The sequence below is a fragment of the Chelon labrosus genome, assembly GCF_963514085.1.
Source record: "Chelon labrosus genome assembly, chromosome: 14".
In the NCBI taxonomy this organism is placed as follows: domain Eukaryota; kingdom Metazoa; phylum Chordata; class Actinopteri; order Mugiliformes; family Mugilidae; genus Chelon; species Chelon labrosus.
This window is the reverse complement of record NC_140347.1, coordinates 5,974,894-6,035,841: the sequence shown is the minus strand read 5'-3', so window position 1 is coordinate 6,035,841 and position 60,948 is coordinate 5,974,894. Positions and strand designations below refer to the sequence as shown.

Here is a 60,948-nt window from a genome sequence, read left to right as displayed (position 1 = left end):
GAAGGCCAGGTGTTTTTTGAGTTTGCGTGGAAAACCACATTGTCGTAGCTATGGGGTGGAGGTCCCCTGGTCAGCAACGATGTTTAGGTGGGCGGTACATGTCTAAGTAACGTCTACATGTTTACCTCAAGTACTTGAGTCTCTCCAGTAAATTAAGGGACTTAGAGTCAGAGTCAGTCCTTCCAGCCTCTTCAGACCCAGTTACCCGGCTGGGACCCACTTGAATAGATTGATAGTGGACGTTTTAACACTGATGGTCATGTTTAACGAGAGGGCCGGTCGTAAAAACGTCCCGAGGCTGGCTCTCCGTCCGGCACGTTACGCAGTAAATAACAGGCTGAATCAATCCGCTGAATAAACACTGATGTGGACGGAAACTCCTCTTGTGTTAATAAAGAATGTCAGGAAACGAGTTGTGCTTGTGTGAGCAGTTCTAAGTGAGCAGAGGGTTAGAGGAGGAGGAAGAAGAAGAAGAAGAAGAAGAAGAAGGGATGAGAGAGGACAGGAGACAGGAGGTTTGCCGCAGTGCTCTAACGATCATCCTCTCATCTGCAGCCTCTCGTCTCTCTACATCACTCCCTCTCTCCTCTTTTATCCTCCTTTTTCTTCCCTATTGACTGCGTCTTTTATTTCCCTGCATACTCTTATCGAACGTCCTCTTCTTATTCTAAACCTGTCCACTGTGATCAATGCGGCCGGCGTATGGAAGTCTACTCAGGCGTCTTATTTAAACTCCGGGCCGGTTCAGGCAGATTGTTGGAAAACTAAAGTACGACATCGATCATTTAGAAACGCTGTCGGGACACAGTTTTCATTTCATCAGCGTGGCGCGTGCGTTTCCTGTTTCATCTCATGATGGCTTTTGTCTCGCCGTAGGCCTCTACGAACACCGCCATGTTGGAGAGCTGACAACACAACTGTCAAACCACTGAGAAAACACAACAGACTGAATTCTCAGCAGTGGATTTGTCCTGAAGGCGTAGATTATGATTGTTTTTTTTTGGCCACACAAGCAATAAATTAACATATCTTTAGTTCTGTTTTGTGAGAAAAGAATCTAACTTATATTTGTTGTGTCTCTTCCAACATGGCTATTTGTCTGTTTAACCACTAGAATGAATCAAATATTTGTAACGACAACTTAAAGGTCCCGTGTGTTGGATGTAGTGCCATCTAGTGGTGAAGTTGTTTACTGAACTAGAGGGAGAACCGCTGGTGGCTGCTCTGTGTCTGTATGAAGTGCACATTTAAAAGGTAATGAAACCACAGTAATTCATAGATATCATGTCTTCTAACAGATCCCCTTAAATCCTAACATCTGCACCTTTAATTACTTTGAAATGTTAAAAAAGTGATATAACTTTGGCAGTTGTCCTCCGACAGAGGACGAGCCGTTCAGCTACATGACTGAAATGTGTCGGTTTAAAAAAGTGAAGTGTGATGGCGAGGCTGCCGTCGAGGATTCGTTGCTACTAAACGAGTAAACAAACCAGATATCAAGAGTCTCGGCTACTACGAAGTTCCTCCCGTGACATATTTCTCTGTGCTCGTCATCCACCTCGCCTGTGCTGCTGTAGCTGCAGTGAGTGGTCTTTAAAACGCTGGTGGTCCGGTAGAGACTCTGGGGGAATCGGGGAGAGTCTGTGTGGACGAGGAGCGGGTGAAGACGTCTTGTAGGCGGCGGAGGGGGGGGGATCAGATGCGGATCTGGTAGCCGTCGCTGAGAGTGCTGAGCTCTGGAGGCTTCCTCTCCACCGAGGCCGGCCTGAAAGATGCAGAGAAACATGCTGAAGTCAAGCAAGTAGAGCTCCCCCTGGTGTCTGGCTGCAGTATAGGTCATAAGCTCCGCCCCCTCCATGTTAGTGGATGGTCAAATACATTTTTTTCAAGGGTGGTTTCTGTCGTTTTAGGTGGTTAATACAATGTTGGTTCATATTCAAGTGTCAGTTTTTAAGATTTTTATTTGACGCTATTAAAAACAGGATGTGACATCATGACGAGTAAAAGTTACTATTGACAACAAGTACAGTGCAATGAGGTGGTGGAGGTAGAGTGAGTCTACGATGTGTGGGCGGGTCATCGATACCGTGGCGTGTGCTGTGATTGGTCCAAAAACGCCTTCCCTTGTTCTCGTTTCTCTGACTGAACAACAACAGAAGATTCATTCTATTTTTTCTGTGTCGCAGTGATTTCAGTAAAAGCAGCCTTTGAACATTTCTTAGCTCCAGCTCCAGCTGCTCAGTTCCTGTCGCAGTCGTTTAAAATACACAGAGGAACCCAAGACAGCCGTCTAGACTAGTGACATAACTACAAAATGCTGCTGATGCACCAGAGCACAAGTACAAACACTGACCTACCTAGTGGGCTCTCTGCAGGAGAAGAAGGAAAAACAAGACTTTGAGACAAAAGACGTACTCGTTTTGTCTGGCAAATATTTCCTGTCATAAATACAAACGATACCAACAAAATATTCACGTCTGACAAACCAAAACTAGAGAACTTCGACTTAAATGAGAAGATTTAGATTAAAACAGAAGCTTTTTGGGAGATTTCTTTAAACCTTTGAGATTTTTTTTTTTCTCGGTCAAAATCAGGTTTTCTGGCTCAAGAATTAACTTTCATGCTCTAGACCAGGGGTGTCAAACTCATTTTAGTTTGGGGGCCACATACAGCCCAGTTTGATGTCAAGGGGGCCAGAGCAATAACACGACGGCGTATTTACCTATAAATCATGACCTCCAAACTCCAAATGTTTCCCTTTGTTTTAGTGCAAAGAAGAACATTATGAAAGTGTTTACATTTAATGACCGGGCATTTCTTAAGAAAAAGAAATGCAAGTTCTAGGTCTCAGTGTTGTGTTATGTCCACAACCTTTACTAAATCTGTGTGTAAACCCTAGGAATAGCAATTTACTTTTATTGAAAAAATTGCAGTTAATGTCTTCAATGTAACTTTTGCAATTCGCCAAATTCATCCTGCGGGCCAGATTAACCCCTCTGGTGGGCCGGTTTTGGCCCCCGGGCCTTATGTTTGACGCGTATGCTCTAGACCAGGGATTCCCAAGTGTGGTGCGCGCACCCCTGGGGGTGCGTGAACTGCCTCTAGGGGGTGCGCGAGATGAAAAATACAATGGCGTAGAAGAAGTTATCTTCTTCTACGCACCGTATATGCGCAACTAACAGAGCCAGCTGCGCTGCACTTGAAAATCGTCAGATGGATCCTCATTTTTATATCTGTTCCTGAGCCTATGCTCTGTGTTATTTATGTTGTGGGTCTTGTGTATCTTTATTACAATTTAGTTAAAATTACTGGCGTTCTAATTTTATTTCCAAAACCGCTGTGTTATGATGCCGTCGTTGTGTTAGCTCCACGGTCATTTACAGTTGCTGCAATTTTTGTTCAATTCAGCTGAAAATATTATCCATATTCCCCCCAACTGATCTGCTTTCTGCCTCTGAGCCTGTCCTCATTCTCTTTGCTCTTAAAAGTGGAAGCTTGTGCGTAACTTTGTTTCATTATATTGTTATAAGAGTAGCGTGGCTCCTTTAAGGGGGTAGTACAGTGCGCATGTGCGACCGTAACGTGTGTGTGGGTGGTAGAGCGAGAGTAGAGCGAGTGCGACGGTGAATGGAAGTAACAGCGAGACTGGTTAGCACAGCTATTAGGGAATTTAGCACTAAATGTACAGTTTATGTCATAGTTGTTGGTGAATAATAAAGTGAAGGGGGTTAGCCCCGAAGTTGGCGTCAACTTCGGCCCTGGAGGAAACTCTCCACTGTGCTTTCCGACTACGGTCGGGGAGCCGAATAGGAACGGTTAACAATATGGAAAATGTTAGTGTTTCAGTTTAATTCACATGTGAGAGCGTGTTGTTGTGATTGTGATTATTTTGTTCTACTGTATGTGTGTTCTGGTAACTTGAGCATGATTAAACATGCTGTCTCTAATATGGCTATTAAAAAGCTTGTTGCTTTTTTTTTTTTAAGGTGTGGGGGATTGGGGGTACGTCAGCGCAGTTGGGATATAGAAGGGGGTGCGCGGCCAAAAAAGTTTGGGAACCGCTGCTCTAGACAAAGAACAAATGATTTATAAAAGTAAAAAAAGCAGCTCCAGAATATTTTGAAGGCTACAGTGCAGCTTTAAAGGAAAGAACAGGGTGAAAACACGAGGATGGAAAATCAAACTCTCTCTCTCTTTTCTCAGGAGGAGGGTGTAAAAGCCAGAAAGTCATCAGATGTAATCCTCCCTCTCTCTCTCTCTCTCTGTCTCATTATTTCTGTTCAGAGTGAAGCTTTTAAACTCTGACACATCAAGGAGAAGTGTTACTTGTTAGAGCTGATCTGGAGAGCTGACAGCTTTTTTATTCCTCCTCTGCACATTTTCCTCTCATGTTTCTTTCTTTCTTTCTTTCTTCTTCCAGGCCTCTTCCTCTCTTCCTCTCCACCTCCTTTTCCAACCTTTCTATTCCCCTCTTCTTTCTTATTTCCATCCTCCCTATCTCTCATCCTTCTTTCTTTTTCACTCATGTGATTTTCTTTCCTTCTCTACTATCTTTACTTTCTCACCTTCTATCTCAACCTTTCTTCGACTCTCTTCCATTCAAACGTTGGGAGGATTACAGTCATTATTATTTAGCTGTTTTAAGTTTGTGTTGTTTGCAGTGAAACGTCCGTCGGTTGGAATAACCCCGTGTGAAGCAGCAGCAGCAGATTATTGCAGCGTGTCTGCTCTGATGTGGCAACATATTGTTAAGTGTGTAAGCGGTCCGCTGATAGCAGTAATGGCTTTTTAAGTATCACACTGGGGCAGTTTGAAGTGGTAATGTGATGTTCTGCTGGGTCCTGATCATTTAACCGCTCCTCTGATGACACAACTGAGTCTGGAGACAATTAAAGTAACTAAGTGTTTAACTGAAGCCTGAAGAGAAAAGAAGCTGATGTGCTGTAGGTCTGGACTGTGTTAACATGCAGCTCTGTTTATTCTAGGCCTGGACTGTGTCAACATGCAGCTCTAATGTTTAAAGCCTTCATAACATGAGTCCAGCTCCTGTCCTTATTCCTTATTCTGAGCTGTAAACAGGCGGGGGACCATGTTTTAGTGTTTGGCTCAAAGGCGCTTCAAGAGCAGATAAATACTAGTGACAGAGAGACGGCTGGATGTTGCAGGAGGTTTGAACTTGGGGAATAAAGCTTCCAGTAGAATCTGTCAGCACTGGGAGGAGAAGGACTCCTGCTGTAGGAATCAAGACTGGATTTGATTTTATAGATGTACTGATCAGAGCAAGAACCAGCTGTGTGACAACGTATTAACTCTAAATTATAACGTCTTTGAAACGTCATAACTTTCAGATAATAATAAAAATCAAACCCCTTCACATGGTCTGAAATAAAGGGAAAAAACTGAGATCTCTCCTTCATAACATGTTCTAGAGACGCTGCTAACCTGAAGTTCTCCCAACCACAAAACCTTAGTGGGGGGATTTTGTTCTGGACTCGCTCCGTTAGGATTCATTCTGCCAGGTCTAATTTTTTGAGCCGTCAGAGAAGCGAGATAATTAATCTCCACATCTATTGTGAAAGATGTTGAAAGAGAAATAACTCTAAAGGACGAACAGGTGATTAAAACCCTGTTCACACGGGACTAGTTTAACCTGAGGACCTCTGGTAATGTGGAATAATCTCAGAGGTCATTTGTGTCTTAATCCTGTGAGAAACGGCCATGTCCGTAATTTGTACAGTAACATTAGCCTAGCCTAGTTCTCGTAACATCAAGTCTTGTGATAAAACTAATCCAGTGTGAATCAGCATCGCTGTGGTTTTTACTTTTGTTTGATTTGCGTCTTTCTTCTGCCTCTCGTCTCTTGAGAATTATGAATGATGTGCTGTAAATTAAAGTCTGGACAGATGTTCAGGTGCAAAGTGGAGACGTTGTTTAGACCCATTCACCCATTTAGACGGAAGAAATCATTAAATCAAGCATTAATGTGTTCGTCTGTTAAGGTGGGGCTGATTTAAATACTGACAGGTCGTTCAGAACTTATTCCCTGGGATCAATAGTCTCATCACATCATGATTTATTTTTTAAAAACATATTTTTCATTATCTATTAGAACTGAAGCTGTCAGAAAGTGTGAAAAGTGTGTCTGATTGGACGGAGGACTGTCCCACTCTGTGTGGACGTATTTATTTCTCTGTACGGGTTGAAACACCCCCATAGCTAAAAGTCCAGATGGTTGTTACCAGACTCATGTTCCAGACCAGAATGCTGCTGTCATTTCATTTCATTTTAGTATTAACCTGCATTAAAAATAAAATTAAAACAAAAACAACAACACGTCGCAGACACAGTCACAGTGAGCGTGAGAGAGCTTCTTGTATGAAAGGTCACCACAGTCATCATCATCATGTCTGTGTGTGTGTGTGTGTGTGTGTGTGGTGACTGTGCAGGACGGCTGGGCTGCAGCTGTCGTCACAGTCAGGTTGTGTTACATCTCGCCGCACAGCTGACGGCAACACAAACACACTCAGCATCCTGCATGTGTGTGTGTGTGTGTGTGTGTGTCAGGGTTTCAAGGTTTCTCTGTTACTGACTTCTTGTGTTGAGTCATCCTGTTTTTAAAGTTAAAGTTTTAAGCTTTTTTCTTAACCAACAGATATTCTACCAGAGATATTACATTCAGTGTGTTCAGTCTAATCTCCTCATTTAACTTAAATAAAAAGTAAAACACGTCTTTAAGGAGTAAAGCAGCTTTAAATTCTCTTATTTAAGGATCAGTGTTTAAGCAGCTGTGGTTCCTGCTCTACAACACCTACACACACTAAACACCTGTACCTGTGTAGAACACATCAACGCTTTGCTTCGCTGCTCCTCCAGCGCCCGGAGGGACGGAAAATCTGAACCTGAGCGTCAAAAAATGTGGAGATTCTTTAAACCCAGTGAGTTGAACTCTTTCTAAAAATAAAACCACCGCCCACTGTTCCACAACCGCTCTGCGCCAAGATTCATGTGCTCCGTGGCCTCGACAACAAGACGACGCTCCAGCAAACTCACCCCTGCAACGTCTGGACCAATCACAGTCTGCCATCTATCTAGCAGTCAGTTGTTATGTTGAAGAAGTGAAAGTAGCACTATGGATCCAAACAATACGATGTTAACACTACGGAGGCCTGTCAGGGTCTAATTTACTCCGCCATGGTCTTATAATATTTTTGCACATTGTGCTTGCGTTGTTTTTTCCTATTGCTCCTGAAAGCATCTCTCCCTCCCTCCCCTCTCCAAAGCTGCCTCCCCCCCCCAGACCTTCCAAACACACCGGTCTCTCACCTGCTCTGTAATTTAACCTGACGGAGAAAACGGCTCGGTCAACTCATGTAACATGTGAAGCTAATTTATGTCGTCACTAATTAAAAATTGCGTTTTTAAAACCCAATATTTGTGCTCTAGACTTTTTTAGACCATGGAGATTTATAATTATTTAAAGAGAGTTGGTCAAAACCGGAGGAAACGACTCCGGACGTAACGTGAACTAGCTTAACTTAACTTGAGCTAGCTAGAAACGTTAGATTGAAAGTCAACTGTTTACCATAAATTAGATTAATTTGTTGATACTTTATTTAATCTTATTTGTCCATATAAAGCTACGTCTCAACATCTCTTTAGTATTCCTGTAGATGAACATTCATAGGCTGCTGCTATTGTCACTAAAACCAATATTCGTGTTGTTACGGTAATTTAACAACTGACTGATAAAAACCCATGATCTTAATCTATCTGCCGTATATTGTATAAATAGTTTCTAATAGTTGGGATAGCTTCATAATTACTGTCAGGGTCTCGTGAAATTTTATATTTTCTAGCTTTATGTTTTAAAGTCACAGCAGAAAGAATAAAGAGCCAGCAGCATCCCGTCACGCTGAGTTGTTCATTACAACACGTCACCCGCTCAGAGTTTCCCTCCCTGAGGCACAGACACTGGAGCGAAGGGGGGGGGGGGGGGCACACTTACGATTTGTCTCTGCGTTGCGTGAAGCGTCGCTGGGGGCTGCTCTGCCGTCGCCGCGGTGATAAGGATTTCCCCCGGCTCCGCTCTTTGATTGGTGACTGGGCGCTGGATGATTTCAGGATCTAACAAAAGGAAGAAAAAGCCACAAATCTTTAGAGATCTAAAACTACGAGATGAAAGTAGCTTTTTATCCTCTGTGAGCTCATTGTTTCTGTTTTACGGTCGTCAAGCAGAGCTAGAGACGATCTGGTGAACGAGTGGCCACTAAAACACAACGTAGAGCTGAAAGGAGAGTAAATAATGGACTTGAATCAGTCAGGTGGAGCAGTGGTGAGCACTGGTACCTCACAGAGAGAAGGTTGTGGGCTCCAACAAGAGCTTTTTGTGAATGTGAGAATGAATGAGAAGGTTGACAGCATGTACACAGAGTATCCTGCCTTTCACCCAATGCTGCAGACACCAATGATTTACTAAAAGATAATAGATGATTGATAACGGATGGATGACTGATCACTCATTTAGTCTGAATAGCTGTGTTTAAATTCCTCAGCGCCAAAGGTGTCAAATACTAAAGTCCAAAACCCAAATATGATGATATAAAACTGACTGAAGGAGTTTTGGTCACACACCGTTTAACTCTTAAAAAGAATCACTGAACTCCTTCTGGCGTTTCAGCGTACAGACACGATGCTAGCGTGACTGGTGGTGACAGACGAGGCAGCATGTGTGCCACAATGAGTTTTTCCTTCTCTCTCTTTTTATTTTTTATTTTTTAATCTTCCTCAGTCTCCACAGAGCGCTGTGACGGATGAGTCGTGCAGACGATCCAATTTAAAGCCAGGAAAGAGGCGTTCGAGAGCGACTCTGAGCTGTTATTAAGATCTCAGCAGGAGAAGAAAACAACAGGATTTCCTGGACTTGTACAGACCAGGAAGTGACTCACATCCCACAGCTGGTCTGGTCCGTCATGCGCCTCTAATAGATACTGGATCAGTGTTTGTGGCTTTGTATTTCCTTCATCTCTCTTTTAAACATTGTTTTGGAAACTGTTGAATCTTAAACTATCACCAAGGACGGTACACGCCAGCAACACAACCTGTTCACACAGCTGCTGCTGGAGAGACGCTACAGGAACAATACAACAATATAACACTGCCTCACATCACCATCACTGCTACCAACAGTATCTACAACACAAGGCACACAGCATTTTATTATTTATTAAGCTTTTAATTTAATCCTTTCAACACATAAAGGCGCTTTTAGAGTACTGCGAGCCTACACCGGTGTGTGCAAATGTGTGTGTAAGGCGTTGTCGCCATAGCCTCTGCATTAACTTAACGCAGAAGTATAAACCGTCTATAATCCTCAAAATAACTGCCTGGGCTATTTATTTATTTATTTAGTGCTTATTTGAACGATAAAAAGGTCAGATTATGTCCTAAGAGCTTTTGTCCATTTATTAACAGAACCTGAAACTTTAAATATCTGCTGGTTATTTCCAGTTTACTGTCCGTTGTGAGAGTGTAATAACCTTACCGTAATGGCACCATGTTGGCTGTAAAGCACAACATGTTTCTTTTCAGAAACCAAATTTTTCCGAAACTGTGACGTAAGTAATCCAAAGTGTGCTTGAGACACATTTGGTTTTAAAGCACAGGTGTCAAACATACGGCCTGTGGGACAGAAGGTCTAATCTGGTCCACATCTGGCAAAGATCACATAGAAGACTGCAACTGTTCAATGGAAATAACTGGTATTCCTAATTTGTCCACTGTTTTAGAAAGAGAAGTGGACAGAACACAACACTGAGACCCAGGACTAAACAGCAGACAGCAATGTGAACAAATTACACTTATTTTTTCTTAAGAAATTAATTTTTTTTCAAAGGATAATTTATTAAATGTAAACATTCTCCTAGTTTATTTGTTCTTCTTTGCAGTAATACTAATGGAAAATTCTGGAGTTTTTGTTATTTATAGGTTAATGTGCTGTTCTGCAAATCGTGATGAATGTGGCCCCTGAACTAAAACAAGTTTGACACCCATGTTTTAAAGCAGGGGTGTCAAACTCATTTCAGTTCAGGGGCCACATACAGCCCAGTTTGATGTTAAAAGGGACCGGACCAACAACACGATATACACGTATTTACCTATAAATAATGACAACCCCAAATGTTTCCCTAAACCCCACATTTATTAAGAAAAAGAAAAGTAATTTGTGTTTAGTTCTAGGTCTCAGTTGTTATGTCCACAAATATGTGTGAACCCTTGGAACAGCAGCTACTTTTATTGGAAAAATTGCAGTTAATGTCTTCAATGTCATTTTTGCACTTTGCAAATTCATCCCGCGGGCCAGATTAGACCCTCTGGCGGGGCGGTTTTGGGCCCCGGGCCGTATGTTTGACGCCCATGTTTTAAAGGGTTACCTGATTTCTTCTTGTTTTAATCCATAGATTTATATTCTTTCTTTTTCTTTAATGTTTTTAATAAGGGAGGCTTGTAAAGTCAGAATGTCCTTATATGGTCTAAACCATTGTGTACATTACTATAAACATCCTGAATCTAAGCAGGTATAACATATAAATCTGTATTTCCATTAACTCCTCAGATGATCTCCATGTAGCTCTTACCTCCCTACTTCTCCTACCAGCTCCCTTCATTCATCTGCTCCCACAAACACAAACTAATTCACTATTTTAAACAAACACAGATTACAGCTCCTGCATCAGAGCGACTTCTTCACATTCCAAACTCACGACTGTTTTTCATTCCTCTAAACCTAATATTAACCTTGGTCCTAAAACAAGTCACAACACAAACACACTGAAGCTTCTCTCTAACAACTTCACATTCTCAGCAGTGATTACACTTAAGTCTCAGCTCCACTGTCCTGTGTGTGTGTCCTGTGTTTTCACGTGTGTGTGTGATGGCATTTGTGTGTGTGACAGCTGCACCCTCGCTGACCTACATATCTTGCTGACACACAGCGCTGTCCATACAGTGTAACACTTGATCTGTCACACAACCACACACGGACTCACAACGACTTTGCCTTGAAGGGATTACTGCAGAAATATGTAAAAAAGAACACACGTGGTAAACCGACAGAAAACTGCAAATAATAAAAACCTGAAGGCGTCGTAAAACATTTAACCTCAGATGACCCACTTCTCGGTGCATCCCTTCCTCACACTCACACGTTCCTTCCTTCCTTCCTTTCATCATCATGCCCTGAATAATTCCTGACAGTTTAGACTCCACGTTGAACCCAAAGGAAGCGACGTCCGTGTCAAATAGTCTGGAAAAATCTAACAAAGGTGTTTCTCTTGTTCAGCTTTAAAAAGAAAAAGAAGTGTGTGGATACTGTGAAGAGTTTAAGCGCCTGGATCGCGTGACGTTAAAGCTTCAGACTGAAGATGAAAACCAGCGACGTCAACACTGGAGATAATAAAATAAACTATGTAAACAGTGAAACTTTGGTGACAGAGGCGCTGAAGCAGACAGGAGCACTGTACCAGCTCATCACAGCCTGAGACGTTTGGTCTTTTCTAGGGAAACTATTTAAATATGAAGTTAGATGTTTGTATTTAACTAATAAGCTTTTCTGTGACTGTGTGGTGTTGCTCACTTGTTCCTAAAAGTCCATTTTCACCACGTGAGGACCAGTTTTTATCGTCCTTACAGATTTAATTTGTGGTTTTGTGACTAATCTTCATCTACTCGCTTCTAGTTCTCTACTCCTCTTCCAGGCTGCTCTTACTTTCTATTAAAACACTACTTTAAAGCTCATAGAAGGATTTGTTTGTCTGGGGAATTCATTTAAAGTTTGACAACAAATTTTTGAACAAACCATCTCTAAAAAGTCCAAACGTTTCCCAGCAGAACACTGAATTGTCACAAGACGGTCGATGTTGTTCACTTCTCCTGCCAGTGGTCATAATGTTGTGGCCGATCGCCGTACGTACCTTCATCCTCATGTCCCGGCCATGTTTCTCCAACTCCTTCCTCATTTCCTGAGCGCCGAGCCGGGCCACGTTCAGCACCAAGTGCTTCCACTCGATCGGCTGGAAGACGTGAGGGTCGTGAGGCACGTACAGGCCGATCTTCACCTGGGAGGAGGACGAGAGGACGGTCACGTCGGAGCGTCCCTTCCCCCCCCCCTTCCTCCCTCCCCTCCTTCGCGTCCCCTCTTACCTTCTTCAGAGTGTGCTGGTACCTCTTGTAGGAGCTCTCGAACTCGGCCACCAGCTCCCCCAGCGTGCGGTGCGTCAGCGGCTTGTCCATCAGGTCCTGGCGGCGGCTCATGCCCAGCGACCCGTAGCGCCCGTTGCAGTAGACGCCCAGGACGACGTGGTGGAAGCAGTGACCCGAGAACTGGGTCTTAAAGCTGATGGGGAAACGCTCGAGAGACGTCAGGCCGTTGGTCAGGTAGCTGGTCGGCTAAAGTCAAGGAACGACCCGAAGACACGTCGTCTTTGTTCATACTTCACGCTTTGTTGGAGTCACTGGATGAATCCACCCAGACACGCTCTGACTGCACCGCTGGAGCTGCGCATCAGACCGCGAGTCTGAAAAATAAACCACGTCCGAGCACGCCCCAGAGAGCGAAAGTGAAAGTGTATTTGTTTGGATTTGTCGCAGCAGAGTCTTGTGAATTAGATTCAGTCTGACTCTCAGAAGACCAGCGCTGTGAAAATGCCACAGGGTAAACACGGAGTCTCAAACTGCTCCGTGTGGGCTGAGTGTTTGTCTCACTGAACCTTTCTCTTATTTAACAAGAGGACCAAAGACAGAGAGGTGATTTATCTGCTACCATCAGGAGCCGGGGGAGACGACGAGCCTGCGTCTGGATCAACTCATGACTCATGAACTCTGACCTCCCCTCTCCCACTGCCTCTCCTTCCAGTCTTCTCTTTCTCTCAGCCACCCAAGTCCACAGCACCTCCTAAATATGGACTGCACATCTTTACGTTCCAACAGAGAGACACAGATCTGGACGGTGTCTCTCTGTTGGCCTGCAGCCAGACGTCTGCTCACTGAAGCCTCCGACTGTACAGATTCAACAGAGCTGCTGTCTTCTCGTAAAACATTCCCGTATAATGCAGAGGTGATCTAATGGATTTTCACATTCCCTCTCTGTCACTGTTCATTTCAGCCTCCTAGCTCTGCTCAGTCCTCCCTCTCCCTCTCTCTCTCTCTCTTCCTGGGGCTTCTCTCTACACTCGGCTCCTCTCTCGATATCAAAGAGGCAAGATTCCAGATAAGAAAATAAACCGGAGAAAGGAATAAAATCCTCTTTATGTGTGCTGTCATGTGCTTTCCTAATCTTCCTCGTAAGCAAACTCCAGGCTCTGAATCAGCTTGGGTCATAAAATATGGCCAAAAGTATGTGGACACGCCAGTGAGAGGCTTACAGTCAGGACTTGAATGAAGCGCAGTTTTACAGCGTACGAGGACATTTCACACAGTAAACAGGGAGCTTCTGCAAGTTACACGCTATATTTAGAGCTATAATTATCGCTCTAATGGAAGCTGCTTCGTACTTTTGCCTTACTCTGCGACAGCACCAGTGAGGGGCGGTTAATACTGCGAGACGACGCCCACAGAGCTGGCACGACCCGAGTTAAACCCTGAATGTCCCGGAGAGAGGACCCAGAACCAGACTAAGAGACAGACAGCTCCCACCACCACAGGCTACGACCACAGTTGCTCTTCGTCCACTTTTCTTTCTGTGTCTTCTTCTGCTCAGACTCACTCGTCGTAACCCACGACGACCTCTTTTTATCGGTTTAGGTTGTGTGTGAAAAATCAAATCAAATAAATTTGGGATGTTTTGAATGTTGGCGCGTGTTGCTACGTAAAAGCATTTCTAATCTGATCCTAGAGCCCGGTGACGATTACGTAGACAGAGTCAACAGGTTAGGTCAGTGTCACATTATCCTAACAACAGCACAGGGTGTGTCCACTACCACAGGTGTCTACAGGACTCACCTGTTGACTGACTCATATAAAGGAGTGGTCACTGAGCCCGAGGACAGGTGAGGCCTTATAGCTCAGTGGTTAGAGCACTGGTCTTGTAAACCAGGGGTCGCGAGTTCAATTCTCGCTGGGGCCTTCCTCCTTTTCCTCTTTATCGGGGTTCAGACCCCAGGGCACGAGTCAGGTGACATGTTTGATCCTGAGCTGATTTGAATGTCACAGTGAGTTCATTTAAGGGAAACGGAGCATGTGAGGAAGCAGCCACACTCACAGATGATCCTGTTTTGACCTCTATTTCTTCTTTATTAGATTATTATTTTTATTTTTTCTACGTCCCTCTGGCTCTCGTGTCCCTTCTTTCCGTCAGCCTCGTTTTTTTTTCCTACGGAGCAGTTGCCACTATTTCCATTTCCCTCCGTCATGCCTCCTTTCATCATGTTGACTAAAGCCAGCCTCCATTAGAGTCACTGTCAGCTGTCGCCCTGACGGCCCCACAGAAACGACTCCGTGAAACTGGACCAACTGCCCGAGTCCTACAAAAACTGTCAGACCAAACCCTACCCACCACCGCGTACTATTGGTGCTATTAAAGGGTATTTTTGTTTTTTTTAAAATGAAACTATTATATTATCATGTACTAATTCAATCAGGAAACACTGTGTGTAATATTTAGTGAACGGTGCTGATGTGTGTGTGGGGGAAATATCAAACGGGACTAAACTCTGACGGTTCAAATTGGGACTGGATGATATGTTGAGTTTTTAAGATGTACTGATATATTTGTTAATGCAGGAAATAAATATTCTCTTACTTATTTACTATACCAGAGTGTCTGCTTCCAACTGTGGCTTTGGCTTAGCATTATCTAGAAAACATATTGAGATATTTAACTCATAACTCGCCTTTCAACTAAAAAATATCCAGATATGATTGTTGCTCCACGTCTCCCAGCACTAATTCAAATAAAACTGGTTGTCATCACTGATTCCTCACTATATTTTTCCATTTAGCTGCGTTGAAAATACCCGTTATATAAAATATTAGACTGTGAGGTGATTTGATAAAGGGATTGTTCTATTCAAGCCAGAGCAATAACGAATAATCAGATTAAATCTAATTTAAACATAGAAATAAAGCTGCAGGTTTCCTTCTATTGCTACACACTGCTGCTCTGTCAGATGATACTAAGCTTAGGAGTGTGTGATGTGTGTGTGTGTGTGTGTGGTGGGGGGTTTTAAACTTTGAAGCGGGCTTGTTGCCAAGCAACACGGCTAGATGTGGAAAAGGAGGCGATGGTGGTGGTGGTGGTGGTGGTGTTGGGAGGGGGTGGGGGGCATTAGGGCATGAGAACAGTACGCCTCATTGATTCCACCCACCGATAACAAAATAACCTCTCGGCCCTCGGCTCGACCAGGAGACCAGGACAAGGATACATCCCCAAGATGACGGCTTCCAGGCATTTGATTGGCAAAGACTCCCTGATCATCTCTCTAGCTGTCTCCATTAACCTGGAGGAGGAGGAGGAGGAGGAGGAGATGAAGATGAGAAAGGACAAGGAAGTGTAGGAGAAAGAAAGGAGGATGAAGAGTTGAGGGAGAAGAAGAAAAGACAGAGGAGCAACGAGAAGGAAACAGAATCAGAGAAGAACATGTCATTTCTTTGAGCTTAAAAATACGTCTTCAATTCATTCACATGAAGATACAGATCACTGTAAACCTTGTAGAGGACTCAGTCTTCTGTTAGGAGGTTTTATTGATTGATCTACAGGTGACGTCTCTTGTCTCGTCTCTGCCCTCTCTCCACTCAGAGCTCCTCCTCTCAAACAAACACCACTAACATCAGCCTGACGACCTCGTCAGCTTTTTTTTTTGATCCAATCATCTGATCCACACAATGACCTGATTACTGGGAATAATCAGGTTAAGATGCAAACTTGATTAAAGCATCTACATGGTTCACAGAAACCTCTAGGTTTGTCCTGATTACGTTGTTTTGACCCTTTATCTGATACCGATCTGTTAATATTAAACAGCGGCCGATCTGATCTTAAACGTCCTAGAGTTGGTCTCCTGTGTCTTCCTAAAGTCTGTCCTTGTCTTCCTTGTCTTCTCCTAGAGTTGGTCTCCTGTAGCTTCCTAAAGTCTGTCCTTGTCTTCCTTGTCTTCTCCTAGAGTTGGTCTCCTGTGTCTTCCTAAAGTCTGTCCTTGTCTTCCTTGTCTTCTCCTAGAGTTGGTCTTCTGTGTCGTCCTAAAGTCTGTCCTCGTCTTCCTTGTCTTCTCCTAGAGTTGGTCTCCTGTAGCTTCCTAAAGTCTCTCCTTGTCTTCTCCTAGAGTTGGTCTCCTGTAGCTTCCTAAAGTCTCTCCTTGTCTTCTCCTAGAGTTGGTCTCCTGTAGCTTCCTAAAGTCTCTCCTTGTCTTCTCCTAGAGTTGGTCTCCTGTAGCTTCCTAAAGTCTCTCCTTGTCTTCTCCTAGAGTTGGTCTCCTGTAGCTTCCTAAAGTCTGTCCTTGTCTTCCTTGTCTTCTCCTAGAGTTGGTCTCCTGTAGCTTCCTAAAGTCTCTCCTTGTCTTCCTTGTCTTCTCCTAGAGTTGGTCTCCTGTAGCTTCCTAAAGTCTCTCCTTGTCTTCTCCTAGAGTTGGTCTCCTGTAGCTTCCTAAAGTCTTTCCTTGTCTTCTCCTAGAGTTGGTCTCCTGTAGCTTCCTAGAGTCTGTCCTTGTCTTCCTTGTCTTCTCCTGGAGTTGGTCTCCTGTAGCTTCCTAAAGTCTCTTCTTGTCTTCCTTGTCTTCTCCTAGAGTTGGTCTCCTGTAGCTTCCTAAAGTCTGTCCTTGTCTTCCTTATCTTCTCCTAGAGTTGGTCTCCTGTAGCTTCCTAAAGTCTTTCCTTGTCTTCTCCTAGAGTTGGTCTCCTGTAGCTTCCTAAAGTCTTTCCTTGTCTTCCTTGTCTTCTCCTAGAGTTGGTCTCCTGTAGCTTCCTAAAGTCTTTCCTTGTCTTTCTTGTCTTCTCCTAGAGTTGGTCTCCTGTAGCTTCCTAAAGTCTTTCCTTGTCTTCCTTGTCTTCTCCTAGAGTTGGTCTCCTGTAGCTTCCTAAAGTCTTTCCTTGTCTTCCTTGTCTTCTCCTAGAGTGGACTGGATTCAGTCCAATAAATCTTTCAGTCAAAGTTAATGTAGTGTGGAGAGGGTAGCTGGTACCTTGTGTTCTCTACTCCAGAAATGTTCTGGTCATCCAACGCTGACAGAAACTCCCTAACCCTCTCTGGAAGATGTTTCTCTTTGACGCTGTGATTTTATTTCTGCATGTGTTGAATCAAGTTGGTAGTACTGAATGATGATCTCCTACTACCACCTACCAGTTTACAAATTTCTGTCTGACTGACTTCATTTTCCAGAGTAAAGTTAACAGATTAGGACGCTAGCCAACCGTCACTAAAACAGAATTTAGTTTATGGCAGAACTAAAATAAATAACTATAAAAGAGTGGAAACGCTGAATCCTGATACCGGTACAGATGTCCCGATCACTAGTAACCTCGCCTCTTTTACACGATCTGTTGTTTTACATATTTAGAATCTTTTTCTTAATGCACATGGTTTTTGCAGTAAGGAGACAATAAATGAAACTTATTAAGGTGTGAAAATAACCAAACAGAAGCGTTTAAACTAGAGTCTGATCACTGGACTGTTGTGTTAACATTAGTGTTATCAGATCCCACTTACCCACACAGTGGACGGCTCTTCTTGATTTCAAAGAACTGGGTTCCTGTGTGGTTATATCTGAGACATACGTCAGGGAACAACATCTTGGATGGGTTTCTCTTGTTCTGTATGTGTCCCCGTTGACTCAATGCTCCTGAATGCAGTGTTATGATCATTAAAGCTGTGGGAGAACTTCAAATGCAACGTGCCGCCATGCGTGTTGCGTTAAAGGATACTGCAGAGCCTTCATGTAGTTCTGGATGGCCACCAGCCAGTCAGGGACCGACATGGACGGTTTGAAGGTCGGAATGGAGGGGACAGAGTGCTGGAAGGAGAAAAGACAGGGAGAGAGTGAGTGTTTCCAGTAAGTCAACATGTGGTAACATTCAGAGCCCTAAACTAACCTTCCAGTATCTTTAAAAAAATCTTCCCAACTTCCCGTGACTCATTACAGCTCATACGTCTGGAGAACAAACACCGTGGCTGCACGAGACGTTCCTCACGTTAAAGAGAATTCATTTAAAGCTGAAGGTCTGAATCATGCAGCCGAGGGGAGCCGTGGTACGAGTCAGGAGGTCACTCCGTCCAAACCACAAGAAATAAATGCATCACGCTGGAAGCTTCAGATACCAGGACACCACAGCTGCAGAGGGAAAGACTGAAACATGGCTGCTTATTGTAGGGCCCTATAAAATCCGTTTTATTTTTTCCCAAATTCCGTTTTTTCCATTTTAATTTTTGGTAGTTCTGTTTTTTCCATTATAGTTTTTGCGAATCCCATTTTTTTCACCTTTTACTATCAAAAACAGTGTGTTTTTGATGTAAATGACTAAAATGTACACAAATTAAATAGAAATTAATTACTTTATTCAGGTGACAGACAACACGTTTCCTCGATATGGCAAAATTAAAGCGCATCAAAAACAAGCAGCAAAGTTTTAAGTAATGAAACTATACCGCTATATTAATTAAAAATGAATGAAAATTAAATGCTACCGAATATGTCATTATTATCATTTTAAAAAAATTAAAGTGACGGGTAAAAATAGATTACGACGGGATTTTTATGACCCTGTCAGTCAAAATGACCGACAACGAAAAAGTCTAGCGCAACCTCTGCCTGACACATATAAGTCGTTCGGGAACTGCTCGGCTCTGTCCTGGAGGGTTAGCGTCGAGTTTCGCAGTTTTTTCGCCGACGAAGACAGAGCCATAGCCAATGTTTTGAAGGGGGAGGGGCTCAGTCTTTGGAAGGGGCTTGTTGTGCCACCCAGATTTGCTTCCCTCCGTGCAGTTTTCCCCAGACGTACGTTCCTCTCCCACATGAAAACAGCAAATTATGTCAAATTCCGCGATATTCCGCGTTAAAAAATAGATTCCGTTTTTATCGGCCAATTCCGCGATTCCGTCTGCGATTCCGTGATCGCGGAAATCACAGGGCCCTATTATTGTTAGAGATGGAAACCTTGTTGGATGCTCATCTCTATTTGGCAAACGTCTGATTCAGATTAAAGTCTCATCAGAATCGTTTTGATTTTCTTTGCAGAGAAAAAAATCACCTCACAATTTAATCAATTTATTTGTCCTACAATCAATCAATGCAACAAATTATTTGACCAACACTTCTCAACCTTACGCCTTCATCGCTGTTAACTGTTTAATGTTGTCCACAGTTTATTTCTTTAGCAACAGACGTCGATAACGGAATCTAAACATGTCGCTTCTTCAGTGGCAGACATTTTGTCGCAAATAAAATCAATTCAAAGGCGCTCAGATGACATGTATGACGATGTCCCTGTTACTCTTCTGTCTATCAAGACCAACCAAACGATGTCAGTGTTTCCCATACGATGTTAACACTATCGTGGACCGTCGGGGTCTAATTTACTCCACCATGGTCTCATAACAAATCAGAAACGTACGTGACTCACAAAGCTATTTGTGTTGTTCACTAATAAAATAACGTTACCGCTACTTTTTAAAACCTGATGTTTGTGCTCTTCATTTTTTTTTTAGACAATGGAGATTTACAATTATTTAAAGAGAGTTGGTGAAAACTGAAGAAACGACTCCAGACGTAACGTGAGCTAGCTTAGCTTTATAAGAGCTAGCTAGCAACGTTAGATTGAAAATCAACTGTTTACTATAAATTAGATTTAATCGCTCAACAGCTTGTGTTTAGTATTCATGTAGATCAGGGGAGTCAAACTCATTTTAGTTCGGGGGCCACATACAGCCCAGTTTGATGTCAGGGGGGCCAGAGCAATAACACGACGGCGTATTTACCTGTAAATAATGACAACTCCAAATGTTTCCCTTTGTTTTAGTGCAAAGAAGAACATTATTAAAGTGTTTACATTTAATGACCGGACATTTCTTAAGAAAAAGAAAAGTTCTAGGTCTCAGTGTTGTATTACGTCCACAACTTTTACCAAATCTGGGTGTGAACCCTAGGAATAGCAATTTACTTTTATTGAAAATATTGCAGTTAATGTCTTCAATGTAACTTTTGCAATTCGCAAAATTCATCCTGCGGGCCAGATTAAACCCTCCGGTGGGCCGGTTTTGGCCCCCGGGCCTTATGAACTGCACAGGCTGCTGCTATTTGTTGATCTTATTTTATGTGCCGTATACTTTATGGTTTGTAATCGCTGGGATAGCATCATAATTATGGTATAAATAAATAAATGCCATGAAATTCTGTGGGAAACACTGGATTAAATTGACCCAGCATGATGAATTCCTGATAAAGGAACTGCAGAAAAAAGAAAAGTTATGGGCGGGGTAACTCTGGGCTACAATATTTGGACAAGAGATCAATAAATAACTTTAAACGCAAACACTCGCAGAGCTTCTGTTTATTCTTGGGGATGTCAAAAACCTGCTAACATTCGAATAACAGGCCGATAACACGAGCTCTTCTACCGCTGCTACGAGTGGCAACGGCAAAAACTGAGAAACAAACCTCATCTGACGCTGGAGAGCCACAGGAAATAATAAAGAGATAACACGAGACACCAGCAGCCTCCAACACAGACTGTTGAGCTTCTGTGGATCTGTAGTGGGACTTACCACAACCTCAATGCACACACACAAACACACAAACACACACACACACACTGGAGGCATATACTGAAAATGAAAATTTCACCTCAGCACGAGTCATCTGAAAGAGGAAACAGCGGTCACAGCTGTGGATTCACACTCGACCACACCAGAGGAGAGTGACTCAGGGTGGAACACAAACAGCACTTCCTGTGTGTGTGTGTGTGTGTGTGTGTGTGTGTGTGTGTAGAGGAAGGGTGAACCATAGCATCGGCCCTATCATTTCCTGTGGCATTTCCTGTCCTTCGCTATTTGTGTGCAGCGCGAAGGAGGACGTGAGGAGGGAAACAACCGCGCTCACGCCGACTCGGCTGCGGAGCTCTCTGCGTCGCGGCCTCTTCCGTCTCTTCACCTCTCTGCCCCGTCAAAAAAAGAAAGAAGAACGTAAAAGAAAAAGTGAAAGCGGCAGGTCCGAAGTCTCGAGACGAACACTGACAAGTAAACAGGCAAACTCTCTGGAGCAGAAGCGCTGGGGTCGACGTGTGAAACCCACGGAGTTATAATGAGAAGATGCAGGAAACGGCATTTATTTAAGAACATGATGCAATGATTTTATGATATGACATGGGATCTTATAAGTAACCACCTCACTTCTCTTTTCTTTCACTTTACGTGTTAAACTACTGTGACTGTGTGTTGGGCTCAGAGCCAACTAATAAACAGAACGCAGACTAACTACACAAAAGCAAAACACACAGTCGTATAAGCTAATGGCTCCAGTTAAAGCAGACGACCCGTCACTCACAGGATACGATCGGCCCACTGGACACTCTTCTGTTCATCAGGCCAGTGCCCATAAACCAGTCTGCCAACCAGCTGAGACCAGTAAATAGCAGGTTTTAACTGCCACATAATCTGTTATGTAGTGAAATCCTCACTAAAGCGTAACACTGCATCAGCTGACACACACACACACACACACACACACACACACACACTCTAAAGCTGCTCTCTGCTGGGTGAGATGAGTGGTGATCCCTCCTTCATCATCCTCTCTCCTCTCTGCTACAGTGGAGCCGTCAGTTCAGAACCTCAACGCGAAAACACTCGATTTAAAACGCCGTAAGGTGACGTTAGAGTCCACAGAGTAGATGAACTAAAACTAATCTTGTCTTTCTTATTTGCTTCTTTATAGTCATCTTGGTTTTTTTCCCCGCCTTCTTCTCCTCTCCGTCGTCCGCAATGTCCTTCACCTTCTCTCATGTCACCGTGTCTTTTCAGTCCTCCCTCATCTTCCAGCCAGAGACATAAAGACACGTCTCATTGTGGCAGCTCTGACCTTCCCCGGTTTTTTGAACTTTGAACGGTTCAGAGGAAGGGGGGGGGGGACGGTGATGTAGCGTCGTGGAGGCAGTGGTGACTAAAATGGAGCATCTAAAGAACATACGCTGCAGTTTATAACCGCAGACTGTCCATAAATATGGACGACACGTCTCCTCTTCCTCTCATTGGTCAAACTGACGCTACTTTCACGGGGATACGTGCGCCGCCATCTTGCGACTTTAAGCCAGAGTCTGATCTGTACGGTCTGAGGGTGGAGCCACGACATCGATGCCCCGCCCACACTTCCTCCAGACTCACTCTCCTACCTCAATACGTCTGGGTTGGCATGGCAACTGGTGGTCGCCATTATGTCACATCCTGTTTCTATAGCTGCAAACAACTAACCAAAACAAAGCTGACACCTGAACATGCATCAACATTATATTAACCACCTATTTACCTGTTTTAGTGTTTTAGTTTGCCCCAAGTCCCGCCCACTAACATGGAGGAGGCGGAGCTTATGACGTATACTGCAGCCTCCAGCCACCAGGGGGAGCTCTACTTGATTTGGCTTCACTTTAGAGGAGAACTTTATCCAGTCTACGTTTACAACAGCGCTAATCAAAGTTAACGGCAGGATTTTACTTCCTGTATCACCTTTTTTTTTTTTTTTAAAAGATCAAGTTCCCAACATAAATAACATCAATACTTATATATTGAGAAGTTTCTAAAACAACGAGAACTGGATTACTGTAGCTCGTCAATGTCAAATAATTCATAATAGGTAAATAGAAGACGGTTTAATTATTAAAATGAACTCTATTTACAGATCAATAGAATAAAACCAAGAAAGGCCACAACTACAACTTCCTGCACTTTCGCTCTGCGCGCATTAAAAATTAAAAACTACATAGTAAGACGTAGAGAGAGAGAGAGAGAGAGAGAGAGAGAGAGAGAGAGAGAGAGAGAGAGAGAGAGAGAGAGAGAGAGATCATATTTCATGCTCTCAGGATATCTTTAGAGAGAGCAGGACATCCCCAGGAATGTCTGTGTGTTTATGTGTTTGCACAGGAACTGAAGACAAACCAGTAATTTCATCTCAGAACAAACCTTCCTCTCTCGTTCAATTATCCTTTTCAGCTGGTTGTGTAAAAACCGATGACAGCCTCTTTCTTTCTCTCTTTCTTTCTTTCTGACCTTCAGCTTCAGGCAGCGGTATTTAACCACGGCTCGTATCTACTGCAGGAGAACGCTCAAACAATAAAAAAAAAAACACCTCCTTCTAGATGATCACAGCTGTCTTTGCGTCGCGGCACATCTGTCTGAACTAATCCACGCTGGCAGGCGTCCGTACGCGTCAACGTGCCGTTTGTGTTTAAATTACTCAGCAGGCAGAGAAACACAAGTTAAGCACCGCTCCGCACTAATCTGCACCACAAACATAAAAATAATTCTGGGCCCATCTGTCACCTGTAGGGTTTTAACTAAATGTCAGAATGTTCCTCCGCTGCAAAACGCTTAATATGTCTGGTTTGAATATAATCTGTTAATGCTATTGTCAGATTTAACTCCAGAACAATACGACTGTTATCGGTGGAGACTCCATGAGTGACCCGACACCAGGTCTAGCTCACGTTCATGTCCGTGGACGACGCTTTATAAACTTGGATGAGAAGTCCAACGGCGTCACGTTTCAGTTCAAACCGGATCATTCAGCCAATAGAAACTGAAAGCCACAGAAAGGATTAGAAACTAATTAACGACTAAAATCTCCATTAAATGGTGAACACACACACTCACACACCCTGGATCTGTGTCTCCTCCTCCTCCTGTCAACTTTTAATTATATACATTTCAGAGGAGGCCTTGGATCCAGAATTAAGAGATCAGTTTTTCCTACAGCTGAGTCCTGCTCAGTTTTGTTTTCCATTAAAAGGCCTTTAGGTAGTCCAGTTGGCATCCAGAGATTATCCACCACCCAGATTGTATTAGAGGGATTATTTGTTCGCGGAGCCAAGACTTTTTATTCTGTTAATGAGGGCACGGAGAAAAGGCAACGAGGACTCCGGTCGCTGACAATGAGCCGTGTTTACTTTCTGTTTTCTCTCCCAGAACCAACAGTCAACTAACTAATCTTATTCTAGTTGTCTCACGTCTGTAAATGTCTCTCATTGTCGCTGTAATATCCATAAAAGTCAACTTTCCTTCATTCTTTCTCCCTCCTCCTCCTCCTCCTCCTCCTTCCCTGCCTGAAGGCACAGTTAACCCATGTGGGTCAGTGTATCAGCAGCTGTTTCTGTGGTAACCACCTGCCTTCACACTTCACACACACACACACAGCAGAGTCAGGTTTCAGCGTGAACCAACTGACGCTTCAGGTGCTGGCGTTTAGCAACGTGATGCTATGAACACAGAGTGAAGGTCACGGCGTTGGACTGGAGGATGAACCGTTAATTAAAAGTGTTTCAGTCTTTTTATCCAGTGATAATTAAACACTGATTATTTACAGTGTTAAACTACTATAAGACGTGGTCAAAGGTCTCGTCAACAACAGACACAGGGAACATATGTGTGTGTGTCTGTGCGCGGTTTCTTCTTCTTCGTTGGTGTGTTTGTTAGTGTACACAGTTCCACCTGTTGTCCTTCTGTCCAGAACAGAGTTCAGGGGGAGTTTGGCCACTGCCGTCCAACCAGGTCACTAATGACCACATGGCCAATTAGAGGAGCTAAACAACAACCAGATCCCCCTCCTCCTCCTCCTCCTCCTCCTCCTCCTCCTCCTCCTCGGCCTCAAACACAACCAGCATTCATCCAGAGCACTGACGGGAAAACTATGAGGAGAATCTGTTCTGATGGGCCTCAGAATGATGAATGGTCATGGGTCGTTGTTTCTACCAGACAGCAGTGCGCCATGCTACTCCACTAGCTACTACTCCAAACCAGCGACAAAGCAGCACCACAACACAGGCCGATTGGTGACGACACCTCTCGTTTCCTGTGTCCGGACCCTGAACAGCTGCACTTGAATGCACCGCAGAGACCACGGTCAACGGCCAGCTGGTAGATCTGTCCTGTACCTGCGTGAAAGGAAATAAATCTTCATGCCAGCAGGCGGCACTCGTCTGTATTTGTTATTCAAAAAAGGGAAACAGGAAGCTAGGGGAGAGCTACGATCTGGTCTACCATTGTTACTCTGAACAACCAATCAGAGCGGTCCCTCTCTAACCAACTCGTTACGCCACCAATTCAACATGTCCAGTCTGTCTGCTGAGAAGCTGGTGACAAGATGTCCAACTAGATCCAACGCTGAAGGACAAACTAAAAAAATAAAATAAAATGACGACTCAGAACCTGAAAATGGCCGACCGTTGGCTTTGGTGGCGTCCTCCGTTAATTAAAGACGTTTCTCAAGTTAAAGCTGCTGTGAAGTAATTAAGCAAAACATTGTGTGTTCCACTGAAACTCTCTACAAAGAAGTTAGTTCATACTACGTTTAGGTTTTTGACATTTAAATCTTTTTTTTTATTATCGTTCTTAAGAAGCAGAAATCTTCTTGCTGCAGCCAAGCTATGAAAACTGGTGTGTGTGTGTGTGTGTGTGTGTGTCTCCATGTGTGTGTGTGTGTGAGTCAGGAGTGACACCGAGTCACACACACTGTGACAAAACCTAAAAAAAAAAAAGCAGAATAAACATCTCAGGACGGGTATGATGCCCCAATCTAGGACCCTCTGTGTCATGGTAACGTGATGCATTTTAGTGTGTGTGTGTGTGTGTGTGTGTGTGTGTGTGTGTGTGAGCACATATTAACACAACTAGAGTGTAAAAAAACAGGTTGACACCAACACCCAAGCCATGTAACTGTGAACACACACACACAGCAGGAAGCAGATCATCTGACTCATGTTACAAACATGAAAATCAGAAAGACAAGAGGTGGAAATATTCTGAGATGGAGTCTGTTAGCAAATCTATCGCTGCATCTGAGACTGAGACTGAGACACAGAGCTGCTTGAGTGTTTGTCCAAGCATCACAAATCTTCTTGGGAGATGAATTTTATGCTGGGTAGGTGTCTGCAAACATTTCTGTTCTGCAGAGCATCTCAAACGCAGTCAGGAGCAGCTCCTTCAGCTCTCACACTCGTCCGTCTTCTTGTCTCATCTGTGTCAAGAGGACGACGGCTCTGGTTTTAATGATCTAAACACTGGAGGAGCTTCGACCTTCGGGTTTCTCAGCAACGCCGCGGGACGAGGGAAACCCAGAGGGCTCCTCCACGGAGGAACCCTCATGGTTCTGCTGTCATGTGAACACGCGTGTCCAGAAATTCCTTCACGTTCCTACTTCAAACCGGTGACTATATGCTCCTAAAGTGGTAGTTAATAACGAAACAATACTCAGGACGATGGAAATATTTGGACATTTTTCCAGCCGAGTCTCGTTGTCCAATGTTCTATTGACTTGAGGTTGTTTTTTAAGTCTTCAGACTCGTTGTCTCCCTCAGCGTACATGTCTGAAGACTGGAAAATAAACCTGTGAGCCAGCGATTCTACTATTTACAGCCACAAAAGGTTATATTTCTCAGTTTTTCCCACATGGAGACGAACCGGCCAAGATTCTGCAACAAACTCGGAAAACCCTGACAAACTATTCCTTCAGCGTGTGATGAAGCGGTCTCCGCCGGCTTACCTTGGGGAGATACGCAGCGTTCCGTATCCTGTCCACCATCTCCTGGCCTTCGGGGTGCACGGCGGCCACGTGGGACCACATCCTCTCCCAGGTGACGCCCTCGATGGGGAAACCCGCGCGGTTAACGTAGAAGAGGACCCCCCCGTCCTTCTCCTCTTCCTCCCCCGGGGACCGGGCGCTGTTGTTGGGCGGGGACGCGGGCGCCTCCTCCCGGGCGCTGCAGCGGAGGAGGCAGTGCGAGCTGGTGCTCTTGGACCGGCCGTGTCTGCTCAGCTTGGCCGGGGACGTGCCGGCCCGGCTCGGGGAGGTCGGTCCGGTCATGGGTCCCGGGGTCAGGCAGTCCTCCTCCAGCTATGAGAGCTCCTTCTCGTTGTCCGGCACTGGACAGTTCATGTTGATCTTCATCGGCTAACCTGGCACGGGGTGAAATAACACAAGTGGATCATGAAACAAGGCTTACGAGGCTTTTTTAGCCCCCCGATCCAATACCGATCTTTTATTACTCAACATCAGCTGATCCTAGATTCCTCCTAGATCACATGTGCACCACGCGACTGGATTCACTCCAATAAATCTTTCTGTAAAAGCTAATGTAGCGTGAAGAGAGTAGCTCGTACCTTGGCTCTAGAAAACTCATCCGACGCTGCCATAAACTCCCTAACCCTTGACGCTGTCTCGAGGAAACTCTTTTTCAACACAGCGCTCAGCGTTTGCCGTCGTTCCTGTGCCGCCTTGGCCTGAGTGGACTCATTCTGACAGCGCTGAATGACGATCTCAAACTACCACCTCGCAAAACATCCACACGCTTCAACGCACGATCTTGAGTCATGTTCTTCTTCGGTTTTGGGCAGCTTCCATGCTAGCCAATCGTCAAACGCGACTAAAACAGAAGAAGAAGAAGAAAGACTCTTGTTCTTGGTTTTATTTTGGCAGCTTTGACGCTAGCCAACCACCATTAAAAGAGATTAAAAGATGTTTTTAAGCTACGCTGACGTGGTGTTGGTTTCTGGTTGCACCTAAAATAAATAACTACAACATATCAGGGTTAGTTGAACCCGATACCGATCCGATCGTTTAAGAAAATGCCTGGATCGGAACCAATACTGATCTCCAGATACCAACTGGGACATCCCTAGATGTTTTTCTAGGTACTTTCCACCGAGTTGGTGCAACCAAAGAAGATTTGTGTCCTTTCTATTTGGGAAGGGGAATGAAAGTAGTTGAAGACTTCACAGCTTGACTACAAAACCCCAAAAAATGAAGCCACAATCTTCTCCAAAGTAGCACCAGTTGACAACATTAGGATTATCTCACATAAATCCTACAATAAATCCTAAACTCACAAAAAAAAAACACATTTTAAAACATAAAGAAAGCAGCACAGTAAGACATCTGTCAACTGAAAGCATTTTTTAAAAAATATATTAAAACCAAAACAATTAAATATGAACACATGCTAGTTTCTTTTTTTACAAAATACCAAAATACTTTTAAACTCACTTATGAGTCGGGAAACAGACAAGTTTAAACCGATATTAAGATATTTTCCTTCGCTTGCATCCGTTGAAATGTTCCAACCGTTATTAATCCAACTGGACCGTTGCTTTTTTTTTTTTCTTTATATCTCCACCGGGGTTTCAATTTGAGATTAACGGCAGACTCCCCCGTTTAAAAGGGCGTTTGAGTCGAATAACACCCGGTGAGAAGAGGTGAGTCCCATTCATAACGAGGCGGTGTTGTCCAGCCCGGGCTGCGAAGTCCTGTTTCGGGTCCGAGGCTTTGTAACTTCGTCGCCTTCTTGCACGCGTCAAGCTCGCGCACGCTAACAGCCGCTGGTGCTGGAATCTCACGCTAGGTTCCGCCTTCAAAATAAAAGCGCCATGTTTTATTAATGTAACGTTTATTACAAAATGCGCGCTGTAAGTCGTTTAACGAACCCCACAAACCCACGATTTATTCGCGTGTGAGCATTTAGAGTGAACCGTGGCGTATAGTAAAAGTAAAGACTTAATTAAATTAACGAAACAAATTAAGCCCCTGCTGAGCTTTTTTTTTATTTTGAAAGTATCAACCGGAAGTTCTGCTACTGTTGCTAGCTAGCCAACACTGCGGGGGCCGTTGCCTCCCATCACATCAATCCGGGGGAAATTACCTCTTCTGTGCATCTCTTTCCCCGTCAGCAGCCCACACGGCGCCTCGGCGTCGGCTACCTCTTCATGAAATCCGACTTCATGGCGATAAAACAGGCGCTTCTTTACGCCCTCACATGATTAAATCATTGGGGATGAAGCGGCTCGCGTCTACCTTCTGTTCTCCTGTATCTCCTCTCTCTCTCCCCCCCTCCCCTTTTTAGTTAGCTCGTATCCCCCGACGCTCGGCTGCTTCTCATTGGTCGAGCCGACAAAGAGGGGCGGGCCCGAGAGTGTTCGCTACCATATATGGAAGTGACGGTGCTCTCTGATTGGTCCATTTTGATGGACGAAGGGGTCAACAAGTGATATATCTGCAACAAATGGGGATTTTCTTTCCCTCTAATTACAACTGTTGATTTAGCACATTTTAAGGTGTCTGGCAGATTTAATGGTTCTCAATTAGAGAGAAGAAAATAATCAAAGGACTCTTTTTTAAAAAAATAAAATAAAATAAAATAATATATCTACACACTTTATAGACTATAGATAAAATGTGAGTTTTAATCAAAAATTGCAGCTGTCTAGTTAAAATAATTAAATACTGAATAATTTTAGCTGAGTAATGCTTGAAAAAAGTAAAATAAAAAAGAACTTCTTGTATATGCATATATAAATACATATACAGTATAGGAAATTAATCACAAATCAATCATATGCATCGAAATTATTATGCAAAAAATGTCTTATTTGTGTGGAAATCAGCCTCTAAACATAAAACTGGGCCACTACTTTGCAGCAGTGCTGTTAGGTTAACTTGCAACGCCCCCTTCTGGACAAAAATGTTCCCACAGCAACACAGAGCAAAGATTATGTGTTGAAATGTGAAACTGTGTGTAAAACAGCTTTAACTAAAGAGCAACCAGTGGCAACAGACGTGTTATTATTAAATCTAGTTGTGCGTTGTTGGATAATTGATCATTGGTCGTCAGCTGAAGAGACCCGGTAGCCTTGGCGGCGCTGTGGGTCACTACTGCATGATCACCGTGCCGAACCTGCAGCAACAACACACATAAATGACACCAACAGGAAGTGACACGGCAGAGATTACAAGAGAGAGATGACATGGAGACGCAGTGCGCATAACAAAGGCTGTTTAACACGTCACAAAAACGATGAAACACAAGTAAAAACACAACGTAGACAATGAAACTGATCAGTTAACCTACCCAGGCTTTGCTGGTCTTGGCGCGTACGATAGGAGGCGTATGAAAGACCATCTTCAGGATCAGTCTACACAGCAGAAACAAAATAAACCAAAATGGCTGCTCAATAATAAGAAACGTCCCAGGAAGTCCTAAAACATGTGCTTAAATAACATGTGCGGAGTGAAGTTTTCAGTCTCACGGTGTCCTGACTGCTTCCTGGAGGAGACTGAGTTCCAGCAGAGTTTAAGCTCAGTGAACATTTGAGGATTTCTTGGTTCAGTTTTAGGTCAGTCTTGGACCCTCTTCAGTTTGTGTATCAACCTTATGTTGGGGTGGATGATGCTGTCATCTACCTGCTGCAGTGCGCTCACTCTCACCTGGATGGATGGAAGGGCTCTGTGAGGATCACGTTCTTTGATTTCTCCAGTGCTTTTAACACCATTCAGCTCTTTCTGATGAGTGAGAAGCTGCTCAGGATGCTGATTCTTGAAACTGGAGAAAACATGTTCTGATGGAAATTAATAAGATTTTCATGAATAAAAAGAATCAAGGTTATAATCAGAGGGTCCTTTGCACATATGCAAGGTTATTTTATAGGTTTATTTTTATTTTTTATTAATTTAATGATCATATGCTGGCCCATTGCCTACAAAATCAGCTGTCCTCGGACAGGAGATAACCATTTCAACTTGATTCAAAAAACAAAAAGTAATAATTGAATTGAATAATATCGTTACCACATGAAATAGTGCATTGGAATGTGTGTTAAAAACTACAAACAGTGAGTTTTGAACAATATTTACTATTATTTTGTGGTTGCTCAGAATGTGTCCCACATGTTCGGCACCACTGTCAGATATTCATAAAAAGCAATAAAATCAGGCAACTACAAGGTCAACTACATTCCTTAGGACCCCATTTTCAAACCTTCAGCTCTACTGCATGCTTCCAGATCACTCAAGCTCCTCTAAGTTTGCTATTTTCTCTTAAATTTGTTCGTATTTTTGGACACTGCTACTGTCACAACCATAACACGTCTATACATGGCATATAAAAGCGGATTTAACCACAAAACAAAAGCTAAAATAGGGAATTCTGGTGTGTGTGCATCGCATTTATTAGTTACACACTAAGGTGACAGTGTAAATGTTGCTAGGAACTATTAATTTACTGTTATTTATCAGTAAAACTTAATATAACCCACGGCCGTACATGTCCAATCAGTGTAACGCACTTTGCAAAATCACAGAAACAGAAACACATGTGATTTGTTCACTTAAATGTTTTTAAATGACTCACACGGGGCACCAGTTTAACCAATCACAGCACTTACCAGGGCTTTACTGTTGTTGTGGCCGATGAGGGAAACACCCACATGACTACTCAGCGACATCTGGACACTCGTTGATCAGTCACCACTTTACTTCTATTTCCCTCTTATGGAGGAAAACCGGTTTTGCCACATTGCTCATATTCTTCATCGCGGCGCGTCACAGTGGATGTTAAGTTATGTATTCAATGTCAGTCTCACGGTGTTACAACAAAGGTCTGGCCAAATGTTTAACATCGATCAGCCTCATTCTGTGCTCTTCTGCTCCTGTTGCATCAGTTTCCTCCGAATTTCCCGTTCTCTTTTGCAAGAGGAAATTGCCGCTACGAGGTGTGACAACAGTGAAATGTTGGAGAATAGATACTGGACAAGCAGCAGTGATTGCCATTTTGTTCTGGTGCGTTAAAGAGGACCGAATGGTTTCTGAGCCACACTGACTTGCTGCAGTGTTCAGTTAATGCCAGTTTTGCCAGGTTACAATACTCAACAGCTGATTTGCATTGAAATATGGGCTCAGCTCCACCGTTTCCCCCGACCCTCCTGGGCGTGGACTCCCCCTAGACCTCTGAAGATGTGCTGTCGTACCTGGCACCAATGTGTTAGCAGCGCATTCTTTAAATCCTTCAAGTTGTGAGGTGCGTCCTTCACGCATTGGACTCGTTTGTCCATCACATCCCACAGATACTGGAACTGGACTGAGATCTGGGGAATCTGGAGTCAGCAAGTCAACAAACCAGGTTCCTCAAACCATTCCTGAACCATTTTCGGCTTTGTGGCAGGGAGCATTATCCTGCTGAAAGATGCCACTGCCAACAAGGAATACTGTTTCTATTAAAGGGTGCATATGGTCTACAACAGTGATTCCCAATCTGGGGTACGCAAAGTGACGTAGGGGGACGCAAAAGAGTTGATTCTGAACTCAGCCTAATTACATTTTGAAACTGAAAAAATGGATAACGGGTTGTTTTCTCATTTTCTGATTCTCCACCTAAATGAAAAATCAACAGACTGTTTTTCATGCGAGTCAATTATGTTAATAGCTGGATTGTAGGACAACTAGCTTTGAAGCTATGTTTCAGTTTGCTGCTAATGTAGCTAGCACTAGGTCACCTAAATAAGAAAGACGCCGATTCCCTGAAATGTCTGTGATTGGTGGGCACGCGCAAATCTCCTGATGATATAGCTATACGCTACAGTTATTTTCCCCCCAGAAACAAGCAAATGTCGCTATTGATTGGGTCTTTAAATTATATCGTCAACAATTCTGATAACTTTCTGTCATTTGAATTGTGAAGTCATCAGTCTGAGGTAAACAAGGTCGCCCGGCTAACCGCCAGAAATGGATAAGTGGCTAAAACAGATAGATTGCCCTTCCAGAGAGACCTCAACTGCTACCACCAGTCCGCCCACAACTTCTATATCTAACTCTGACCGGGATGCTAGAAGCAGTGCAGATGTGGCTAGTGACGCTGCTAGCATAGCCACCGACAGCGATGAGGAGTCTGAAGTGCGTGAGAGTAGTGGGGACATGGCTGGAGGTCAAATGTCTGAAGGGGTACGGGCTGTGAAAAGTTTGGGAACCACTGGTCTACAACAATGCTTGGGTAGGCGGTACTTGTAAAGTGAACTAAACATTTGGCCTTCCTCTTTTTTCTTCCTCTATCATGGTGTGTACATCCATCTGACTCACAGCAGCAGGCCGTCCTTTGTCCTACTCTTGAGAGAACGTTTTGGACTGTTGTCTTGACACTGGAGAGCAATCACAGTTTAGAGATTTCCGGTAATCTGTGAAAAAGTACAGAGTAACAGCTAATGATGTAGGTTTGTAATAACTAGAAGGCTAGTCCTGAGTATTTTGCGACAGACTCCTCTGACCCGCATCTCAGCGGCTGACTGGTGTAAAATTAAGATGTGTAACGCTTCTGCTAGGCATCGTCTGTAGTCCAAACCACTAGTATCAGTAAAATGAAATGTAATCCACATGAACTGAAGTATTTATTGTTCAAGTCATCAGGACAAAAACTCAACAACACAATGATACAAAACACTTAATAAAACTCAACGCTGGCCACATAAGACATGACTGTTTCTCCCTTAAATAACCGTCTTAGTTGTCATCTGTGGGTAAGACATTCCACATGCTGATCCGGAAAACCCCCCTCCAGAGAATTTACTTTGATTAACACAGAAGTTTACAAAGGAAAAAAAAGTCCATATATCTATTTATTGTTTCTCATTTATCTAAAAAACTGGTTCAAATTCTTTACTTTTTTTCTTTCATTAAGTAAAATGACTAATTTGTATATATTCATTTAGTTTACAAACACAAAGGATTAGGCTGTGCAGACATTTTCCTACATTGACACATTAAAGGGGAACTCCGGCGCAAAATGAACCTGGGGTTAATAACACATGTGTACCGAGTTCGACCGTTCTCTGGTATTTGTTTTCATGCATTTGTTTTGTTAGTCAAATGTGACCAGTTTTCTTGCAAACCGCTATTTAGCGTATAACGCTAGCCTTCGGGGCACACCTACACATAAAAAGAAATCGCTATTTCTATACCACTAACAAGGCTCACAATATCACCACACTTACACGGTAGCATAACTAGGGTCTCTACATGTAAACCGAAGCATTGAGAACTTTGCAAGCATACAGGCAGTTTATTAAAAAAGGAACACAGTAACGTTCGCGTCCGGCTCGCATATCCAGGCGGGCGCCATCTTGGGGAAACTGAACTGTCTGTTGCCGGAAGAAAGCACTGAGAGCATAGAGAAGCACTGAACGAAGAGTGTGACGAGTGCTGGTTTGCTTCTAGGAAGTCATTATGACTCTTCGTCTACATCTGTTTTTTTCTTTTTCTTGACGGTGGCGTAGAGGCTGCTGAGATCAGCGGAGTCTTTTGGAGAAGCTGCCTCCGAGGTGAAGGTCACTGCTGCACAATCCTCATGAACGTTATTCTGATCCTCCTCCTTCTCCTCGTCCACCTCCTCCTCCTCATCATCATCATCATCATCTTCACCACAAGCCTGGGGAGCAAATGGCATTAATCAGCCGCATCCCGCAAAGCAAAACATACAGCATACACAAATTTTGTGGTATTCTCAAAAGCTACAAAACAGCCTCTAAATAAACCTCGTGGTGAAATTCATTTCTCAACAACATGGCATAATTTCAGCTCTTCGTTATGTGACATAACACAGGAAAAACTTGAATGTGCCCGACTTCCTCTGCTAACCCTAACTTGTGCGGACCTACTTGCAAATCTAGAGACATTTACATCAGTGTCAGATTTGTGTTGAGTTAGGATTTGTCCATGGTTGAGGATGCATGCTCCAAATGAGCATTCAGCATTTGTACATAAACATAGCAAATAAGCTGATTTGATTTGATAATTAGCGGTTGATGGCGTGCTTTTCTACGTAATGGCTACACCTGCTTTGCATCAGCATGTTAGTATTTTACATTGCTGTGTAGACCCCAGGAGATGCCAGTGACACCAGGAACAGACGGCTCACCTGGGTGTGACCGTTGCTCCTCTGTTTGAAACTGATGGTGGCGTACGGAACTTCAAATTCAACCTGCGCAGTGAAAATAACATTAATGTGCCTCATGACCACTCACCAGCATGTGACAGTATATACCAGAATAGCTGCAGAACTGTACGTAGTGTTCTCGGTTGCAGCGAGGACTGAAGAAATGAAATGTGTATAAACATCAGTGAGTGCAACTTTGTTCTGGGTGTAGTGTGAAATCTCACCGTCTCCTGAAATGTATCTGGACCAGACTGAGTTTCTGGAGGGTTCAAGCTCTGCCCCTGCACAAATACAGAATAGTTTTAAATTCATATTAACAACCTATAACAGAAAACACTGTGCACTCTGCCTCAAACGCCCCCTCATGCTATATCCGTCTGCTGACTTTTCTGGAGCTACCAAATACGACCAATACTATGTAGTGAATGCTATTTAGTCTTATTTTGTTTAATCTAAAGATTTCAGAAACACTAGCTGTGGGTAAAAAGAAGATTTGTCTGTTGAGTTTCTTGGAAAGTGTTGTATTCTTCAGCTCCAAATGACTGGTAGGAAGATTTTAGTTTTTTTAACATGAGCATCTGTGTGTAATGCACAACTCAATCACACATTTTATTCCATTTATTCCATCAGTTTTAACACTCACAGTGCCGTCATCCGCCGGTGTTCTGTTCCCTGGAAAAGACAAATGAGAGTGAGCTTTAGCTTTCGCAGCAAAAGTTGACATAACCTCTCATTCCAGACATTGCCACTTATCGACATGTTCTTACCTTTAGTTCTCCTCAGTCCGATGACTACTCCAACAATTATTAGGAGGGCTGCAAAACCTGAAGCCACGACAATGTACATCCACCAGTGAGGAAGATCTGAAAAAACTGAAAAAGAAAATTCATTGCAGTTTTCTGTACTGTTGAACATCTTGCAGGAAAAAAAGATTTTTTTTTTCTGCACTTTTCAAACATTTTAAAGAAGTGTGTTCCTTTAACGGACAAACTGTATCCACTGCACCTGCCCATGGGTACAGTAGCTATAATCATAAGGTGGTGAGTTGGAGCCTCACATGGGGCACCAGTTTGACACGGCCACAATTAAGTGTAAAAGTAGAAAAACACATCCTCACTGCATTGCTTTACTTGCTGTATAATAAAATATTCATCAACCACTTTAAATCTGTATGAAAGACACAAAGGACAGGATAAACTGAAAAAGAGACTTACATGATGATACTTCTCTATCATTTTCTTGGTTTGCTGGACTATCCAGTGTTCTGTTTGATTCATCTGGATCTGAAAACATTTTAAAACATAGCAAAAATGTCAAAATCTGGCACTTGCAAAAAGCTTAAAAATCTATAAAGAAACTCACCTATTTTCTCACAAGAGGACTGAGGGGTAAAGCTGCACAGCAGGCTGTTGCCACTGTTTCCTTTTGTTACTTTACAGGAATATCTCCGAAGAAGAGGAGGGGTCTTAACTGTCACAGAGGCTGAGCAAGAACTCTTCTGGTTTGTGAAATTATGCCTATTACCCTCCTCCAGCAACTCCACAGTGTATCCACAGTATTCATATGTCAGCACAGAGCAGATTAACTTCCTCGGTTCATTTTTCTTGTCTTCATACACTGGGGAAGATGGAGGTATCGTGAAAAAAAAAAGATTACAAATTAACATCATCTCTTCAATCATAATTTATTATGGTGCCTCAGTGGGTCGAGACATTATGAGATAAATACTCACTGTTGATTACAGACAGAAAGACCTGAGCATCTGGAAGTTGACGTTCATGTAATTTGTTGTACTGTCTGCAGGTGTACATACCAAAATCTCTAGGTGTGATATTCTTTATAACCAGAGAACAGTCCGATGTAACGCTCAGTCGGTCTGATTTATCGTTTTTGATCTGCCCCAGTGCAACCAGCTCGACTACTGGGGAGTCTTTTAAATGGTTGAAAAGCCAGTTGGTACCGTTACATTGGTGTTGATTTTCTCGCAAATTTCCACAGGGCAATGTGACAAATCCATCTCCATCTCTGACGGTGACATAGGACTCCTGTCCTGTTATTGCTGTTAAGAGGATGAGAGAGAGGAATATGAAACATAACTGCCATCTTTACAGCTATTCTGAGGATAGGATACATTTAAAAGTATATCTTACCTTGGAACTGAAGCACCGGCATCAGAAATAAAAATATATGAATCCATTTGAATTCAACCATTGTGCTTCTCTGATTTCCACGTCCTCACATGCTCAACTGTCAAAGCCTCTAAGCTGATGCTTCTTTAGGAGACACCCAGCACGTACTTCCTGTTATTAGCAAACCGATACTTCCTTATTCTGATCTCTTTTTTCTCTCTCTCTATTTCCTAATCAGTTTGTCATCTCTCTTATTTTTCCACCAATATCACAACCAAACAGAAATCGTGGTTCGATTAAAGAACAGACGATGGAGAGAATCTGCTGTCCTCGCTCAAACCAAACCAAACTTTACGAGATATGGTAAACTTCAGCGCCGCAGCAGGAAACGAACACAGTATGAGCCGAGACCTGAATCTGGGTGGTTACAAGATTGACAGTGACGACTTTCACCATCCACCAACCAAAACCACTTCCTTTCTTTTGTGGTGTTTCAGAGAAAATATACTTCCTGTCAATACATCTGAAATGATATTGATATAATTTATCAGGTTGTGAGCACAGGACCTGTTTTTGCCTTTTAATTCTAAATACAAATATGGTTGATAATGATGACAAATCACACATACACAAACACACACACAAACACTTTTGTATTTTTGTGAGGACGATCATTGACATAATGCATTCCCTGGCCTCTTACCTTAAACCTAACCATCTCAACTAAGTGTCTAACCCTAACCCTAACCATAACCTAACCTTTACCCTAAAACTGAGTCTTAACCGTTAAACAGCCTCACATAAATGGCCTCACTCCGACGGTATAAAACTAAACACTGGTCCTCAGAAAGATAGCTGTATAAGATCACACACACACACACAACACACTATACAAAAAAAACTGCTATGAGCTGACATGTGGGCATATGTGTGTGATTGGTTGTTTGTCTCATCGTGATGAAGAGCAATAGATGATGGATGGACAGCGGAAGGTAGGATTTTAGCTTGCATTGTAATTGTGGTAATCAGGGTTGGGTCAGATTACTTTGAAATGTAATCCATTACTGACTACAAATTACATGGCAATTTTTGTAATCAGTAACGTAATCAGTTGGATTACCAAAAACATGTAACGTAATCTGATTACTTTTAGATTACTTCAATAAATATGCACCTTAAGTAAAAGACACCGTCACAGAATTGATCAATGAATTCTCTTTTTATTTTTCTCTTTATTATTTCATTACATCTAAGAAAACTTTTTGCTCTCAGTAAAGCATTCCTTTGTGAATGAACTAAAAACTGTATTAACTAAAAACTTTATATTTATTACTAAGTACTTTCTTTACTCTGAACATATCCGTTTTTCAGACCATATCCTCATATCAACCTGTTTAACTCTTTTCTCACATCATATTGAATGTTTACAACTAAAAACATTCCTAAAACATTTTTCTATCTTTTCTCATATTTCTCTTTCTGAACATTTCTCATAACATATCCATAACATGTCTTTCAAAATCTCAAAATAAGTCTGTAAATAAGTCTGTAAACATATCATAGAACAAAAGCGAACATGTTCTTTTTACAACATACACTATATTACCAAAAGTATTCGCTCACCTGCCTTTACTCATTCTATGAACTGAAGTGCCATCCCATTCCTAACTCATAGAATTCAATATGATGTCGGTCCACCTTTTGCAGCTATTACAGCTTCAACTCTTCTGGGAAGACTGTCCACAAGGTTGAGGAGAGTGTTTATAGGAATTTTTGACCATTCTTCCAAAAGCGCATTGGTGAGGTCACACACTGATGTTGGTCGAGAAGGCCTGGCTCTCAGTCTCCGCTCTAATTCATCCCAAAGGTGTTCTATCGGGTTCAGGTCAGGACTCTGTGCAGGCCAGTCAAGTTCATCCACACCAGACTCTGTCATCCACGTCTTTATGGACCTTGCTTTGTGCACTGGTGCACAGTCATGTTGGAAGAGGAAGGGGCCCGCTCCAAACTGTTCCCACAAGGTTGGGAGCATGGAATTGTCCAAAATGTTTTGGTATCCTGAAGCATTCAATGTTCCTTTCACTGGAACTAAGGGGCCAAGCCCAGCTCCTGAAAAACAACCCCATACCATAATTCCTCCTCCACCAAATTTCACAGTTGGCACAATGCAATCTGAAATGTACCGTTCTCCTGGCAACCTCCAAACCCAGACTCGTCCATCAGATTGCCAGATGGTAAAGCGTGATTCATCACTCCAGAGAACGCGTCTCCACTGCTCTAGAGGCCAGTGGCGGCGTGCTTTACACCATTGCATCCGACGCCTTGCATTGCACTTGGTGATGTGTGGCTTGGCTGCAGCTGCTCGGCCATGGAAACCCATTCCATGAAGCTCTCTGCGTACTGTACTTGGGCTAATCTGAAGGTCACATGAAGTTTGTAGCTCTGTAGCAATTGACTGTGCAGAAAGTCGGCGACCTCTTTGCACTATGCGCTTCAGCATCCGCTGACCCCTCTCCGTCACTTTACGTGGCCTACCACTTCGTGGCTGAGTTGCTGTTTTTCCCAAACGCTTCCATTTTGTTATAATAGAGCTGACAGTTGACTGTGGAATATTTAGGAGCGAGGAAATTTCACGACTGGATTTGTTGCACAAGTGGCATCCTATGACAGTTCCACGCTGGAATTCACTGAGCTCCTGAGAGCGGCCCATTCTTTCACAAATGTCTTGTTTCACAGTCTGCATGCCTGAGTGCTTGAATTTATACACCTGGGGCCAGGCCAAGTGATTAGAACACCTGATTCTGATCATTTGAATGGGTGAGCGAATACTTTTGGTAATATAGTGTATTAGGATTTTTTCACATCTAATGTTTCAAAGCTCATTAATCAAAGGTTTATTGATAAAATGTAATCAGGTAATCCCCAACAATGTAACTGTAATCTGATTACACAATTTTTGTATTGTAATCTGGGCTGATTATAGTTACTTGATTTTTGTAATCTGATTACGTAATCCAGATTACATGTAATCCATTACTACCCAACCCTGGTGGTAATGATGCTTATGAGGCGCTGAGGTTGCAAAACGAGTCATTCAGCTACTGCAACCTAAAAATAAATCAGAATAAAGTGTAGAACTGATTCATTTTACCAACCGTTGTGCAACTCAGGACAGTCAGACAGGATGCTCATTTAGAGTTCCTCATTGCATTTTAGTATTCTTTCAGCAGAAAAAGTGGGAGAAGTGTTGTGCGATTGTAAATACAAGAGCAGCAGGGCTCTGGAAAAGGTGACCTTTGATAATGATGAACAGATAAATAAGGTAAGGCTCAAAGAAACAAATTATTCTAATCTCAAACCTTCTGTCTTTGATGGGAAATGAGTAACAATTTATGCATTTATTTAAATACAATACATGCAATTTAAAAAATATTAGCACACGTTGGATTGTATTTTCAGATTTTCCTCATAAGCTACCTATACAATATATTTTTAAACAATTTAAACAGTTATCCCCCCATTTTTTTCTTGAATGTGATGAAATGTGTTGCATCTTTACAATAAATGATGATTTGTCCAAAATGAGAGCCTGATTTGGGAACTTTAAGTCTTACTTTTTTTTTTTTTTTTGGACAGGACACATTTGGTATCTTCCAAATGACATTTAAACATTTTGGTCGCCAGAAATGTCCACCAGATGAGCAGCACATACACAAATAGGAACAATACAATGTCAAGACTTTACTGGACAGTGAGAACATCTTTTCAACAGAAAAAGACCAACTGAAGATTTTATTTTGTGAAAAATATATTAACATCAACAGGAAAGAGTGGCCTAATATAATTTCCTGAATGCAATTTATAGACACAGAAAGCAGACTTCTGACTGCTGAGGTGTTTGACCACATACTACATGACCTACTAGGCCCTCTCCTGGAGAAAAGGGTTCCTTACAACAATACCTCCTGGAAAGGATTCTGCCACCCACAGCTTTCCTCCCTGTGCTTTGCAGTGTGGTTTGTAACGTGTAGTCAACTTAACTGCTGTACTGTAATGCTTTAAGCAGGAAGTCGACAAGTCACAGATCATGTGACAATAACAATGTGGACGCCTCCTAGAAGACAGGTTACATGTGAGTGAGACATGTCAGTCTTGAAATACAACTAAAGTACTACTGCAATGCATCTGAAAAAAAAATAAAAATAATCCGTTAATGCAAGCAGAGGAATGGATCAAATCCTCTGGATAGCAGTCAGTTAACAACTTCACCCGTGGTAACACAGAAGGAGTCTGCACATTAACTATTTGATGGTAAATTTCATCGTCTAAAGTTATTAGACTTTTAGCTGTTATACACGGAAAAGGCTTTGGAGATATGCCACTTTTTTTTTATCTTGGCTACATTATCCTATCTAACAACACGCTGTGAAGTACTATTAAATGCTATTGACGGTGCTGATTTATATAGACTATACATATCTGCAGCACACACTGATAAGCTCATGTGATTGATATGTTCAGTTCTGTTGTGTTCTATCAGTTGACATTGTTGCTGTGTTTGCAGAGCGTGTTTTTTGTCCTTGATGTCAGTGAATGCACCATAAGAGAGATAGAAGCTAGGGTAGAGCTGAGAGTTTGCCGAGCGAGAACCGGATATTAGAAGTGTAAGACTGACAGTGTTTATGGTGTTGACGTGGTCTACGGCCGACAGTAGCCTGTGTTCAAGTTTCAGTAAACTTGAAGAAAAGAAAAGTAGCTTCTTTAGTGTGAGATGCTACGATATGTCTTCAGGTCGAGAACATAGGTTTCACTGTTGCAAGACATTTCTGCTGTTTTTAATGAGTGATGTCATTGAATAGCCATCGCCAAATCAATTTTCACCACATATTAGTTGACTTTAAAAAATCCTAAGTTGTTCAACCCCTCCTTTGCAGCCATGGATAGCGCACCATATCAAGGCTAAAATACAGTTTTCTGAAAAATATCCCTATCCAAAGCCAGTTCTTGAGTACTGCTTCCTTCTTATCTGACTGCTTTGTTGATGGTTGCGTAGAGGACACTGGGATCAGCACAGACTCCATCAGAAGAGGAAGATGCTTTCACAGTGCTGTAGGTCACTGTATCGCCTTCATCGTGAACTGGTACCTGAGAGGCAAAAAGGGTGACAGCGCCATGCGGACTGTGAATTATTCACAAAACAGAAACATAACAATCTGACAAGCGAAGTCATCTAATTGTAGAAAAGTTCAGTTTGCTGCACCTTTTCTTAGGATCAGACTCATCATCAAAGCTAGAAACTCAGCAACAAATCATCCTGAATATACACTAAATGTTTATTACAATCAAGACACCACTCTGCTTTTGTGTGTCAGACAGACACCTGGATATATCTATTGTTAGTATGCTAAGAGCTAGCATGAGCCCGTCACAGCTCCTAAATCTACTGCAGATGAGATCATGAGTCAGTGCAGCGTCTGTCATGAGCCCATTATGAGAGGAAGAAGTATCGCTGCACAGCCCCAACTGTAGTTAGGCTTCAAAATCTCAGAACTGTTTATCAGAAACAACAGCGACCTCTTCTGGAGAACATTTTAAATATTGCTCATTTAAACCTGCAATTACAGATTAATGTAGGTAATGGAAACTACGTTATTCTCTCTCCTCTAGCACCGTTTTAATGGTTTTTGACGACTCTTTGCAAAATAATCAGCTGTTTGGCTGCTCTGCTGTGATCTAAAACTTGTCTCTAACTGTGTCTGTCTGCTGCCTGGTGCTGAGCAATCAGAAAGTTTCACCAAAACCATTTCCTAGTGTGCTATGAGAGTGTTGTGAAAGAATGAGTAGAGCAACATTTAATACCAGACGGTGTGTCTTCCCGTCAAACATGCAGCTTTTTTCTGTTTGACTATTTTTAAAGCCTAAAATAAAATGTGCAACACATTTTTTGCCAACTTCCTCTGAACTTATTACTACATATTGAACACTTATTTTCAGGTATCCTTGGGCAGTAGACCACATAAAAATATAATATACTGTATAGACAAAAATCATCAGTAAAGCAGGCAGCTTACCAGGGCTTTACTGACGGTCTTCTTGGTGTAGCTGACAGAGGCGTAGGAAACATCTTCAGGGTCAGCCTATGCAAAGGACACAACAACACGCTATGATAATCTAATATATTAAGAGCCGTTTGACTGTGCTCTCGGTTCTTCATTCTTATCCCTTGGTCGTTTCTTTAGTTTTAGTCAGATGTAGTCAAGCTGCATCAACTTCCTTCCCATTTCTCCCCTGATGATAAAACTTTCCGTTCTCAAAAACCACAATTTGTACTTTTGAAATGTGTTGAAACCATTTCTTGGCAAACAGCAGTTCACCGACTCACGTACTATACGAACGGATAAACCATTTTACGCTGAGATGTAGTAATTTAGAAGTGCTGCCGGATGTATTTCAGATATTTATTGTGCTGTTTGCCCTTGTGTTTATGCTAAGCTAAGCTAACTGACCTCCTTTATCCAAGATCGATACTTCAATACAAACGTGAGAGCGACTATACTTTTCTTATCTAATGTTTGGGAACCTGCAAATTAAAGTATTTACCAAAATATATTCAGCAGTTCAAAGAGTTTAGGTACTAGAGTATGACCTGGTTTGCTCTGTGAAGTCACAACTGTGCAAACATTTTATAATCTCATTTTAAAACTTTGCCGCAATAACAGCTAAACAGTCATACTTCAAGAAGTAGTAGTTTAGAGGTGCCGGTGGATGCATTTTAGACATTTATTGTATTGTTTCTCCTTGTTTTTATGCTAAGCTAAGCTAACTGACCCCCCCCCCATGCCACCATTTTAAAACTTACTGCATTGTCATCCACTTGCACTTTTTCCCCTGAAAAAAAAAAAACAAAGAAGGAAAGTCTACTTTACCACCCAAGTAAAGTCTTTTTAAAGTGTAAAAGTGTAATGAGTGAATCTTCTCACCTTTGTTTCTTTTATATCTTATAACCACAACCACCACAACCACTGCAACCACGGTTACGAGTGCTGCTGAACCCACAACCACGAGTAACCACCAACCTAGAAGTGAGAATAAGAGAAAGAAAGTGAATAGTTGTTGCTGGGAGAGCCATCATTAAAAGAAAACCACAGGAGGAAATACTTAAAAGTGATAAAATCATTTTGAATGACTACCTAATGGTGGATGTTTAGTGGTATCAGCGCCTGTGAGGATGATCCTTGACCCTTTATCTGCTGCTCTCGTTGTTGTTGGCGTTGTTGTCGCATCTTCACCCGGACAAAACAAATGAGACGTTTTTACAGTCATTGTCCGGTAGAAAAACTAAGCGAAATACAGCGTTAGCATTAAACATAAAAGCTACAGCAGCAAGAAAACCCAACGAAAAGTACAGAAAGAAATGCCTCGTGGATTATCGTCTACAGTAAGCGGATGGTTTTCATCATTAACATTCAAAAATCCTAAAATACACAGCGTGAATATGCAGCTTGTTACCTTCAAAGTTACGAAAAACCCAATTTAAACCTCCAAAAAATAAGTACATTTAAAAAGCGTTCCCAAGTTTATGTGTCAGGTACTTTATGTTTTTTTTGCGGACTACCCAAATAACATTAAACATTGAATCGGGTCAAAAGATAATAGAGTTAATAGATTTCTCTTGCACCTTGTTTTTTATATATTTTGGCCTTTTGTAGGTTTTACATTTCTTTCAGCTATTTATTTAGCGTTGCTAGTAAGGCAGACTTGCCAAGTAAGGATTACATTATATGGTGTAAACTGTCGTTTTTACTGCGCATATGACAATAAACATTTTGGATCTGAATTGGTTAGAGGTGATCTAACATCCTGAAGCTCATTACATTCTTGGTTTCTCACCTGGCGACGGATAGCTGAAGGTGAACAGCGACACCGTTTCAGTGTAGTCATCTCTGACGTGACACTTGAATAACTCATTAAACTGCTTGAGACGGGCAGGAAATGTCACGGTCACCGAGGAGCCGGTTTCCCCTGTCTTCACCTCTTGTGTCACTGTGTTGTCCTCACCCACATTTTTACCGTCATACAGCCACTTCAGTGTGATTGGACGCCGCTGATCTGCTCTCACGTAGCAGGACAACCTCACCCACTGCTGGTTCTCATCATGTTTGGCGACTAATGAAGAACATTAAGAACATATTGGAATATCAGAGTGTGTCAGTCTAACGAGACAAGACAAAATGTCTCTGTGCAAAGACTCACCGTTGACGAGAAACACATAAACATTAGCATCGTCATAATCTTGTCCAGATCTGAATCGTCTGCAGGTGTAGAAACCAACATCCTCAGCTGTGACGTTCTCAATCACCAGGGAACAGTTCGCTGTGACACTCAGTCTGTCTCGATTTTCCTGAACGTGTCCACGGTGAACTTTTGTTGCCGTGTTGCTGCTTCCTGGACTCAAGAAGAGCCAGTCGCTGCTGCTACATTCATGCCGAGCCTCTTTCACACTCTGACAAGGCAGAGAAGCTTTAGCTCCATCTCTGACGACTAAGCTGGGTGAATGATGTTCACTGACTGCTGCAGTAATAATGAGGAGAAAAAAAAGAGAAAAAACTAGAAACATTTAGAAGGCTTTTTATGTAGAGGTTTAGCGTGGAGATAATTATAAATCCAACAAAAGTTTCGGTGTGTTATAGGTGGTATCCTTACCAATAAGACGGAAGGCCAGAAGCAGAAATGCAGGCGTTTTAATCCATCTGAATCCAGCCATTGTGCTTCAGATATTTGTCTGCCCTTTCTTCTCTGCCATTACCCCTAAACTGAGAAAAGAGGAACCTGCTCCCTGTGATTTGTAACCTTTTGCTTCCTCTCTGTAATGAGGAGTCTTGACTGGTTCGTGTCTATTTTGAAAGTTGAAGAAGAATTTACAAAAGTGGAGCATTTGAAAATGGGGACTTTTCCGACACATGGGTTTGTGCAACAGAGCACAGCAAGCCACATAGCAACAGCAAGCCACATAGCAACAGCAAGCCACATAGCAACAGCAGCCTGAAATACCCACGCTGGTGGGGTATTTCCTCACATTGCTACGGCTAATGAGCACACCTGTGTTAGTTTAGACAAAGTGCTAATGAGTAAGAGCTTGAGGGAAGCTTTGGATTCTTAACATTAGTTCTGAAAATTGTATATAACATCTTCCCTAGCACACTATGAAGGGATACCTGTAAACACAATCAGCTAGGGTACTTTTCAAGGAGGAGTCATGGAATAAAAACAACAGACCACCTACTTGATTTACTCAGAACAAATAGCCAGCATTTAATAAACAACTGCAAACACCACAAAACAGCTCTCGAAAAACTACAAGGGCTCAATTTGTATTCACAAATGAAGTGCACAAAAAAAAAAGAACTGGAGAAAAAGATTCCCAATGTTAAATCCTCTGCAATCTTTGACTAATCAGTCCTTGTTCACTATATTCGAACAGTCCCCTTTCAAAAGAAGCTTTAATCAACAGTGTTATCTTCTGCTTACAGTTAGTGACAGTCCTCATAGCTCATGAAGCAATTGTATTAAACCACTGTGCCGAGGCGTGTTTCGGTCACGTGGCTAGTGGCGTTTGAAAGCACTTGAGTGACGTTCGAAGCAGTTCAAGTGCTTCAGCGGCAAACGAATCACCTGAGGGGTTCGATTTGTCATGTGAATCACCTGGTGGGATCGACTGTGTTCAGGGATATCCCGGATATCCTATCCCTATTTAGTGTTGTTCATTTGAATGTTTCTTTGCAGACTATGGTTTGTTGCTGTTGGTTGCTTTGAGAGTTAGTAGTGTTGTATCAGATTGCATATTTTGTGGAGAATCATTGTAGATATATAGTAAGATGCAGAGAGAAATAGATAAATTAGTTACATAGTTAGATACACTAGATTGGTAGATATACATAGATACATAAACGGCACCATTTAAATGGTTCTTTACATAATATACGTGAAGAGTATATAGGGTTACAATCTGACATGCCAAATAGGAAACATGATCTTTAATAACTAGTATCCTTATTATTATTATTATTATTATTATTATTATAAATCCACTTGAAACCATACAGTAGTCTAGAGCAGGGGTTCCCAAACTTTTCCATGCCAAGGTCCCCCAAACAGCATGAGCTTCTGGCCGGGGACCCCCTTTGCAAACCTACAGACAATACAAAATATGTAAAGAAATGTCATTTTTTTATCATGTTTTTTTCTTACTTTTATTCACTATTCAATAACTACTACATTTGTTTTGCATAAGTGCTGCCTCATATTTTCAGATTTTAGTTGGCCAGGAGTTCTTAGTTTTTTTTTTTTTTGCAGCAGCAGTGTCCTCCACAACAGGGCTGTTGGTCTGTTCCTTCGGTCTCTTTCTTGTCAAAAACCTGTCCATTTTGTGCTAGCTACATGCTAGCTTGAAGGGCAAAGCAGCTTGATAAATGGTGCCAACGATGTTTTGACTGGCAGGGAATCAGAAAGATGAGCATGGCAAATAACATTTAGATATGATATATTATTAATAATTATGTTTTATGATAATGATTTAAAAAATAATTCGATTATATATATTTTTTCTTATGTTCCCTCCAGTTGTCTGAGCCCCCCCCCCTGGGGGCGCTAGGGGGGCCTCAGATAATTGGAGGGAAGATAAGAAAAAAATTGCAAAAATAAAAAAATAGAATCTAATTATTTTTAATCATTATTGTAAAATATAATCAAATTATTTTTTAAAATCATTTTCATAATATAATAAAATATAAAATAATATAATAATATTATAATAATTTTGATATATAGAAATGTTATTTGCCATGCTCATCGGTTTGTGCCATTTATCAAGCTGCTTTGCCCCTCAAGCTAGCGTGTAGCTAGCACAGAATGGACAGGATTTTGAAAAGAAAGAGACTGAAGGAACAGACCAACAGCCCTGCTGTGGAGGACACTGCTGCAAAAAAACCTACGAAACCTATGGCCAACTAAAATCAGAAAATATGAGGCAGCACTTATGCTAAACAAATGTAATAGTTATTGAATAGTAAATAAAAGTAAGAAAAAACATTCTAAAAATTGACGTTTCTTCACATATTTTGAAGCATTGTCTGTAGGTTTGCAAAGGGGGTCCTCGGCCAGAAGCTAATGCTGTTTGGGGGACCTTGGCATGGAAAAGTTTGGGAACCCCTGGTCTAGAGCGATCAAACATGCTATACAATCCTATTTTTCTAACTCTCACTCAGACTCTCAGAGTCACAAATGCGTGTATAGTTTTGGTTCGGACAAATCACATGTTTTATGACGTATGAACCATTTCACTGCTTCATTCAGAAACCCTGTCACTGGTTTGGTTGTCTCGGCTCTTCGGGAGAGATGAGTTGAGTCTTCGAAGCAAATAATGACTGAGTCAAGAGAGATTTGGTTTGACAGTGTTGCATTCAGTATAAATATTCTCTAACACTACAAAACCATGATACCAAGAGCAAATGAAAGTAGATGATGTAAGCGAAGGTACCGAAGGTAGAGTGTATTAGTGACGTAGATCAAAAGGTCCAACGTCAAAAGGGGCTAGTGGTACATTGATAAAAACAACGGTCTTTCGTGAAGCAAGGGTTCGATTCCCATTGGTTGCTTTTTATGTATTTTATTGTAATATGTATATCATTTATTTATTATCAGCTTTAAACCACATATCCATGTGGTGTAGTCGAACAGGAATGTGCATGGCAAATCAAGTCCAATACAAGGATGAACCAGTATGACACGTCTCGATTGTACTGCATTTTATTCTCCACTAGATGTCCCAATAGAGCACTGTGTCATTGAAGCTTCGACTAATGAACCTTTTTTTTAATCACGTGTAGAGGCTTCAACAAAGCCTCGACTGGCCATCACTACTTACAGTTTCTTCTCTACCCAGTTTTACTTCCTTTCCGCTTCAGCTTGTTGCACTTGTTTTTCCGTCCTACCACTCTCCCCCTCATGCACCCCACACTGCCCCCTGCTGTAGATGATAAGTTCATCTTCAGTGTTAAGAAAAATGTATCCACCCCTCTGCAGTCCAGATAAGAGCCTTACGGTACATGAAAAAATAATTTGAGATTCCAAAGGATATTTTGTCCGTTCCAATCTGCTACTCCAGGTAGAAAAAAATGGAATTGTGTTCAAAATCTATAAGCCATTTTTGAATGGGTTACATTTAGAAAAGCTTAGTTATGTTGGACAAGCAGATTTTAGAATTATTCATTTAACTATGGTTATACATGTTACTGCTTTCCATGCATGGAGAGATGGATGGAACAGAGTGGGCCCCAGGATGGATCCCTGAGGAACTCCATTTTAATGTTTATTGTTGTTGTTTTTTATTAATTAAAGAGCTTATTGCACCTTTAAACAAAAATTCAAAATCCAAAACATAATAACATATGTACTGTATAATATTTGGTCATATATGGCAATTAACCGACCATTTACTTTGCCTTTTGGTAGGGAAAAAAACATTTATGTCCTTTCTCAGGCAAAGATGGTCTGAAACGCAAACATTTGTGTCTCTGAATTTCTTCTTTGAACTGGTGAATATCCATTAGATGTTTTATGACATTTTCATTTAATAGTGTAAGTGAAAATTGAACTTGGAAAAAAAACACTGAATTCCCCACCAGTCATTGAGGAAAGAGTCTAGTTGCCTTTCACCTTTGACCTTTGGATATACCTTCAGGTGGATGATTGAGTCACTACACTTAGCAATGACAGCACTTGGGATATTCATGCTAATTCTTCATGTTGCATATTTTCTTACCTGTAAATTGAAGCAGCAGAATCGGAATTACATTTTAAACCACCTGCAGACTTGAGTCTTTGTCTGCCTCTTGCCACTTGTGAACTTCTTCTTCTTTGATGGGAAATGTGTCACTTCCCTTTTCTGTGTTGTCATATTGAAGGAAGGGAAATAACGAGAGTGGTGAAAGAGCAATAGTAACAGTAAAAGGTTGGGCTAAAACTTGAATGAGCGGAAAAACGCTAAAGTAGAGATAAAGTAAGACTGAGGTGACCCTTTCTCAGCAGCAGTGGGAAGTCGTTTGAATTGATGCATTGTTAATCTGCATAAATTCAAAGGGTTAGAGGCAGGGTTAGGGTGAGCGGTAGGGTTAGGGTTAGGCAGCAGAGCAAATTGGTGGGAATCTATTTGTAGAAAGTCTGACCCAGAGTCTGAAAACATAGTTTAGAACAAACACAGCGGCTCAGCACTCCACGTGGTCATACTATTCGTGGAGATGCCTGTATTGTGTATGTGTAAACTGGGTGTTTTTCTACATGTGTGCTTTTTTATATATATTTTTGTATTTAAGCAACATTCCATCAGTGCTCCTGAGTTTTATTGCATGTACAGTATAATGACAGTGAAAGCTGGATGCCATCCATTTTGAACACCACTGCCAAAGTGATGCCAATGCCTTTCTCTTACCCTCTCTATGACAGTGGTGAGCAAAAAGAAATTCAAATGTGTAATTTTCAAAAATAAATAAATTGGTTGAGACATTCCAATGAAGAGCTGCGAGCTCCAGTTGATCATAGCTGGTTTAAACAAAAGTATAATCATAATAAATGACCAGGAAACAGAGCATACATGCAAGAGATCTTAGTGTAAAAGAAAATTCAGCTAAGCTGATAAAGCCGGCTAATAAAAAGTTTACTTCCTCACAAAGTCTCTATGAGGACGTGACCTCACTAACCACATGAGTCACATGTTGTAATCATCTTTAAGAAGAAACCTCTTTAGAGACTGTGTCATTCGTCAACGTGAGGACAAGAGAAGAGGGCGAGAGAGACAGAGAAGCACAATGGTTGAGTTCAGATGGATTCAAATGTCTTTATTCCTGATCCTGATGCTTCAGTTTCCAGGTAAGGATACATAGAACACACATTCAGTTCCATCACTGCATTAATATTACGAATGTTACTTCATTCAATGTTCTTCCTTTAACTGAGACAGACATGTTTTGGTTGGAACTTGGTGACTTTAGTTGACTCTTGGAAACCAAAGATGAGACACAAACTTGTGTTGACTCTAAAATGATCCTCACACTAACTATCATAGACTGTATGAAAAGTAGACGCCATGACAGCTCCTCTAAAGTGAAGCCAAAGCATGTGGAGCTCCCCCTGGTGGCTGCCTGCAGTATAGGTCAAAAGCTCTGCCCCCTCCATGTTAGTGGATGGGACTTGAGCCAAACAAAAACAGCAAAGAGTAAAGTACATGTTAAATACATTTTCTTTGGTTTCTGTCATTTTAGGTAGTAACCTGATGTACGTTAAAGTGTCCAATTTTCTGCAAAGTTTCATTTTAGTTATTGGATCCTATAAAAACAGGGTGTGACATCATGATGACTAACTGTTGCGATGACAACCACTCTGTTAATCGGTCCCGTAGAACAGTGATAGATAAGTACAGTGTATATGTGCCACCCTTATCCCCGGGATGCTAGCCTAAGTTTGACCAATGGAAGGAACTGGGGATATTTTGTCCATTTTTATTCTACAGTCTATGCTAACTATGAACATAACAGTCATTTTCATGTTACACTTTATTTTCTTACATTTCTGTCTCTTTGTCTTAACAGCAGCAACTGGACAACATTCATCTGTCACTGTCAGAGTTGGACATGACGTCACTTTGTCTTGTGGAAATGTGATAGATGGACAGAAGAACTGTGACAGTACTACCTGGATGTTCAATGGTTTAAGAGACACAACAACAGTGATGTTAGTTACTCTTGGACAGATCAGATCTAAATCAGACAGACTGAGTGTTACAACAAACTGTTCTCTGGTTATAAAGAAAGTCAGAGATGAGGATGTTGGTTTTTACACCTGTAGCCAGTTCATATCAGGACGACAACAAGGAGAAGACTTTTATGTTGATCTCTCTGTTATTACCAGTGAGTATTTCCGTCATGATATTTCCAGGTCAAACTGTCTTGTTAGAACAACATAGTGAAACATTACAATAATTATGATCACAGTGATGAAGTTCATTTTACTCTTGTTGTCTTTCTCTCTCAATATCTCCATCTTCTCCAGTGACTCAACATGAGAACAATGATAAAGTCGTCTTGACCTGCTCTGTGTTGGAGTATGATCACTGTAGTCACAGAGTGGAGTGGCTGTATGAGGGTGAAGAGGAAATATCAGACATGGAGATATCACCCCCTTCCTGCTCTGACCCTGTGACATTTACAACATCTCACCTTAATCAGAGGATTTATGAGTTATTGAAGTGTAAAGTGACAGATGTTTACACTAATAAAGTTCAGTTGTTTACCTTCAGCCCTCAGTCCTCAGGTGAGAAAACAGGTGAGAATATGATGAACTGTTTAAAATCACCTCAGACTGATGAAAGTTTAAATATCAAACCAGTTTCTATCATCTATTGTTGTAAAGGTAACACAGAGTATGTTCTCACTGTACTGATCATTGAAGATTTCTATTGGTTTTGTTCAGGTGAAGATGCAACAACAAAATCACCACCAACGAAAATGTCACAAGGTAAAAGCAGGACATGTCTTTCTCTCTGTTCGTCTCATCTTTTTAATTCATTAGTCTGAATGTCAGACTGACTCTTGACTGTTGGTTTAGATTTTCTCTGATTCAGCCTCAGTCTTCTTTCTTGTTGTTTCCACTTCATTCAGCCCCTTATAACAGCTGATCAATGCAGTACGTTATTGTTCCTGAATCTTTAGTGGCATTCTTCACTGTTGTGTTAAAAAAAAAAATCACATTCACAGATTACAGTAGATGATGTTGTCGTCTCAAGGTAGTTGAAACAAAAGATGGCCCTGTAGATAAAACTGGGTGGACTGGTGGAGGCCAGAAAGTGAAGGGAGAAAATATATGGAAGGTTGGGGAAGGAGAGTAGGGATAGATTGACTGGATAGATGGTTGGTTTATAGGAAATGAAGGAGCTTGAGTGAGAATAAGGTGCAGCAACTAAACAAGTCAAAGAAGCCATGTTGGAAGAAGCTGAAGGAGAGGAAGTGAAGACGCTGTGAGGATGATTTAGACACCTGAGACATTAGTGGGTATGATATAACCTGGCTTTCTTCTGAGAGGGCTGGAGGCAGAGGCGATTGCTCTAAGACTACAAGGGAAGCTCAGCCTCCCCTAAAATATCACTGGCAATTTCGTCAAATACTACGAATTTACGTTACTACTCAAACTAAAATGTGCTAGAATATGATCGACTTCATGGCTACTTCTTATAATAACACAATCGTTAATAAGTTTTAGCCGTTCGTCTATCGTGATTTTTTTTCTCATATCACGGTCCGTTTAAAAACCCATTGAGGCTCGGCTTCAATGGACTTTCAATGGGGCTTCAGAATGGGCTGATCTCAGGGCAAAAAAGCTCGACATTGATTGGACAAACGCTCCAAAATCGTCACTTCCAGGGAAGCCGGGCGTCTCAGGGAGTGAATGGGCAGTGGGATGTACCAGGACGCCGAGCTTCTGTATGATGATTGGATGAACTGTTAACGTGGCTGGAACTCGTCGTGATTGACAGCGCTTTAAGCCTATACCAGACTATACTTCTGCATCGAAGGATTTTAGGTCAGTCCCATGCGGATATTTGGCGAGTGAAGTTACAGTAATACCATAGGGTATACTAAGCTACTGATCATTATCTGTTGCGATATATCGCACTATTTCCATCTGTCAAAATAAAATCGTGAATATATAGCGTTATTGAGTTTGCTACTTGTTTTCATTTTAGTTTTAAAAAGTTCGTTTATTTGGAATTGTAGGGGGTAAACTAGCCAGCCAGCTAGCTAGCTGCACCCACTGTAGTTTAAAAGTTGATAGCTTAAAAGTTGAATGAAGTTTCTACGTTAAACGATTCAAGCTGAATTAATTAAATTAATTTTGGTTAGAAGAATGATAATAATAATACGAAGAACGCTTCTGATAACAGTAGAGTGCATTTTCATGCACTGTAATTAACTAATAATAACTATAAACATAGGCCTATACAATATAAGGAGAATTAATTAGTAACCCTGTTAAATTTAATGATGTAATATTTGGCCAATTTTACAAAACTGGGCTTCCCCTATTTGAAAGACCAGCAGCCGCCACTGGCTGGAGGAGCTTAGCTTTGGTAGGTGATGTGATGAAGTAATCACGCTGCATGGGCACGGCGTTGGGTGAGAACCCAGAAGTGTTAAATATAAAGGGTTCTGCCCTACTGACATTTCAGTGGAATTGAATGTGTGTTCCCCAAGAAGACACTGGAGGAGAGTGACTATCTTTACTAGACATGTATGGCAGGGATATCAGTCACAAAGAAGTGGAAAGGAAGTAAAGGATTCAGAGTTCTGCTGCTTCTTTGCTGGAGTAAGAAAACTGGACAAGACATTCAGATGAATATTGGATTATGGAGCAGGGCTCAAATGTTTGAGTTACCAGGTATGGAGGAAGAGACGAATTTTAGCCCATTCCTCAGTGAAGAAACGCTTCACTTATGTAGAGATTTCTGAGGATTGGAGATATTTTTATAAATATGTGATGCATGGTCTTGTTCCTGAATCAAGTAAGGTTTGTTATACCTTTTAAATGTGTCGTTAGGGCACCACATCCTTTTATCGTAGGAAAAACACGACACGGCGCCGCTGAAGCTGGCTTCACCTGGATCGATTGACAGGCACTTGTTGCGTGGTCTGCAGCTTCAGCCACCCAACAAGGACACTCTGGGCTCTGAAGTCCCCAACTAACTGCACTGACGAAGTTAAAAAAAAGTGTGAACTTAAGTTGGCTTTCTTACTTGGTACTTCAGTGCACAGAGTAGAACAATGAATGAAAAACTTAAAGTTAAAATTAAAGTTAACTACAAAAATTGTGCGTCGTTAAAAAAAACAAGGGTCCGACGAGAAACAACAGAGCTTGGGGAACACGCTGCAGACGAATTCACAAGCTGTTGTTAAAAGAAAAAGAAGAAGCATCGAAGAAAAAGCTAAAGGAGAACAAAAGGAAAGTACAAAAGTAAAGAGGAAAAGAAGTGCGGAGAAGTGCGTGTCCCTCTGGTTATATATGTCATTTTCCAGTGCGGGTTTTGGATTTGGGAAGAGAAAGGCAACAAGTATAGTCCTTTGTCTAAACATATCCTGTTACCTGATCTTCTTAACCTTCTTTATATTAACTAAGTTAATCATTCCATCATTCACCATGGTTCGCTTCCAATGCTTTTGCCTATACAGCAACATTCAACATTATTCAACATGACATCTCTGAATGACAAAATCAATAACTTATAAGCATCAGTAAATGAATAACATCAGGTTCTTCCTTATAGGAGATATTTTACTAATAAAGGAAAGGTTGTGGTTTCTATGATAATAATTTCAATAGTTATACCTACTATTAGTATAAGAACATACATAAGGTTAATCACACTTTAAAGATAGCCACTTGAGGGCACTGTTGATCCATCTTACTGCATTTGGGCAAGATCATCTAAATTTTATCGTACGAGGATCAAAATCATCTCATTGTGATCCTTTACATTTCCTGACAAACAATACATGACTTACCAGATGATTACAATTTCGATAGACATACTATCAAATTTAGGATTTTACAGAGAAGGGAAGGCCAGGATTTTACACAGGGAGGTGAGGAATTTACAACCCTTATCTGGATTTCCTCCCCAGGTCACTCTGGAGAGAGTGTTATGGACATTAAGGTTTAATTTATTTTTAGATTCTGTCCATATGAATAGGAGAACTAACTCCTCTCCTCTGTCCTTTAGTTCCTGAGTTCCTCTTGATGTTCTTTCAATTCAAGGCCAATTGGAATAGAGTGGGAATTTCCACAGGATTATAAGTCTGTCTTTTTGGCTTAGTTGAGGTCCTCAAAGTTCAGAGAGACCCCTTAGCATGGGTCTGTTCAGCATCAGAGACTGGCACCTTAACTCCTAAGGTGTAAAGATTGGTCGATAAGGAGGCTTCTTCAGCAGGGCAACCTCTTAAATTTACGCTCCAGAAAGGGGGAGAGATTAACAGGACAACAGGGGCCCCTGCAGTCATATTCCCACCAGAAAACTGTACAGTATGTATGCATAAAATATAGATTTATATTCAGTGTTATATTTTAAAATGACAAGATTCTGGTGTGTAAACGTGATAAATTGCAAACTTCAAATGACATTTTTATATCACTGCATGTATTTAACACACCTTGAATGCATCTTATTTTCTGCACAGAACGAAACGCTGGAAACAAAACACATCCAGATTCTTCCCATTTGTTGAGATCCATCATTGTGTCTGTGGGTTTAGCAGCACTCTTAATATCTGTTGTTACAGTCAACGTGTGGCTGAAAACTAAAGGTGAGAACATTCACTGATTTTAGACGTAAAAACCTTTTGATGAACCTGGAGTTTGGCTGTTGGAGCTAAAGTTGACTCTCTCATTTGTCTTTTCAGGGAACAAGACACAGACGGAAGAAAACACTGTGAGTTTAAACTCTGAACATTCAAACATTTCTACTGTTCCAACTTCACAGAGTCAAACCAGTGTTTGTGATGTTTGTTTGTCGTGTGGTTTTCCACAGGTGCAGAATGATGAAGATGAAGGTGAAGGTACAGTGATCTATGAAAACTCTGGAGACCCTTCTGCTTCAGTCAGACTCCACTGATCAACAACTTCAACATCAACTCACCACAGAGATGAGTCCACTGCTGTTAAACATCATCTCATCACATCTTAGTGTATTGGCGTTCTTACTTTTGTCAATTTTTTTATAATTTAGTAGGAAATTCAAGTTTTGATTTCTCACACTAGCAATTTGTCTTTCTTTAAATCCATTTTCTGAACCAGCTGTAAAAAGCTTTTCATTTTCAGTTAGATTAGAATAAAACCACTGAGTTTTATCACCATCTATCAAGAAATATAACCTATAATAATTATGAATATTATATTTAAATTGCACCATTTATCCTTAAGTTTAATATTCACAGGTTTGTTTAATGTTGTCTCTCAATGTACAACATAGATGAACTGATCTTAACTGAATTTAATATTGAGTGTTTGACTTTGATGAGCTTGAATTCTTAATGTTATCTGTAGCAATTTATCTTTGTGAGCGCTGATGATACTATAACTAACTAGCTCGTTAAATAAATTAATAAGTATTGATGATCGACTCTCCAGCGTGATTTGTAGTTCTGTCTCTCAAACCCAACAAGTTCCACGTCACAGAAACAATGTGTCACAGGGTAGGAAGACGGTTTTAGCATGATTGTATTTTTTTACTTGGTTTTTATATGTTATTGAGTTTTATGATTGCATGCTTTTATTTGTGTTGTGTTTTTAATAAATTAATTATTTATTATGTATTATGTATTTAGTGCATGCGTGTGGTTTTATTCCTCTCATACCTTACCATGTCAACCCATCCCCTCTCATTCCTCTCATCTATGCCCTACCTTTCCATTCCCCCTAAGCATGTCAAAATAAACTCTTTTGTACCTACAGAGCTGTGGTCTTGTTACTGAATGTCTCTGTATGCAGTGTGGAGGGAATGACAGTAAAAGCCAGATGCAATGGATAACCAAGTGATCATTTGAGGAACTGTATTACACATAGTGATACTATTTGCGGATGTGTTTGTATTGTGTGTGCGTGTGTGTGTGTCTGTGTAAGATGACAGTGAAAGCTGGATGCCAAGTCATGCCAAAACCCTTTCCGACCCTCCCAATGATTGTGGTGAGCAAACAGTTGCCTCACACGGTGGTAGAGAGGATGTTACACTGGCTGCAGCAGATGAGCAGCAACCCAACAGATGCTCCACCGTCAGTCTAATAATAACCAGGCTAAAAACAGAAGAACATTTATCTCAACAAACAATCATTGTTTAAAACTATTTTGGGACCATGTTGATATCTACACAAAGTTCTGAGAAATTCAAATTTAACATCGTTGCCCAGCAACAGAGGTGTGAAGACGCAGACTGAAGTCACTCTGAGGAAGTGACATCTGAACTCAACCATTGTGCTTCTCTGTCTCTCTCGTCCTCTTCTCTTGTCCTCACGTTGATAAATGACACAGTCTCTCAAGCGGTTTCTTCTTAAAGATGAATATAACATGTGACTCATGTGGTTAGTGAGGTCACTTCCTCATAGAGACTTCAGTCTATGTTGTCTCACCTCTGTCCCTCATTGAAGTTGTTGACATCAACTCTCTACATTTGTCTTTTCTGCACATAGACAAAGAATGAACACTTTCAAACTTTATTTTTTAACTTTTATCTTTGATGCATTTTGCTGACTCTCTTTACTACAGTGTTTTAGAGGGAGGTCAAGAATAGAAAACTTCTTGCTCATCAGCACAACACAGGAAGTTGAACGTGTGAAGATTGTTGGTTGAGATAAATGCATTAGTGCTTCTTTTCTGCACAGTTTTATCAAACCAAACACAAACTAACTTGCAATGATAGTTCCATGAAACCATGCAGTAAAACATAAATATTACACCTTTGAATCCTGTAAAACTAAAACCTGTGCAGCCTCTTATCTATTTTATACAACACTCACACAGTCACTCTCATCAGTGTGTTAACAGTTTGTGTTTCTGGTGTTTTTCTGGTCATCGTTAGAGGCTCAAACCTCCAGAGCTCTGCTGCTGTTGGACCCACATTCTCACCAAAACACTTCCCCTTCACTTCTCAGAAAACAGTGACTTCAGAGTTACAATGAGGAACCAGCAGCTCTCAGACCACTAAGACACCTTATCTGTGTTCTTTCTCAGCTGCTACAGTATCATCATGGACGTCAAGAGTTAAATTCTGGATGTGAGGAGTTTATCTCTTCAGCTGTCTGTTCATGTGTGCTGTCAAACATCTCCATGAATGCTGTTTATTATAATAAACACTATTTATAGAAAAGAAGAACTGTATTACCGCAAACATTTATCTAAGCGGACAGTTTTGACACATTCAACTTCCTCTATTACACTGACGATTGAGACACGGTCTGTAACACGACAAAACACTGTAGACAAGAGAGTCATTTAATGCATCAAAGATAAAGATAAACTACTGTTTTTACAGTGTTTTCACTTTTTTGATATAAGAAAGAAAGATTCAAAGGTAATATTGTCAACTAAGTTAGAAACTGACAGAACATCTCAAGTCTCTATGAGGAAGTGTCCTCACTAACCACATGAGTCACATGTTATATTCATTTTTTAGAAGAAACCTCTTTAGAGACTGTGTCATTGGTCAACGTGAGGACAAGAGAAGAGGACGAGAGAGACAGAGAAGCACAATGTTTGAGTTCAGATGGATTCAAATGTCTTTATTCCTGATCCTGATGCTTCAGTTTCCAGGTAAGGATACATAGAACACACATTCAGTTCCATCACTGCATTAATATCACTAATGTTACTTCATTCAGTGTTCTTCCTTTAACTGAGACAGACATGTTTTGGTTGGAACTTGGTGACTTTAGTTGACTCTTGGAAACCAAAGACATAAACTTGTGTTGACTCTAAAATGATCCTCACACTATCATAAACTGTAAGAAAAATGGATGCCATGACAGCTCCTCTACAGTGAAGCCAAAGCATGAGTAGCTCCCCCTGGTGGCTGCCTGCAGTATAGGTCATAAACTCAATGTTAGTGGATGAGAGGATGATTTCTGTCATTTTAGGTAGTTAATATAATGTTGATATATGTTCAAGTTCAAGAGCATTTTTCAGAGATGTTTTGTTTTAGTTAGTTGATGCTATTAAAATAGGATCCATCGAGTGTAGAACCACTTGATGGTGAACAGTTTTTTCCCAACCGCAGTGCGTCTGCTGAACAATGCCCCCCCCCCCCCCCCCCACCCCCATGAACACATCAAACCCACTACCATCCCACAGTAAATGTTCTGGTAGAATATATATATATATATATATATATACACTGTGTATATATTTTTGTATTTTATATATAGTTTCTATATTTTATTTTATTTTATTTTATGCGTAACAACACCAAAGCAAATTCCTTGTATGTACAAACATGCTTAGCAATAAAGTATTTTCTGATTCTGATTCTGATCAGTTTGACCAATGGAATGAAGCAGAGACATTTTGTCCAATTTTCTACAGTATATGCTATGTTTCACTTTATTTTTCACATTTCTGTCTCTTTGTCTCAACAGCAGCAACTGGACAATATTCATCTGTCACTGTCAGAGTTGGACATGACGTCACTTTGTTTTGTGGAAATGTGATAGATGGACAGAAGAACTGTGACAGTACTACCTGGGAATTCAATGGTTTAAGAGACACAACAACAGTGATGTTAGTTGATCATGGACAGATCAGATCTAAACCAGACAGACTGAATGTTACAACAAACTGTTCTCTGGTTATAAAGAAGGTCACAGATGAGGATGTTGGTCGTTACACCTGCAGACAGTTCAGATCAGGACGACATGTTGGAGACTCTGGGGTTGTCTTGTCTGTTCTTACCAGTGAGTATTTCCATCATAATGTTTCCAGGTCAAACTGTCTTGTTAGAACAACATAGTGAAACATCTATCTATAAATCAAGAAGCGTCTGTGTGTCTGTCTGTGGCACGCATATCTCGTGAACCGTTGGCCCGATTGATTTGAAACTGGGCAGGTGTCTCGCTACGGGCACGAAGATGTGCACTGCTAAGTTTGACGTTGTTTGGATAAGAAATGTAAAATATATCGGTAAAATAGGTTTTCTCCGCTCTAATATTTCCACTACTCCGGTTGCCATGGCATCAAAAACAGCCACTTTCAAAAATTCACCAAAAACGGAGAGGAAGAGGCGGAGCATGCGCACAAATCTTGAGCA

The 60,948-nt window shown here is 41.6% G+C and overlaps 3 protein-coding genes across 3 annotated transcripts; all 3 read right to left on the bottom strand.

Annotated features, from left to right (window-relative positions):
* Positions 1-1,356: 1,356 nt before the first annotated feature.
* Positions 1,357-28,712, bottom strand: vash2 (vasohibin 2). Its single transcript, XM_084559794.1, has 9 exons — positions 28,224-28,712; positions 26,724-27,136; positions 17,908-17,996; positions 17,693-17,749; positions 15,417-15,491; positions 12,199-12,436; positions 11,970-12,113; positions 8,006-8,124; positions 1,357-1,765 (listed from the first exon to the last, which is right to left on the bottom strand). The coding sequence occupies exons 2-9, from the start codon at positions 27,042-27,044 to the stop codon at positions 1,696-1,698; spliced, it is 1,113 nt and encodes a 370-aa protein (XP_084415920.1). The 5' UTR covers positions 27,045-27,136; positions 28,224-28,712; the 3' UTR covers positions 1,357-1,695.
* A 4,364-nt stretch (positions 28,713-33,076) lies between these two features.
* LOC311499406 (uncharacterized protein) lies at positions 33,077-37,492 on the bottom strand (the record flags this gene model as incomplete). Its single annotated transcript, XM_084560357.1, has 9 exons — positions 37,080-37,492; positions 36,662-36,988; positions 36,292-36,546; positions 36,144-36,212; positions 35,697-35,801; positions 35,573-35,601; positions 35,154-35,210; positions 34,912-34,974; positions 33,077-33,139 (listed from the first exon to the last, which is right to left on the bottom strand). Exons 1-9 carry the CDS (start codon positions 37,138-37,140, stop codon positions 33,077-33,079), a joined length of 1,029 nt encoding a protein of 342 aa, XP_084416483.1. The 5' UTR covers positions 37,141-37,492.
* Positions 37,493-41,838: 4,346 nt separating this feature from the next.
* LOC311499405 (uncharacterized protein) lies at positions 41,839-45,822 on the bottom strand (the record flags this gene model as incomplete). Its single annotated transcript, XM_084560356.1, has 8 exons — positions 41,839-42,203; positions 43,130-43,195; positions 43,918-43,946; positions 44,039-44,134; positions 44,249-44,341; positions 44,949-45,224; positions 45,312-45,629; positions 45,762-45,822. 8 exons carry the CDS (start codon positions 45,820-45,822, stop codon positions 42,081-42,083), a joined length of 1,062 nt encoding a protein of 353 aa, XP_084416482.1. The 3' UTR covers positions 41,839-42,080.
* Between the last annotated feature and the right edge of the window lie 15,126 nt (positions 45,823-60,948).

Excerpts from the sequence above, each read along its gene's own strand:
- vash2 (XM_084559794.1), bottom strand. The coding sequence starts at position 27,044 with ATGACCGGACCGACCTCCCCGAGCCGGGCCGGCACGTCCCCGGCCAAG. Across the intron at positions 17,750-17,907 it reads AACTACATGAAGGCTCTGCA|ATATAACCACACAGGAACCC; the intron begins GTATCCTTTAAC and ends CGTATGTCTCAG. Across the intron at positions 12,437-15,416 it reads GAAGCCGTCATCTTGGGGAT|CTACCTGACCAACGGCCTGA; the intron begins GTATCCTTGTCC and ends TTAGCCGACCAG.